The sequence below is a fragment of the Ambystoma mexicanum genome, chromosome 11 (genome assembly GCF_040938575.1).
Source record: "Ambystoma mexicanum isolate Mex_15411 chromosome 11, UKY_AmexF1_1, whole genome shotgun sequence".
NCBI lineage: Eukaryota > Metazoa > Chordata > Amphibia > Caudata > Ambystomatidae > Ambystoma > Ambystoma mexicanum.
Genome location: NC_090934.1, coordinates 9,829,127 through 9,901,215, shown reverse-complemented (window position 1 = coordinate 9,901,215; position 72,089 = coordinate 9,829,127). Strand labels below are relative to the sequence as shown.

The following is a 72,089-nucleotide window of genomic DNA, read 5'->3' as shown; positions in this document are numbered from 1 at the left end:
AAGGTGTCGGCGCCGTTAAACCCTTAACGCCTGATTACAAGGTCCCTTTGCGGGTTGCACTTTAACGCCTGCTTTTTGCAGGCGTTAAAAAACCAACCCGCAAAGTGACCTAGGAGCTCATTACGGCACCCTATGGGCCAAAAATGGGAATGGGGAAGGGGCCATGGTGAATGGGGAATTACCGCCCCGCCAACCTTGGAATGGGGCGGTAATTCTGCCATTCACCATGGCGGACCCCGGCATGGACCATGGTGCTAATAGCACCATGGTTTAGCGCTGGGGTCGTAATGAGGCCCCAAGTATCTTGCCTCAGAGTACCTGATGTACTATGAACAACAAACAAAAAGTTCCTTTCAGTAATCTCCCCGTCGGGTGATTTCCTTTCACCCGTGGATCCCCCTCAACTGGGCTCCAATCCTTTTTGTAACCTTGGCTACCCTCAGTTGGGTTTACATTTGCCAGTTTCACACAGTTCACTTATTCGTAATACCTTGTGGGATTCACTCCCCTTAGCTTTTTCTAGCCCCCAGTCAGGCTTTTTCCATATTTATTGTTTGTACAGCGTTTCCCTCAGCCGGGTGCACACAACTGTTTCACAATGCCAAAATTGTGGTCATGGGTTAAGGACTTTCGATTGTACAAGGGATTTTGGCTCGACCCTTGTATAACCACCTTAACTCTTTATGCCGGCCTTTCCTATGGCCGCTTATTACTATAACGTTCACAAGAATAGGGGACTGATCAGAGTCTTTCGAATGGACGCCCATGTGGCACCGGACCACTCTGCAGCTGGTCTTTTTACCTGGGCTTTAAAAGTTCTAGTACACAGGTTCTTTGTTCATAACAAGTTGCTGTTTGCAACCTTCGCTCAACACCGTCCGGATTACAATCAGTTCTCCTGCCGACTCACCGGCTGTGCTGACCTCCTTGTTGTTTCTTGTCTCTGGAGTCAAGGATGGTACCACAGTTGCATGCAAGCCTCCCCACCTCGGTTTTCAGTGCGGGAGGGACCTGTGCACCGTTGGCATCTGTTACACCACACCTCAGCTGTAGTTCCTGGTCTTATGATTCCTTTCACACCGGCTTTGCATGTTTGGGTCGAAAAGGGCAAGGGCACTTCCCTCCTTGTTGTCCTTTACGGTCTCGCCGCCTTTCTTCATCGTTTGAACTGCTGTCCTGGAATAGCTGCTTCTTCATGCGTTTGTCCTTGCTCAAAGTGTGCTTTCGTGCTCTGCCTTTTATCCCTGTGGGGAAGGGAAAGGGCTGTCAGATGTGTGAAGTTATTGTCAATTGCTTGACTCTGCCTGACCCATGTATTGGGACAGGTCAGGTAAACAGCTCTGGTGTTAGTCCGTTTTCTTCCACGGTGTAAGAAAGTGTTTGTGTCGGAAAATGGGGGGTAGAGCTTCTAATTATCCTACGGGGTAGGATGTGGAAAAGGTATTATAAGGAAAGGGGTACCACGTCTCACCCGTCGGTATCACACTTCCAATCCTTGAAGACTCTCCCATCCAGGTGATCCTCCCCCAATGGTCCACCCCCAGCAACTGGATCCAATAGCGATGGCCGTTTCCTGGCCACCGAGATGACAGATTACCAGGGACTAGCGGGTGAGACACCTTCAGGTCTCTCCCACATGCCAGGCCTGCTTGTATAAGGGTAGCCATTTAACCACTCTTGTTGCCACACTACACCAGTTACTGCCAATGATAGGGATTATTTCTGCTTCTCCCTCGCTTTGGTGATGTGAGTTTATACCAGCTTTCACCAAATGTTGGACAAAGTATGGGCAATAAGTCTCCCAGCCTGTAGACCGTTCATTAGCCCCATTCTGCTGTTAGCAAACGTGACTAAATTGTGCTTGCCTAGGTTTTTCTACTTCGCCTTGAGCAATGCTTGTAGGACTTAGCTTTTACCAATATGGCCCTCTTGGTTTGCTTGCTTTTCCACAGACTCACACCTTTAACATTACAGTCATTCACCTTGGTTACATAATTTTGCTTTTCACTAGTTAGCGATTTGAAATCACCTTCGGAATCACTTTCACTTCTACGCGATTGTCACGTCTGCTGCTGTTCAATAGATCGGTATTCAAAATTAAGCTTTGAACTTCTGTCACTTCTATGTGAGCGTTGCTCACTCGCAGAACGCCTGGCAGAGCTACATGAGCGGGGGTGGTGGAGTGCTCCGGGGTCACTACAAATCTGTAAACCTACAGGACACGCGCCTCGTTTCCCCTCACCATCAGCAGGACTTCTGCCTTGGTGGCTTCTCGCTTCTTTGCAAACTTCTTCCTTTTGTCCTCCTTGTCCTGCGCCACTGGTATTTATAGCTTATATTGCTCCGGAGGTCTTCTGATGCACTCCAGCCACCGGAAACTGTAATGTGCCCAAACATGGACCGCCTCACGCTCTGCTGTCGGATGCGACTCTCCACGCGCTGAAAGAGGACCGACACAGAGCTGGGGTGCAACACGTCTTTATTGTCTCACAGCAAGGCTCGAACTGCCTCTCGGGCGGTAACTCCGCCCCTTAACATGCGCGGGTTGCAGCCCGCGAATAACCGTTCTGTCCTCCGGAGAAACGAATGAGGACATCACACCGTCCCGTCACTAAACATTAAGTCCGGCTCAGTTCATTTCCTCAATGAGGCGATGGGGTTTCTTTCTCGTTCTCGTTGGTCGACACGCGATTCTGGCCGACTGGTTTGTCCATTCCTCGGGAAGTACTTCTCCTTCCGAGTCTTCTCGGTCTCCTTCATATGGAGTGTCCCATGTAGTGAGTTCATCACTCGGATGTGCGTCCTCGAGCATTGGGGCCCTCGACACCCGCCTGAAGTGAGATGAGTTTCTCGTTAAGGACTTGCGGTCTCCTTCCGCAGTGATGAGTGACCCTTTCTTGTGGACGATGAGGAGAGGGTTCTCGTTGAATGGTGCTATGTTCTTCCGGTGTTGGGGCTGGTGGACTACCACCATGTCTCCTGGCGCCAGATCATTTGTTTTGGCTCGTCGGTGGTATCCGCAGCTCTTTTCATGTTCTCCTTCATGCATTTGTCCTTTTCCCTCATTTCTGCGTCTCTTTCATATTGATCTTCCTCAACGGCCACATGGGGTATGCGTGTTCTTATCGTTCACCCGAACATCACTTCTGAGGGTGTTTTCCCGGTGGTGCTGTGTGGCGTATTTCTGGAGTCTCGCATGAGTTGGTATAATAGCTTCTCAACAGGTTCTCCCGTAATGCAAGCAATTTGTGTGGTTCGTTTGATGTTGCTCATGAATCGCTCGACTGTTCCATTGGCCTGTGGCCATAGGGGTGTCACCTTCCTGTGCCTGAAACCCATGTATTCGTCGAATCTTTGGAAGTCCTGTCCGGTGAAAGGGGGTCCATTGTCGGACTTCACTACCTTGGGTACTCCGTAGATTGCAAACATTCGATCCAGGGCTGGTATGGTGTGATGGGCTGATGTCGACGGCACTATCTGTAGATCGGGGTATCTTGAATATTCATCGACGGCCACCAGAATGTATTCTCCTCCCTCCATGGGCCCGAAATGATCCACTGCTATCTCTTCCCATGTCCCCTTAGGTAGTGCAGTCATGTTTAGGGGTTCTGGGAAGGTGTGTGGCTTTACGAGTGCATAGGTGGAGCAGTCTCGTAATAGTTCCTCTACTGCGGTGTCTAGTTGAGGGAACCATAGCTTTTGCCTCAGCAACCTTTTGGTGGATACGACCCCTCGGTGTCCTTCGTGGGCGAGTTCTAGTACCTTCTGGTGCAGGCTGCGTGGTATCACGAGCTTTGTTCCTTTGAGTAGCATACCTTCATCTGATTTTGCAAGTTCTTCTTTCACAGCTAAGAAACAGGTGATGTCCTGCTTGATGTCTTCGTTCATGGTCTCTCGAATTTGTTTTGCATGCTTCCATCGCCCTGTTTCTAGGCATCGGAGGATGGTTTGTATCCCTTGGTCCGTGTTTGACTCACGAGTTATGTGATCCATGTCTAGTCCTTGTGGCGTGTTGCTGTGGATGACATAGCGTATGTACTGGTCAGCTATGGATGGTTCTGGTCCACACTCGTCTTTTGGATGTCTCGAGAGGAAGTCGGCGGGGTTCTGCTCCTTTCCGGGTCTGTGGGTGATGGAGAACTGATAATCTTGTAGTCGGAGTGCCCATCGAGCTATTCGTGGTGGCATTTTTGCCTGAGGGTTGCCAAAGATGAAGACGAGGGCTTGATGGTCCGTTACGACTACAAAAGGTTTCCCATATAGGAACAAATGAAAATGTTCGCAGGCCCAGACTACCGCCAGGCCCTCCTTCTCAGCCTGGGAGTAGGCTTGTTCGGTTTTGGATAGGCTCCGACTGGCATAGGACACTATGTGTTTTCTGCTTTCTTCTCGGTCATCCAGTTGTGTCAAGATGGCGCCTAGGCCGACTGGACCGGCGTCGACGATGAGTTCTGTTGTTCTTTTGGGGTCGAAATATGCCATGTTCCGGGCGTCGGAGATGCGGTCTTTGATTGCTTGAAATGCTTCTTGGCACTGTGGTGTCCATGTGAAGTCGGTGTTGAGCTTGGTGAGCGCTCGGAGGGGTTCGCTGATGGAGGCGAAGTCCTTTATGTATCTGGTGCAGTAACTTGCAAGACCCAAGAATGACCTGAGGTCTGATGTGGTGGCAGGCGGCTTGGCTTCTCGGAGTGCGCTGACCTTCTCCGGGTCGGGTGTCATTCCCTTCTCAGAGAATATGTGACCGAAGAAGCAGAGTGTTTTCTTGTGAAATTCGCACTTGTCTTTGTTTAGTGTGAGCCATGCCTCTTCCAAAGCCATGCACACTCTCATTAGCGTGTCATCATGTTGCTCTTGGTTTTGCCCGAAAACCAGGATGTCGTTGCTGTAGTTCAAGCAGTTGGGCACATGCTTGATGACGTTATAAATTTCTGACTGAAAGATTTCGGCCGCGGACGACACACCAAAACTTAGCCGCTTGTAGCGGAAGAGTCCTAGATGGGTGGCGAAAGTGGTTATATATCGGGAGCTTTTGCAGAGTTCCAACTGGTGGTACCCTTTGTTGAGGTCCAGTTTTGAGAACACGGTTGCTCCATTCAACAGGTGTACCATGTCGGTTATTCTAGGGGCTTGGTGGCGTTCCCTTAGTATGGCCTCATTAGGCCTTCTCATGTCCACACATATTCGGATGTCTTGGGAGTCTTTTTTGGGCACAGGTACAATTGGAGAGACCCCTGGGGTGGGTCCTTCCGCCGGCTCAATGATGTCTGCCTCCAGCAGCTTAGTCAGTTCATTTTCCACTTGTTTTTGAATATTGATGGGTATTCCTCGGTAGTGTTGGGCTATGGGTGGGACATTGGTGTCGATATGGAGTTCTTCCTGCCTGTCCTTTAATTTTCCGAGGCCTTTGAACAGTGATGGGAAAACTTGGTCTATGCTTGCCGTGGGATCTAGATATTTGTGTACCATGAAGCGGTACAATATGTGGATTAGTCCCATTTCTATTGCTGCTTGGTAACTCTGTATGCATCCGCTCTCAGTGGCTGCCTCCAGAACGTGCATGGGGATCTTCTTTTCATGTTCCTTGTATCGACACAACGCCATGAAGAACCCTTTGCATGCCAGCGGGGTTTTTGATCCATATGGAAAAATTCGTGTTCGAGCTTGTTGCAGGCGGGGGGCATTTGGTATACTTTCATAGACCTCTTCACTGATCACGTTCACGGTTGCCCCCGTGTCAATTAGAAATTCTGCTGCTGTCTGATTTACTTGTATTCGGAGTATTGGGCTATGTTCTTTTGCTGTGCTGTTTCCTAGGGCGTATAGATATCCCTTCTTTCTTGGCGTTTCCTGGTGTCTTTCCAGTTGGTGTGCTTTTTCATCGGATGATGCACTTGACAGGCTGTCAGACTGTGACTGTTCGATGAGGCACCTTATGTACCTTCGTGGTCTTCTTCTTGCCTTGGGAAGTGGGGTCTTGTTCTCCCTCCATTCTCTCCTGTCGTGCCTTCTTTCTGTTGGTTCATCGTGGGGTTTGTGGCGCCCTGGTTCATGGGGCTGGCGTGCTCCTCGATGATGGTGGGGTGTCGCTTGACTTTGTTCCGGTTCCGGCATGGACTTGTAGTTCCTTCCTGCGCCTCTCATTTTGCTGCGGAAGATCAGGCACACAGCTTTGTAATGGTTTTCTCCACCACACACGGAGCAGTTCTGGCCCATTGCGGGGCACGTTCCTTCGTGGGGGTACTCGTGTCCGCATCGGTAGCAGAAAGGATCACTGTTTCTTGTGGTCCCCTCCAGTTTGTTGAGGCTCTCGTGTTTTCCATGGGTGATCTTTATGTCATCCAGGCCTTCAACTTGGGCGGCGAGGGCCACGTCAGATCGCGCCAGGCGTAGGATTTCGTCTAGGTTGCGTGGCTGCTGCAGCAGTCGTTTGCGGAAGTCGGCGCTTTCACACCCCACTATGATTTGCGACCTGAGGGCCTCCTCATTGGAGTAATTGTTGAAATCACAGTGTTTCATCTTCGCTCTTAGTCTCATGGCGAATGCGTCTAGGGTTTCACCTTTGTGCTGTTTGGTGGTGTGGAACACGTGCCGTTCATAGTCTACATTTGTGTGCGGTGTGAAATATTCTGTGAGCGTTGTTTTTAGCTTGACGTACGTGTCTATGTTGCTCTCAGGTATTTCTTCAAGAATGTCTCGCACATTTGACCCTATGGCGTGATTTAGAAGGTTGAGCTTTTGTTCGTCTTCTAAAGTACCTGCCGCTTTGAGACACACTTCGAAGTCCCTCAGCCACCTCTTCCACCTTGAGCCAAGGGTGCCTGTGTCAGTGAGGTCGAAATTGGCTGGCAGCTGGGTTAAGAGGCTGTCCGTCATTTTCCTGTGGCCGGTGCTGACTGGCGTCACTGGAATGGTAAGTGAGTCCTCTTCTGAATTGCTCATGAGAAACTGTTCACACGTGTTATTTTAGCTGACCTGAATGGTGGTTCCCTTTGCCTAGCGCGGTGGTGCCTTGGTGCCAGCAGGGGGCGCTGCAAATGGGTTGCGAGTCTCTGGCGTGCTTGTTCAAACTTGTGGTGGAGAGGAGAGGGGCTATGTTCTTACCCCTTTGATGTGTTTTGTTGGAGCTGGAGGTACGCGCCTCCACCACTCGCATGCGCGTGCTCGTCTGCACGTGTTGCCGTTGGCGGGAGGCCAGTGCTCCTCTCCCGCCCGGGAAATGTAAAACGGGGAGTCTCCGCTCCACCCGCTGATGTCTGGAGCGTGTGTGGGCTGGGCCTCTCAGACGTTGCCGTCGGCGATTTCGGCCACCGGATGACACGCTCTTGCGGGGAGCTGTCACAGCTGCTCCCCGCTGGTTTGCTGCGGCGCTCGCGCTGGAGGGCGGATGATGGGGAGCCTTTGCGCTCCACCCACCTTGGCAGGCCTCCAGGCACCCGAAACTCCCAGGCTCCCAGTGGTGTCAGGTGGCACACCACGAGCGGCGGATCGGAGAGCGCAGGCACGGCGGGACTTCGCGTCCGCCTCGTCGCCAGTGTAATGTGCCCAAACATGGACCGCCTCACGCTCTGCTGTCGGATGCGACTCTCTACGCGCTGAAAGAGGACTGACACAGAGCAACATGTCTTTATTGTCTCACAGCAAGGCTCGAACTGCCTCTCAGGCGGTAACTCCGCCCCTTAACATGCGCGGGTCGCAGCCCGCGAATAACCATGAACACAAACAGGGGACTTCTGTCCTCAGGAGAAACGAATGAGGACATCACAGAAACTTCCTTGAGGCTCTTGGGCGCACGCCAGCCACCTGAGACAGCCTCCCGTGAAGGAAAGCGTTCCTTGCCTTCACTTCCTGGTACACAATCTCTGCAAAACGGGTCTCCAATGGGCAAGCTTCTCTCCTGCCCGCTTGCCGCTGCGCAACCTCTGCCCTTCAAACTTCAGGAGACACAGACCCTCTCAGGACCGACAGCTGCAATCTGGCACACAGGTGTCCTGGTGTCCTCTCTCTCCTCCAGCTTCAGTATGGACTGCCTGCACGAGTCACACTGCTGCTTCTTACTGCTACTGCTCTTCTCCTACTCTCTCTTGGACTGCACCTGAGGGGGCTTTTTAAGCCTCTGTTTCCCTCAGCTGTGGGTAATTGGTCTTAATGATTGGACCACTCATGCAACATTGCACCTCTTCAGCCCTCTTCCTCATCCCAGTACTTGAGGAATTATGGGACTTGAAGTCCACAATGACAGGGTTAGGTTTCTGAGCTTGATTTTCACTTTCCTCACATTATTCCTACAATGAATTTCATAAGAATTAGTCACCAAAGTTGACTGACAAGGGAAAGGCAATTCTTTTAAGCTGTTATTCATAGACTTTCGTTCACTGTACCTTTGGGCATCAGAGAGGACTTTAGCTTTCCAGGTCTCCAGATTTTTGGAAGGGTTGTATTCCTCCCAAGGCCTTGGAGTTTTTGATTGTTTTCATCCCTATTTGCGGGCGTATCTTGTGGAATAGCAAGATGGTTATTGGAACAAGCGATTAAATACATTGGCATTGTGGAGTTATCCTCCCTAGATGAGGGCAAATACTGTGTTTCATCCCCTGGATTGCTCTCAGTCCCCCGGGCCCTTTCTCCTCCCAGGTGATCCTCCCGCAGAGCACCAGCCCCGAGGTCAGGATCAGAAAGCGTCTGCCTTTCACTGGCCACCTGGGAGGAAACTTTGGGCAGGTAATTGGTGAGGAATCTGTAGGATTCATCACCGGATCCAGTCCGGGTTTTGTTTTTGTTCAAGGGAAGAATTGTGTTGTAATCTTTTATCCAGCTATTGAGCCATAAAAGAACGTCGCAAGACACTATATCATATCAATACATTAATTCCTAATACATATTTCAAAAACAATTATTAAAAAACAGTTAAAAACCTTCAATCCATAAAATTCAGAAAACATAACCAATTGCATATCATAATATTCAAAAACTTGCAACCCCCCCCAAGGATCAAAATACAAATACAGCAGTTCTCCAAGGCACCACATATCCCAGTTTAATCATTAATAATGCCACCTCTCACATTGTAGGCCTCAGCAGCCAGGCCTGGTGCATAAATGTTGACACTTTATAGACCCTGCCATGTTCGTTAGTTTTCTTACATAGCTCCAGAGTTTGATTCACTGTAGATAAACTGGCCGATCTAAGAAAAGAGTTTAAATACAGCTTTCTCAGTCCCTGAGTAGCGGGGCAGAAAAACATCAAATGTTCAGCGGTCTCCACACTGACAGAGCACAAGGGGCAGATGCTTGTGTTTCCTAGTCTCCACGAGGTAGTACATTTTGCCACCTTCAGTCTAAAATTAATAAACAGAGCACGGGCAAACAGAGGTTTAATCCAGTCCATATATTTCTCGATCCCAAAATCTAGCTTGGCTGATACATAATCGCCTTTAGGTTCTTGCATGCTCACACCATACGTCCTCTGTAGAACTCATCACATAGCTTGGCTTTTATACCTTTGGACTTGTTTTACTAATCAGCAATGGGTGGCTTCCAACTTTTCTAGGTCATAAAGGCATTGTCTGACATGTGCCAGCCATGGCAGTCTAGTGGCTCCCTCTAGGCTCAACACATGGATCATGTCTGCCCTAAAAAACTCTAGATAGGGCATTTCCCAGAACCGTAGACAACGGAGGATTGGTTTCGCTGCTGCAGTTAGTTCAATTGGACATGGACAAGTTCAAGATGCAGCAAGGTATTAGGCATAGATAAGGTGAGGCCTAATAGTCTCTTCAGAAACTTATTTTCCACCATTCTCAATGGTTTTACGTCCAGAGAATGATTGGACATGTTGTTTTTTCCTGTTTTGTTTATCCCAAAGGGATGTGTCTGTGACCGGGGCTACACTTTTCCTGCAGACAGCTGCTGCTGTGGGCTTGAGAATACCATACCCAGGTCGATGTAACAAAGTCAATGTGGTCACTCCGCTGCAACACACATAGAGGCATGGAACAGAAGGGCAATTTTCTCCTCTGCCACCACTCTACTATTGGGAGCCAAATGCATGCTTCGGTTCGGACGGGGCAGATGTGGAAACACCTGGACCCGGGGACATCATTTGTGGGTCGCAGCTGCAACCCATGGCCGTTAGCTTGTGACCCCTGGCCAATCCTTTGCCACCCCTGGCCATCCCATCACCTGTCCCAGGCATCCGCCAATAAAAAAGCTTCTAATCTCATGCGCGCACGCACGCACGCACGCAGGAAACATGCTGCATGGACTGAAATTCTCCATTTTGTAACAGCCCTCCCCAGAGCCCGCGTGTAAAAAACTGAAGCCTAGTCAGCATGTGAGCGTGAGTCAACTCTCCCCATCGCTGCCGTAGTACCAGACACCACAATTTACACACTATGGGGACCAGGAGCTGCTGCTGCAACGAGCCTGGCTAGCGGAGCAGGAGGAGAGATATGATGACATGGCGGCAGCAAAGGCAATAAGTGAAAAGGCCAGTGCACGCAGGTATCTCACAATTGTGCAGGAGGGCACCACAGAGGCTGGCATGGAGGCAGTGCTATTTCAAGGGGAAGATGTGTTGGAATTCGGGGAGTAGGGCACCGGTTGACACTTGGAGGGGTAGGAGGAGACGGTGTAGATGAGTTATATTTACTGTGGGTGGGAGTTCTGGGGGTGAATGGTCACTGCACTGAGATGGCAAAGGGACTGATGGAGTATGCATTTTTAGTTGGGATGTGGGGTTCGCATGAGGATCGAGGACCCTATGTTTTGTTTGTTTGTTTTTATTATTATAATGCGCACCTAACCCAGAGGTAGTGGCACGCAAGAGTAACAAGAGGATTCTATATGTTAGGTTACATAAGGCACTGTGGGTGGAGGCCAACTATGGTTACAGTGCTGGACACATCAACAACATTAAACACAGATACAATAAGTCATATTTACATAAAAATATACACGATTTACAAGTTTTATATTATGGCTGAACATAGAGGATCAGTGAAAGTGCCAGTGCATTAATTGTCATGTTCCTTAATCCAGTGGATAAGATTAGATCTAAATTGTAAGTAAGGAAGGTCTTCCCTAAGGGATGGCGGGAGGGAGTTCCAATGTTGTGCTGCTTTGACAGGAAAGCTACTCCCCTCGGTCATAGTATATTTGAATCTTGGCACCAGTAGGAGGTTGGAATTAGCCTTTCTGGAAGGGCGGCAGGATGCTTGTCTAGTGAATCTCGTTATCAGGTATTGAAGGGCAGAACGGTGGAGACATTTGTGAGTCTGAGAGACAGATTTAAGGAAGATCTTGTCTGTCGTGGAGAGCCAGTTGACAGATCCTCTAGTATCTGAAATGTGGGCTTTCTTCGGGAGATTTAGGGCTGATCTTAAGGCATTATTTTGCAAGATTCGAATCTTGTTTGTGATGTATTTATTACTACCTACGTAGAGAGCATTACAATAGTCCAACTTGAACAGGATCAAAGCTCTAGCTAAGGTAATACAATTGTTAGAAGAGAGGAAAGGTTTGGCTGCTCTGATAAGTTTGCAGGTATAGGAGGTGGCGGAAGCCATAGCGTTTACTTTTTTTTTTTGAAGGTTAGTGTAGAGTCTAGATGGAAGCCAAGGGTTTTAATCTCCTTAGCCACGGCAATAATGTTATTGTCGATTTCGAACGATGAGTAGTTCTGGCCTAGTTTGTTGAGATTAGATATTGTGCCTAGGATGAGGAGTTCCGTTTTGTCATCATTCAGGCATAGACAGTGGGAGGCCATCCATGCCTGGATGATGAGGTAGACTCTATTTACAAAGGCCAAATCCTTGTCATAATCCCCCGTCAGCGGGATGAGGATCTGAGTATTATTGGCGTAATTCGTGTAGGTGATACCCAGACCATCAAGATCATCCAAAAGGGGCTTTGTGAAGATGTTTTACAAGGTGGGAGAGACACAGGATCCCTATGGCACACCGCAGGTAATAGGCATTGGGTCAGCAGCTGCTAATGGGGAGAAGACTCGCATTGTTCTGTTATTGAGAAAGGACTGAATCCAGTCAATTGCCTCTTGGGAGAAGTGTTCTGCCGACTCTAAGTGGTTGCAGAGGATCTTATGGTCAACCAAATCAAATGCTGCTGAGAGACCGAGGAGCAACAGTAATGCCGTCTTGCCCTCATCTCTCAGCTCATCTATTTGTGCCTTAAGGTCTATGAGTGCAGTCTCAGTTCAATGTTGGGGTCTGAAACCTGACTGTTGGACTCCTAGAAGGTGGTTGTGTTCAAGGTAATATTGGATTTGTAGCTATGCTATTTTGTCAAGGATTTTAGTAGTAATGGCACTGTGGTGATAGGGTGGTAGTTAGTAAGGATGGAGGGATCTAAATTTAGTTTTTGAGGAGGGGGAGGACCCAGGATTGTTTCAAGTTATTGGGTATAGTGCCTGAGGTGAAGGAGGCATTTATAAGTTTGGTGATAAAAGGGGAGAGTTCACGAGCTGCATCTTTTATGAGTTGTGCTGGGCATAAGTCACCAGGGCAGTTCGAGGGTTTGAGAGTAAGGATGACTTTTTCAACCTCTTTGGTGGATACTTTGCGAAAGTTAAAGTGGGGAATAGCAACATAAGGTGGAGTCAAGATAGATTGCGGTGCTGTCACATTAGTGTTACTAGATTTGGAGGTGGTGAGAAGAGTATCTTTTTTGTTGTTGATCTTAGTTTGCAAGGTTATAATTTTATTGGCCAGAGCATTTTGTATGCCCGTGCACCAGTTTTTGTCCTTGAGGCAGGAGTCTGGGGTTTGGATGGGGGATTCTACCTCTTTCAGAATAGCAAAGAGCTCTTTGGTACTGGATTTAGCTTGGGAAATTCAGAGGTTGTAGGAAGTTTGTTTGGCAAGGATGATTTCTTTTTTGCAGAGGGAAGCTTGTTTACTCAGGTTATTCTTATTAGCCTCTGATGGATCTAGTCTCCATATATTTTCACATCAGCGTTTCTCTTGTCTAATTACATTTAGGTGTGGAGAGAACCAGGTATTCACATGTTTCCGAGGTTTGCTCTTTCTCATTTTCAATGGTGCTATGACGTCAAGGGATGATAGCATCACTTTATTGTACATATCTACCATAGTGAAGGGATCTGTGTGGTCTGAGATAGAGTTCAGAGTGGGTAGTATCAAGGGGATGAGGTTTTTGGGAGTAGTTTTTCTTTTGTTTCTGGTGTGGACAGCTGGGGGCTATACTGTCTTTATGCAAAGGCAGTGAAGCCTCTAGTGAGAACATAATCAGATGGTGGTCAGAGCAGGGCTGGGGCATTATGGACGTGACCCTGATTGGGCAGTTGTGCTCGGCAATCCAGTCAAGGGTTCTACCTTTGGTGTGGGTAGGACCTGTGATCTTTTGGGTGAATCCTAATTCCTCTAAGGATTTGTTGATTTCAGTGGCATTAGAGTCCAAAGGGTCGCTGAAGCCAAGGTTGAAATCTCCTAGTATAAGGCTCTGAGAGGAGTTCTTAAGGTTATTGGACAGGATGTTTGTTAGGTCCTCTTCAAAGGATCCTAGAGGGCCTGGAGGTCGGTATATGAGGTGGATGGATGCAGACTGCGTGTTGGATATGGTTAACTTGCCAGTTAGGGATTCACATGAGTCTGTGTTATGAGGTAAGGAGAGTCTCAGTGTAAGGTTAGTTTTAGCTATTAGGTTGAGACCTCCACCTCGAGAGGTGGACGATCTAGTCTTAGAAGATTGTAAACATCTCGGATGGCTAGCATAATTGCTGGACCAGCTGCAGGGTGGAGTCAGGATTCAGTAATAGCTATGAAATCTATATTTTCATTTTGTAGCAGGTCTGCTATATCTGTTGCGTGGGAAACCATAGAGCGGGCGTTTATAAGTGCATCCTTTATCCCTGACTGTGCTGGTTGGGGCAGTGATGGCTGTACCTTGTGATTACTTTTCGGGGCATAAATGGGCTCTCGGAAGAGTCTGCTATTAAGTTGAAGGGGGTCCTGGGGGTGGCTGGTTTTGCAAGGACTAGTAGTAACATTACTTGACGCTATTTTAGTTAAAGGGTCGTACAATCTTGGGAGTCTTGCGCGTAATTTGAGGTTCCTCTGTGTTAAAGTACAAGGTCTGGTGATCATGTCAACCTGCTTAGGGAGGTTATGCGCAGAGGCTAGTGGAGGTGGGTATTGTAACAAAGTGAGATCTTGTAGGGTGATTATATAGAGGAGTGTCCTTAGTAGAACTGTGTAGAGCGGTGGGAAGTGCATATCGTGTGTGTGGAGCTAGTTGAGAGGTGGACCGTAGATAGAAATAAAGCGTAGGCTGCTATCAAAGCTAACTTCATAGATAGGACTTGAAGTTAGGGTCGAGCACATAATCCCGTAGGTCCACAGGTCTATAATTTGGCAGCTGAACATATAGCACACATATTAGATTAACACAGTGTAGGCTGCTGTCTATATGCGAGCATGGCAAAGTAAATCTAGCAAATCTGGCATGGTACATGTACATAGGAGTCTAGGATACTAGATTAATATGAGATTAATACAGTGTAGGGCTACTGTCTATCACAGCATCTAGCAGTCTACCGCCGGCAGAGCTGTACAACACGGAAAAGTAAACGGATCGCTCCATCCATACCTCCAGTCCTGCAGCATGCATTTTCTTTTGTGCTGCACGGCTTCACTGGCTCCCCGAGACTGACACAATTCAACCCTGTCACTAACTGCTCCCTGGACATTAAGTGTCCCAGTATCAACTTTTGGATGGTGAACAAGTCGGAATTGCCTTCTAAAGCACAGGCTACCCACCCTCCAACTTTAAACTTACAAGCCAGCTGGGCAACCCCACCTGTTGCTGCCCCTGTCAAGTGGATCAGCGCCTTGGCTCCTGAAGAAGGCTTGTCCACGACATTTGCGAAACGTCTGCGAACATCAGCATAACCTTTTGTTGCTGCTGACTGGTTCCACCCTGTCTGGGGTTTCTGATTTACAGTCTAGACGTCGACTTACTACAAGGTCACCTTACAGCCTGGCTTGAATAGACCCTCCTAAGGCCTAAAATGGAGGAAAAATCCCCCTGAAAATATGAAAATAACATTATACATGATGTCCATTTCTTAAGCACTAGGTGCAGAATTGTGTGTACCTGAAGGACTCTATTTTCTGGGACTCTTTTTCCATCTCTGACATTTTACCTACAGTGTTCATAAGAAATTGCAATCCTGCATGAAGAAATGCATTTGTAGTTAGAAATGTCTTTGTTCTTTTCCTCCACTACATGTGAGAATAATGAACACTATTGAGATTTCATTGCCACATGTACACTGAGCATGAAGCAATGCTGATACATGTCTGGCTTGAGTATTCATGTACTTAGGTAACTCACCCTTGCATGTACAAAATATATAGTTTGTTGGAATCTTACTGATATATTCTGTTTATTATGAGACAACTTGTTTCTTGTTATATGAACCCCCTTGGGTTCTGATGTACATTCACTCATAGAATTGTTTTAATTTTGATGTATGTTCTTAATAATGAATGTGTCCACCACCAGTAAAACAAATTGTAACTCACTCTGAGTGCCTGCACTGCATTTTTGAAACAGCCTTGCACAACTTGTCAGTAAATAATATGCTGCCAGTGTGCCGTTTATGTAATTAAATTTGCACTGTGAATAAGTGTGCAACCAAACAGTATCCCTACAGACAGAACCCTTTCTTGTTTACAGCTGTCTATTGCAGGCATGGCAAAGTAAATCTAGCAAATCTGGCATGGAACATGTACCTAAGAGTCTAGGATACTGAATTAATATTAGATTAATACAGTGTAGGGCTGCTATCTATTTGCAGGCGTAGCAAGGTAAATCTACCAAATCTGACATGGAACATGTACATAGGCGTCTAGGGCTATACAATAGGAGAGATGCGCATATGGAATAGACAGGCTGGCATAAGGCAAGTATACTAGGTAACATATTGGAAAGCAAACATTCACGAGCAAAGTTTACTCAGTTAAGGCTAGGATGGTTACAGTATAGTTTATGGGATGCTGTAATTCTATTGGCAATCATGGGGCGCCAGAGGAAACGGGTGGCAGTCGCAGTCTCACAAGGCTTATAAGCTGGTGCACAACAATGCGTGGGCGGCAAGTATAGGTTTTCCAAGTTTCAATCCAGTTTTCAGTTTCCAGTTTTCTGCACAACACAATGCCTGGTACAGTGATGAACAACCCGTGCTGTAACACAGCCTCTCACACGTCCATGTGTCATGCCCACTTCTCCATAACACAGCAGCACACCCCTCATCAAATCGCCCTGTACTGGTGTGATTTTTATTCTTGCTATACTTGTTTTGCCTGTCACTCTAGTTCATATTAGGCCAGTGACTTATTTCACAAAAATTCACTCAGAATTCATTTGGGTAATCCAGACTCTAGCTCAGCACAGTGTTTCATGCGAATCCGTAAGCGCATTATAAAAGTGTCCATCGTTTCCCCTTTGTTTTCATTAGTAGTATGAAATACATGGCGTTCATAGTCCACGTTGGTATGTGGTGTAAAATATTTGGTGAGTGCCACACGGATGACGGCATATGAATATATGGTTTCTTCTGGGAACTTGTCCACAATGTTTTGGACATGCAACCCTATTGTTAGAGAGAGTAGGCACTTCTTCTTGTCATCATCTAGTAGTCCTGTGGCTCTGAAGTACACCTCAAAGTCTCTAGCCCACCTGACCCACCTTGGACTCAAGTTGCCGTCTCCGTAATGTTGAAATGGCTTGGTAACTGCATTTCCAGGTTCTCTTGCAGACGTGGGGGTAGGCCTGCCTGCGGTGTAACCGGCACTGTGAGGTTTCCAGCATCTGACATGTTGACGCTTGTAAGAGCAAGGGTACTGCGTCAGTTCAGCTTGGGCTATGCTACCGTGAAATGGGGTGCTGCCCCAGTGTCCTCTGGCAACACTTGTCCCAGCAGGCTCCCTTCTGTTTGTTTGCCCTGTTTTTTTCTTATCTCCGTCTTCCTCACCTTCCGTGATCACTGTGGAGACATCCGCTCTGTTTTGCTGGCCTTCTACTGCACTTTGTGGCATGGTACACATTTGGTGCCCTGTCATTTGCGGCGCACTCCCAGGCCATGTTGGTCACGTAGCACAGCCATTAGCAGGTGTGCCTCCGCCGACCACCTCAATAAATTGGCCCTTGACTGTGGCCTTGCGTTGCACGATGCTCTGCCTTCTTAAACAACAGATGTCTCCTGCAATCTTCCTGAGAGGCTAATGACTGTAGAGGCTCCACTGCTTCATTGCCAGTATCAGACGCTTGAGCTGGGGTCTACCCAGCTCAAGTGTACAATTTCCCCTCAGCGTCACACAGGAATAAGGCGTGGACATAGTCAGCATTGGAGAACAACTACTCTGGAGGGGGTGTAGCCCTGTTCTTCCCTGAGTGGATTCCTGCCTCTGTCATTCCTATGCAGGCCTACTCCTCTTTTGAATGCCTCGACTGCAGGCTCTCTCTCTCTCTTAGCCATTCCCTTACTGTGGCAACTATCTATCAGCCACCTGGTTAGATCTCCCCCTTCCTCTCTGAGTGGGCGGACCTCTCCTCTTCCCTCCTAGTCTCAACCACTCAACTCCTCCTCTTTGGAGACTTCAACATCTACCTGGATGCTTCCTGTCATTCCTCTGGACTTTTTTTGCGACCTTTGCAACTCTCTCTCACTTTCTATCCTCCCCTTGGGCCCGACTCACTCTGCAGGGCACACTCTGGATGTTCGGATCTCATCAGACCTTCCCCTTTCTATCCCTCTCACCACTCCCTCTCCTGGAGTGATCCCTTTCTCCTTTCCTCAGCTCACCCTCTCTACCCCTCAGGCCAAGCCAACTCCAGCACTGCCACCCACCTTCTCGGTCATCCGATCCATGAAGCGCGTTTCAGTCGAGGCTTTCGCCGCCTCTTTCTCCTCCCCCACCATCCCCCTTTGGCTGACTCACCCCCTGACAGCCCTTTCCATGCTCCACTCTGCTATTTCTAACGCTCTCAATGTTCTTGCCCCTGTCATGAGGATCCGCCTGAAGCCCAAAGCCAAATGCAACTCCTGGTATGACTCTGACCTCGTCACCCTCAAACACAAGTGCAGGGTGGCTGAGAGGAAATGGCGCTCTTCATGCACATCCCCTGACAAACTGGCCTGCCGCCTGCTCCAAAGGCAATACCGGCTCTCTGTCCTCACCAAGAAGAGAGCTCATATCCAATCCTGCATCTCTGCGGCATCTAACAACTCGGCTGAACTCTTTAAAATCTGCAAGGAACTGGCCAATCCATCCGCAGTCTCTACCTCTCCTGCCTCCTCCCAAGCCCTCTGCATGGCACTGGCTTCTCATTTTATCTCTAAAACTCAGGACATCCTGTCCTCTCTCTCCTCCTCTCACCTTCCTCCCTCTACTCCCTGCTCTTCATCTGGCCCCTCTTCAGCCCCCTCTCCTCCTTCCTTTTCTGCCTTTCCCTTTTTTTTCCCCAGACAAGGTTTCTAGACAAGTCCAATCTATGAAAGTCTCATTAGAACAGGTTCATCCCTGTTCCTCCAAAACCATCAAGGACCACACTGACTCCCTGGCCAACTTTTGTAACCACTCCTTCACCATCGGAGTATTCCCCTCCCCCCTGAAGCACTCTCTTGTGCACCCTCTCCTTAAGAAACCCTTGGCTGACCCGTCCTGTCCGGCTAACTATTGCCCAATCTCCATCGCCCCCTTTCTGGGCCAACTCTTGGAAAGGCTGGCCATCTCCCAGCTCATTCTCCACACTGAATCTGTTGGTTGTTTTCATGATCACCAGTCTAGCTTCAGAGCTTCCAGAAGCACGGAAACTGCTCTGCTGAACATCCGTGAAGACCTTCTCTCCCACCTTGATTCAACACCCCCTGTGTCATCATCTTACTTGATCTCTCTTCTGCTTTTGACATGGTTAACCATGCCATCCTGCTCAACCGTCTCTGTGATATCCTGGGAATCGCCCGGCAAGCCCTGGCATGGCTGACTTCTTTCCTCTCTGACCAACCCTCCCAGGTTCAACTCGGGTCCTTCCTCTCTTCTATCTCTATCTCTACCTGTGGAGTCCCCCAGGGGTCTAACCTCTCTCCCTCACTGTTCAACGTGTACCTGGCAATTCTTGCCCACCGCATTGCAGCGCTCTGCCCCAAGTTCCAGTGCTATGCGGATGACAGCTCATTTTCAGGCTGCCCTCAGCCACCTCTTCTCCTCTCTCATCTCTGACTGTCTGTCCGCCATCCATGCCTTAATTTGTATTTATTTGTATTTGTATTTATTGTTTTATATAGCGCTTTAATCCAAAGCGCTTCACAGTTTAACAACAAGAATACATAGAACATAAAACAGTAGAAGAAATGACAACATATATGAATCAAATCAGTAAAACAGCATGTAGAACACTTTGCATATGAAGATGAAGAAGGGAGTAGGTGGGGAAGGAAAGGGATAAGGTGAAGGGAGAAGAATGAGTCAGTAGGAAGAGGGGGAGGATTTAGGATAGAAGCGGGGAAGATAAAAAAGAAGACAGGGGTACAAGAGGTGAGAGAGAGAAAGGTGAAAGGGGAAGGGGGAAATTCCAGTAAGACCGAGATTCTCCTCATCAGCACACGCGCCCCCTCATTTCCTCTCACTCTCTGGCTGGCCTCTCTTGCCCCTCCTCCTGCTCCCACCTGTGAGGCAAAAAACCTTCTTCAAATCCACACTCTCCTTCTCTACCCACATCTCTGACGTCTCTAAGAAGTCACACTACCAGCTGCACCTTCTCAGAGGTATTCTTCCTTTCCTCTCCTTCCCCCAGAAGCTCACTGTCTCTAGAGCTCTGGTTTTCTCTAGGCTTGACTATTGCAACAGTCTCTTTCTAAATCTGCCTGCTTCTACCCTCCGCCCTTTGCAACTCATCGATAACAGTACTGCAAGACTTGTCCTTGGCCTCAAGCCCAGGGATCGTATCTCTCCAGGACTGAAATCTCTACACTGGCTCCCAGTGGCTGCGAGGATTAAGTTCAAAACCCTATGCATTGTCCACAAAGCCTTCTGGGGCCTCTATACCTTTAACGCTTTCTTCATAAATACCTTGCTTCTCGAGCTCTTCGCTCATCCGCCTCCAACTCCCTGAGGGTCAGTCGCTTCTTCAAGCAATAAATTGGTTGCAGATCTCTTTCTTCGGCCGGGGCCTCCCTCTGGAACAGCCTCCTTGCCTCCCTGAAACTTGAGGAGAATCATCTCTTGTTCCGGAAGCACCTCAAAACCTTTCTCTTTGCTTCTGCTTTTCTCGCCTTCTCTCTCCTGCTGACTACCTGGTTGATATTGATACTGCACTGGTCACCTGGCCACCCTCTTATCTCGGGCCCTCCCTCGCCAGGCGCTCACCTGCACTGCCTTCCTGGCAGCCCTCGCACTTGGGGACTGTTTCTGTACCCCTTCAGTCCCACTACCAGCACTTGACACCTTATGTCTGCTCTTACCCTTGCACTTGCCACCTGCTGGCAGTACATTACTTAGTGTTATTAATCTATTAACCCATGTACTCCACTGTACCCCTTCCCCCTTCCCATGCACTTGCGCGATCTGAATGATACTTGGCCTAGTATGACCGTTGTTTGTCTTCGTTCTGTGTCCCCTCCCTTGCCTCGTCACGCCTTGAAACACTTGTGTATAGGTGCATTATAAATTCCATATTAATATTGATATGTTATTCCTATCGCGCTCGTACACAAGTGTTTCAGAGCGTTACAAGGCAAGGGAGGGTAACAGGGGAGAACAAAACAGCAATCTTACTAGGCCCAGTGACATAGAGAACGCGCAAGTGCATTGGAGAGGGGAGGGGAAAAATGCATGGAAGGGGGGAGAGGTGGAAAGTGCTGAGCAGAGGAGAAACAGATAAATAATAATAAATAAATAAATAATAAAGTCAACAAACAGTGGTAGTGCAGCCAGCAATTTGCAAGTGCTAGGTTTAAGGCAGCAGACAGGGTAGGTCTGATAAGTGCAGGAAGAAAAAGGGGGGCTGTATGGGTACAGATACAGACCCCAGTGCAAGGGATGGCCCGGAGGCAGTGTAGGAGGGCGGCAGGGTGAGCAGGTACCTGGGCCCAGAGGACAGAGGGTGGCCAGGTGCACGGTGCCAAGAGAGAACAGATCAGCAGGGGAGAGGGGGAGCGAAGGCAGAAGAAAAGAGGAAGGTCTTGAGGTGCTTTCAGAACCGGAGAGGGTTCTCCTCAAGTTTTAGAGTGGCAGGGAGGTTATTCCAGAGGGAGGCCCCCGCCGAAGACAGAGATCTACCCCCAGCTCGTTTCTTTGAAAAACGACTGACCCTGAGGGAGAGGAGCGAATATCTTGAGAGGGGAGGTATTTGCGGAGGGGTAGCTGAAGGTATTTTGGACCGAGGCCCCAGAAAGCCTTGTGGACACAGAGGGTCCTGTATGGGTACAGATACAGACCCCAGTGCAAGTTTTGAATTTAATCCTTGCATCCACTGGGAGGCAATGGGGAGATTTCAGAGCTGGAGAGATACAATCCCAGGACTTGAGGCCAAGGACAAGTCTTGTAGTCCTGTTCTGGATTAGTTGTAGAGGACAGAGAGTAGAGGCAGGTAGATTTAGAAAGAGGCTGTTACAATAGTCCAACCTAGAGAGAACCAGAGCTTAGGATACCATGAGCTTCTGGGGGAAGGAGAGGAAAGGCAGAGTACCTCTGAGGAGGAGGTGCAGTAGGAAGATTGACTTTTTAGAGACCTCAGAGATGCGGGCTGAGAAGGAAAGGATGGAGTCAAAGATGACCCCAAGGTTCTTAGCCTCGCAGGTGGGGTTAGGAGGAGGGCCAAGGGAAGCCGTCCAGAGAGTGTGGGGAAAGGATGGTGAAGGTGTGCTGATGAAGAGGATCTCAGTCTTGCTGGCATTCAGACAAGGATCATTGGCGGCACACCAATCTTGAATGGCAGTTAGGCAATCAGAGATGAGAGAGGGAGAGGAGATGGCTGAGGGCAACCTGAAAATGAGTTGAGTGTCGTCAGCGTAGCAATGGAAATTTGAGCAGAAAATGGCAATGCAGTGAGCGAGAGTTGCCAGGTATTGGTTGAAAATCCAGGGTGAGAGGTTAGACCCCTGGGGAACACCACAGGTAGAGAGGAAGATAGATGATAGGAAGGACCCAAGTTGGACCTGAGAGGGTCGATCAGAGAGGAAAGAGGTCAGTCAGGCCAGAGCCTGATCAGTGATACCCAGATTATATCATATTCTATTGTGCTTTGTCTGTAAACTGACTCCTCCCTTTCCTCCCTCCCACACCTCGCCTTAAAGCCGCCCCACCTGTTAAGATTGATGTCCAGACATGAATAAGTTCGTAAATCGGCCTGCCTGACTAGGTCTTTCCCGTTCGCCTGACTTCCCCATGCCGGGCGCGACGCGGCCTCAAAGCGAGGCTGAGCCTCGATCTGGGCATTACTAAGCCCTCTGCTTCCGCCGGCAGGCGAATACGCCGGCTTACACGAAGGCCTTATAAAAGGCGCTATTCTGCCCCCAGGACCCCCCTTCCTGACGACCTTCGACGAGGGTGGAGGGCAGGAGCCCCCCCTCCCATCCAGCAGACCACCCGGCAGCAGCAAGTGCAGATCCGCTGCACTGCACACGGCGGCCTGCCTGACTAGGTCTTTCCCGTTCGCCTGACTTCCCCATGCCGGGCGCGACGCGGCCTCAAAGCGAGGCTGAGCCTCGATCTGGGCATTACTAAGCCCTCTGCTTCCGCCGGCAGGCGAATACGCCGGCTTACACGAAGGCCTTATAAAAGGCGCTATTCTGCCCCCAGGACCCCCCTTCCTGACGACCTTCGACGAGGGTGGAGGGCAGGAGCCCCCCCTCCCATCCAGCAGACCACCCGGCAGCAGCAAGTGCAGATCCGCTGCACTGCACACGGCGGCCTGCCTGACTAGGTCTTTCCCGTTCGCCTGACTTCCCCATGCCGGGCGCGACGCGGCATCAAAGCGAGGCTGAGCCTCGATCTGGGCATTACTAAGCCCTCTGCTTCAGCCGGCAGGCGAATACGCCGGCTTACACGAAGGCCATACAAAGGCCCTGTTTTGCGCCCTGTTCGGTGCACGGGAGGCGTAGCCTGCTCCCTAAATGCTGCAAGGACCTTTGCTCGTTGTCTGACGGACCCATACTACCATGGTAAGCCCAGGGGCTTTTTACCCTACATCTCTTAAAGGGGAACCATTAATTTGACATCTTGACTTTGGTCACCTGCAAGCTTATGCTAATCTTTGCCCACTGTGCCTAGTGCAATTTAGTCAATTTCGTCATTGCCTATGCTAATCTTTGCCCACTGTGCCTAGTGCAATTTAGTCAATTTCATCATTGCCTATGCTAATCTTTGCCCACTGTGCCCTGTGCAATTTAGTCAACTTAGTCATTGCCTGTGCTAATCTTTGCCCACTGTGCCTTGTGCAATTTAGTCAATTTCGTCATTGCCTATGCTAATCTATGCCTATGCTAATCTATGCCCACTGTGCCTTTGTGCAACTTAGCCATTGCCTATGCTAATCTTTGCCCACTGTGCCCTGTGCAATTTAGTCAACTTAGTCATTGCCTATGCTAATCTTTGCCCACTGTGCCCTGTGCAATTTAGTCAACTTAGTCATTGCCTATGCTAATCTTTGCCCACTGTGCCCTGTGCAATTTAGTCAACTTAGTCATTGCCTATGCTAATCTATGCCCACTGTGCCTTTGTGCAACTTAGCCATTGCCTATGCTAATCTTTGCCCACTGTGCCTTGTGCAATTTAGTCAATTTCGTCATTGCCTATGCTAATCTTTGCCCACTGTGCCCTGTGCAATTTAGTCAACTTAGTCATTGCCTATGCTAATCTTTGCCCACTGTGCCTTGTGCAATTTAGTCAATTTCGTCATTGCCTATGCTAATCTATGCCCCCTGTGCCTTTGTGCAATTTAGCCATTGCCTATGCTAATCTTTTCCCACTGTGCCTTGTGCAATTTAGTCAACTTAGCCATTGCCTAAGCTGATCTATGCCCACCGTGCCCGGTGTATCCAGTTCCACATCATGAGTATCACACTTTGCAGCCTGCTATTGTACCTATCTGCAATTATCTTCCTCCATAGAGAGGACAGTAGCCCCCCCACTATGCTCACAAGACCTCTAAATTCCACCATGACCACCCTCTCTACTGACACCAGTATGGAACACCCGGATCTGAATCCCCTATCCGAGTTTCCCAGCAACCCATGTAGTCTACTTTGTCGAAACTCTAGGCTCAGAGCTAGACTCTCGAAACTTTATGAGCCTCTGACTAGAACCCTACCTCCCAACAACAAAAGATCCAATACCCAGAAGCCCAACACCAACGTCCCCCGAAAAAACAGGAGACTTCCTCCCACTACCCAGACCAAAACTGTACCACCTCATCCGTCAAACCACCTACTCAAAGGAGGACTAATAAATGCAGGATCCCTGATAGCACATGCCACAGATATCTGTGATCTGATAGTGCTCGACAATCTGGACTTCATCGCCATCACCGAATCCTGGCTGCACAACGCAGCAGGACCCCTACTCTCCTTAGCCATCCCAGAAGACTTCACGATATTCAGGCAAGATAGAACCAACACGCGCGGCGGTGGCATTGCCATCATCGCAAAGACTAGCTTAGATATGAGAACCTCACCTACAATAGCAACTGACTCATGTGAATCACTTACTATCAAACTTCCACTAGCTAGCTCCCAAACTTTGACGATCCACCTCATCTACAGACCTCCTGGTCCCTTAGGGACCTTCGAGGAGGATCTCCATAATTCACTCTCCAACAACCTCAAAACCTCTTCACAACTACTTGTCCTAGGGGACTTCAATCTGGGCTTCAATGACCCTTCAGATAAAAATGCCACCATCATTGCCAATGCCCTCTCTAATCTGGGCATGACGCAAAAAACTCTTGAACCTACACACAATAAGGGAAGAATCCTTGATTGGCTAGTAGACTATAATTGCACTGCCAATATCAAAGCTATTATCCCTCAACCTTGGACAGACCATTTCTTCCTGTCATTTGAACTATCTACCTCCAGACCACCTCCACCAGCCTCCATCATGGCCCCGCCTTGCCCAACAAGAAACAAAAAGAGCATCACCAGAGATAAAGTGATGCCGGCCATTCTACCTACACTTAACGGACTAGCAGATCATCTAGACCCAGAAACACTAGTCAACGTGTACAACAAAATCATGCTAACTACCCTTGATAACATCGCACCCTTGAAACTCAGAAAAAGTAAACCCAAATCTCACCTAAATAAATGGTTTACCCCCAAACTAAAGGATTTGCGACTACTTAAGAGGAGCTGCGAAACAGCATGGAGGCTCACCCCTTCAGTAGACCATAAAATGAAACTAACAGAAATCTCCTCCCAATATAAAAAAGAAATCCATCTGGCCAAACAGAACTCCTTTAATAAGCGGATTTCCAACGCCAATTCAAGCATGAGGGAACTATTCACCATCCTCAAAGAACTAGAGTCACCCATCCCCATCCCGGATACATGCACCAAAGACAAAACTTGGTGCTCCAACATTCAGCTAGCCTTATCCAATAAAATCTCTCTACTCCAAACGAAAATAACCAAAAAGAAAGCCTCCCTTACTCATCATTCCATCCTAACAACCTCACTACAGACCCTACCCCAAAGACCCAGGACACAGTCACACGGTTCATGTTTTCCAAAACATCGATTCTCGAGGTGGAGAAAGTCATCCTCTCTCTTAAGCCGTCTAACTGCCAGGGTGATTCTTGCCCTGCCCAGCTTATAAAAGACGCAGCTAGAGATCTTTCCCTGTTTATTGCCAAACTTGTCAACTCTTCATTCACGTCCGGCACGGTACCCACCAATTTAAAACAATCCTGGGTGCTACCATTGCTTAAAAAGCAAACGCTAGACCCTCTTATACCCACAAACTACCGCCCCATTACAACTGTCCCCTTCCTGCTCAAAATCCTGGATAAGATCGCCTACAATCAAATCCAAAGTTTCCTGGAACAACATAAACTCTTAGGAGAGCGCCAATCAGGATTCCGTCCACAACATGGTACAGAGACTGCCCTGATCGACCTAAAGGCACAAATAGATGAAATAAGAGATAAAGGTAAAATGGCTCTCCTCTTGTTGCTGGACCTCTCGGCGGCATTCGACCTTGTAGACCATGGAGTACTTTGCAGCCATTTAGACTCTGCCGCACATTTTTCCAAGGAGGCCATATCTTGGATTGAATCCTTCCTCAGTGATAGGACCATGAGGGTGTTCTCCCCTTCGGCAGCGGCGGACCCAATCCCCATCCGATGTGGAGTCCCTCAGGGCTCATGCGTCTCCCCGACTCTCTACAACATATTCACTAAGCCCCTTTTTGATGATCTGGACCATCTTGGTATCACCTACACCAACTATGCAGATGATACCCAGATTCTCCTCCCACTTTCCGGGGACTACAACAAGGATTTGGCCTTGGTGAACAGGGTGTATATCATCGTCCAGGCATGGATGGCAACCCACGGTCTATGCCTGAACGATGACAAAACAGAGTTGCTCATCCTAGGGACACATTCTAGCATGAAGAAACTTAGTCAGGATTATACCTCATTTGAAATTGACGGGAACATTATCAAGGTTTCCAAAGATGTGAAGACACTTGGCTTCTATCTGGATGCCACCCTCTCTTTTGATAAGCAGGTGAAGTCATTGGCATCTGCCACCGCCTACACATGCAAGCTCATTAGAGCAGGCAAGCATTTTCTCTCCGATAACAACTGCCTTATCCTAGCAAGAGCATTAATCCTTTCGAGGCTTGATTATTGTAATGACCTCTACATCGGAGCAAACAAATCCATTACCCACCGACTTCAATTTCTTCAAAACAATGCCCTACGAGCCGCCCTTGGTGTACCCAAAAGATCACATATTTCAAACATCAGGCGTCAAAACAACTGGTTATCCTCCCAAAACAAAATCCACCTCAAAGTAGCATCCCTGGTTCACAAAGCCTTGAACAATGCAGCACCAAGCTATCTCTGCAATAAACTCACAAAAAGAAATCACTCGCGCCCTGCCAGAACTGCAAATTCCAACAGCCTCATCATTCCTAGATTCAGGTTATCTAAGGCGGGGGGTAGTAGCTTCCCGGTGCAAGCAGCTCAATTATGGAATTCATTGCCTAATCCTCTACGCAAGGCACAGCCCTTCCCTAAATTCAGAACTAACTACATCAATCTGCTAAGGACTGCTAATGAATAGCCTATTGGCGCCCACTTATCCTTCACCCTACCCTAGAACATACATTTCATCATGATCTTTATGGTCCCACTCTCTTGTACATAGATTATCTTATCATATTTTGTATCCATTCGGCATGTAAACCGCAACTGCTGCCTTCCTGTGATATTTTGCATTCTATAATTTGTATTTTGTATTTACAGTGTATGTATCCCATGACCCCACCCTGCAACCTAAGCTTTGCATTTTTCTGTACTGCTGCGCCCGGCTACCTTCGGGTTTGGTGCGCATTATAAGTGAATAAAACAAACAAAACAAACAAAACAAGTCCTTTAATAAGTAGGAGATACACAGACAGCAGGCACCCCCTTGAGAGGCGGGCTCCAACTGACCACACTAGAATGTACAATAGAACCAAAACATTCTGAATAGAATTTCATGACATCACAATATCTCTACTCTGCTAAGTCTTATTGTAATGTATGCATGACTAATTAAAGAAGTATAATAAATACACCAGAACACATCTCTTTCCTTTAATTTGTGGCAGATTTAACCCAGGTAATAATCATTCAACCTGACAGGTTTGTTCCTGACCCTGTTTGCATTCAAGCTGCTGTTGCGACTGAAAGCTGTACTCACATTCAGTTCAAACATATGTTCATCCTCTCCATGCTCAAAAGAAACTTGCTCTTCTCTCGCTCCCTCACCAACATCACTGTCAAACTTATTACACTTAACCAGTTTGGCCATCGACCAACATTCTCCACCCTCCATGATGACAACATTCCCCCTGATCACAGCAATTTTCTTGGGTCCGATGAATTTGCTCGCAATACATTTGGGAGAAACCCTGGGATTCTTAACATAAACCCAGTCCCCCACTGACCATGGCATCACCTTGGCACCCCTTTTTGTATCAAACCTCTCTTTGTACTCATCTTGAGCCTCTCTAATGAGATCCATGATCCTTTCCCTGTTGACATGTACACTCCTCGCTAAATCCAACCAGCCCGGACATAACTTTGTCCCTGGTTGTCTTCCTCTGAGAGACATGAAAGGTGAAATGCCGGTAACAGTGTGTGGAGTCACGCAATAGTTCTAGACCATCTCCCTGAGAACTGTCTGCCACCTTAAACCTGAAGCCATGGCTAACTGTAATCCTCCCTTTAGGAATCTGTTGGCTCTCTCAACAAGACCATTCGCTCTAGGCTGGTAAAGTGTTGTCCCGTAGTGTTTGATACCAAACCTATTAAGAAACTCCACCAGCCTGTCCAAACAGAATTGTACTCCATTATCTGAAACAACTCTGAGGGGAATCCCTCCCTGTAAAACACCTTCTCAAAAAAAATAATCAATTGTGAAGTGGTTGCTTCTCTAATGGCTTTCCACTCAACCCATTTTGAGTGATAATCCCCCAGGACAATCAGGTATTTAAAATCCTCTCCCAGTTCCTGTATGGGCCCTATTAAATCCACTGCTAATTTCCTCCATGGCTCTCTTGGAACACTGACAGGTCTTAAGGGAGCTTCCGTAACCATCTTGCTTTTTTCACTTCTCTCACATTCTTTGCAACTCCTCACACACCTCTCTACCTGACCGTCAATCCCTGGCCACCAAAAGGATTGTCTGATATGCCTTTTGGTACCCCCCATACCTAGATGGCCTTGGTGAGCTATGTCCACTAATTTGGGCCTGTTGTCACAGGGAGGTACTATCTTCATTCCTTTTCTGAGCTGAGACCCATCCTCTGACATGCTCAACTCCTCTTTAATGCAGTAAAAAACATCAAATTTCTTCTCAATGAGATCTTTTCTGGGCCAACCTATTTTGGTCCACAATTTGACTTGCCCCAAGGCCTCATCCTTAACATCAGCAGATTGCCATTCCTCTTTGCTTATGGCATTGTGTACCAGTTCAAAAATACCCACAGTACACTCTACACTCACATCCTTGAGGCTCTCATTCTGTGCAGGCAGTCTAGAAAGACAATCAGCGACAACATTTTCTCCCCCAGGTATATACACCATTCTAAAATCATATGCCAGCAAGTCAATCATCCACCGAGATATTCTAGGTGAACCTTTAGCCCACTCTGCACTGCCCAATAACTGAACTAACGACTTATGATCTGTCTTTACAACAAACGACTGGCCCCATAGAAAAAATGTCAAATGAGCAACAGCCCATGATACAGCTAGGGCCTCTCTCTCCACCACAGAATAATTGCTCTCCGCCCCCCTCAGTGGTCGGGAGGCAAAAGCTATGACATGTTCAATGTTACCATCATACTGAAAAAGAGCAGCACCAAGCCCTAACGTGCTTGCGTCCACAGCCAGCACAGTTCGTCTGCCAGAAATAAACCCTCCTAATGAAGGTGCTTTCACAATACTATCCTTAATCTTACTAAAGGCATTTTGACATTCTTCCGACCACATATATTTGGTGCCCTTTTTCAATAGATCTCTCAAAGGAGACGACATAGCAGAGAAACCATCAACAAACTTGTGATAGTACTCCGCCAACCCCATGAACGAGCGTAATTGTTCTTTATCTAGGGGTTGAGGAGCACTCACAATGCTATCTACTAAAGACTTTCTGGGAGAAATACCATTGCAGGAGATCTTATGCCCCAAGTAATCCACTTCCGTAACAGCAATTTTGCATTTCTCCCTTTGTACCATCAGACCCGCATCCCTGAGTCTGACTAACACTGACCTAAGTATCTTATCATGTTCAGGACCATCGTTGGCAAATATCAGAATGTCATCTTGGAATACAGTTACTTTCTCAAGGCCTTTGAGTACCGTTTCCATTACTCTCTGAAATACTGATGCCGCAGAGGCCAAACCAAAGGGCATTCGGTTATACTTGAAAACACCCTCAGGAGTGATGAATGCAGTCAAATGTTGGCACTCTTTAGACAACGGAACCTGATGATAGGCAGCAGAGAGATCAATAATGGAAAATAACTTAGGTTCTCCTAGTGTGGACAAAACTTCTGAGATATTCGGTAATGGGTGTCTCTCCACCACTATGTTCTGATTGAGGCTGCGTAGGTCGACACACAATCTCTTTTTACCATTAGCCTTGGTAACCAGAACAACTGGAGACAACCATTCAGTAGCTACAACTGGTTCAATCACCCCTTTGCCAACCAAGCTATTAAGCTCCTCTTTAAGTTGTGCCCTCATGTTCAGTGGTACTTGGCGTACCTTGTGCACCACTGGCTGGGCATTGTTCTTAAGTCTAATGTGATGCTCAAACTCTTTAAGCCTTCCCAGACTCTCAGAAACCACCTGTGGAAATTCCTTGGTCCAGGAATCCCCCACCTCAGCAATGGTGACAGGATCTGGTGCACTAGCCTGTACTCTTAAACCCAACTTCCTCTGCTCCTCCCAGCCTAACAGAGAGGTCCCTTTTTCCGCCACAAGGACTATGGCTTGGCAGTCTCTTTCCTTATATGCTATTTCTGCAAGAAATTCACCCAGGATATTTATATCAGAATCTGCATATCCACACACCCTGACATTAGTAGGGCGAATAACAGCATTGCTCTTCCCCAAAACATTTGTCAATGTGTCTTGGGATATAATCGTCCAAGGGGAACAAGTATCAACTTTCATTATGAGCTCAACTCCATCAACTTGAAACTTATCCACGGGACCTTTGGTCATCCCAGACATCTCTGAAATTTCAAATATGTGTCTTGGGGTGAATTCTTGTGTACAGGACACTTCATGAATGCTGTACCCCTTTCCAATACCATCTTCATCGTTGTCCATTGGCTTGAACTCTATACTATTGACAGAGTTACTCTTGCAGACATTAGCAAAATGTCCTTTATTCTTGCACTTGAAACATTCTGCATATTTTGCCGGACAGGAAGGATAGTTCACACCATGTCTTGAACTGCCGCAACGAGGACACATATTTCTTGCATTCCCACTTCCTCTCTTGACTGTGGAATAGCCAACTTTTTTTCTTTTGATTAACAACACATACAGAGGCCGATGAAGAATTTGGTTTGTCAATCCTAAATTCTTTGACATACTCTGAAGTTTGCTCGATGCTTCTGGCTAGTTCTACTGCCTCATCCAATTTCATATCTTTTGCAAGAAGTTTCTCCTGGACTCTCACATTATTAGTGCATCTAACCAGCTGGTCTCTGATTAGGGAATCAGTCAAATGTTCAAACTCGCAAGTGTAACTCAGGGATCTGAGGCAAGCAATGTAGGATTCCACAGATTCCGACTTCTCTTGAACCCTCTGGAAAAATTTGTGTCTCTCAAAACTAACATTCTTTTTCGGTTCAAAGTGGTCCCGAAGTTGGTTAAGGGCAAACATATATTCATCCATGTCATCAGCCTCTGGAGCACGGTGCCTAGAAAGTCCATCATAAATTCTGCGTCCTTCTATGCCAAGGTTGTGAAGGAGTAAGGCCCTCTTATGCGCAGAAGGAAACCTCTCTCCGCCCATGGCCACCAGGTAGTTCTCAAACATGTCTCTCCACCTGTCCCAAGCAATGGGAGGCCGTCCCGGTTCACTCAGGAAGGGGAGAGGAGGCGGAATGGAAGTAGCCATGATTTGCGGCTAATCAAAGGACTTAGAAAAAAAACCACACCAAATGTAGATCTGTTCTCAGCAGTCTAGCTTTTGTAGAAACGAAGTTAAATATCTTTCCTTGTATGCAGATTTAGATATATTTGCGGAGCACAATTGGCCAAAAAAAATAAAAGAACAATTTTTCTTTTTTCGAATATTCTAGGCCACAAGCAGCATGTGAACCATATTGTGCCACATTTGTGCCGTCACAATGAGCTTGTGATCTTCCAGTGCCCCTAGGCGTGGGAAGATATGGTTGCTAGGCAGCATCAATGTCACAATGGGAGATCCGGGGCTTGGCAAAGCAAGTTCCACGTTCTTTGTTCTGCTCCCAGGCGTAGGGAAGCTGTTGCTAGGCAGCTGACGTCACAATGGGAGGACCGGGGTTCTCGGAGATCAACACGCCCTCAGCAGCGCGTGTCTCGAGGCGCGCGCGCACACGAAGTGAACATTCGCTCCGGAGCTCGCGCTGTGGCCGGCACAATGCCCCTCTTCCAGCCGGGGCTCGCATAAGCCCTCCCAACAGCAGTCGCGCTGCACAATGTCCGCTCCAACAACCGCTGCGACGAGCCTCGCGCTGGCTTCCGCGCTGGAGGCTCGCGCAGAGGGGGGGCTCGCGCAAATTCCGTGCCCAATCTGGCGGCTCTGGGCCCCTTTCCAAGTCGCGTCGCGGCAGCGCCAGCCCAATACAACCAAGGAATAATGATCACCTCCCTCAGTCTGCCTCTTGCCTGCTGTCTTCCAGGGAGAGAGAACCGGAGTCTCGGCAGCGCCACCACACGAGGGGCCAATCGAGCTCCACGGTGAGTTTGCAGCAATCCTCGTCGCCAATGTTAAGATTGATGTCCAGGCATGAATAAGTTCATAAATCCTTTAATAAGTAGGAGATACACAGACAGCAGGCACCCCCTTGAGAGGCGGGCTCCAACTGACCACACTAGAATGTACAATAGAACCAAAACACTCTGAATAGAATTTCATGACATCACAATATCTCTAATCTGCTAAGTCTTATTGTAATGTATGCATGACTAATTAAAGAAGTATAATAAATACACCAGAACAGCACCCCTGTCACGTTTAAGTGGTCATGGCTTCACAACATCACAAGAGGTATAGGTACATGCCAACATTTTGGAGCACCTGAAGGGAGATTTTGTCACAGAAAGCAGAACTGAATTGTCCTATTGGATTGCAGTGGGCTTAGAATAATTTTTGGAGAGAGAAAGTAAAAAATAGCAACATTTTTGATAAATGAATCGGGAGGGGTGGCATGGGAGACCCCTGCTTCCTCTTGCACTGCACATGCGCAGCACTCAGATCATCTGTGCGTCTTATGGACACTTGCGGGGTCTATTTCTATTTCTACGCGTTTTCTTCCTTGTCCGCTTTCTGTGTCTATCTCCCCGCAGCCTGTGCTCGTCTGTACTCCTCACACTTCCGCACTTTGCGTCCACGTCATGTGATATGCGTGCGCGTCCTCACGTCATATAAAAGGCCCGACCGGAAATCTCGCGATCTCTTGCAGTCTCTCATCATGGCGGTGAGTAAACGGTGCCGGGAGACGAAGCGATGCAATCCGGGTGCATCCTGCGGCGCCTGAGTGTCCAAGGAGCCCTGCTGGTGCGGGCTGTGCGGGGCAGGCCCCCGCCTCCTCGGGATCGCTCTCCTGTCAGGGCACGTGGCAGTGCTCTATGGTGCAGCCCCAGTAACTGCTTTGCACATGATCCGCTGTAGGGGGAAGGCTGGGCGCCGTGCAGCGCTCCGGGAACTCCTGCTGAAGGCTCTGCCTGGGCCCCCGCCCCCACCGGAGAGGAGCGCAGGGCTCCCATGATGCCCTCTCGCTGCTGTCACAGGCTGGAGGGTGGGAGCCCCCAGCCACCCCCTCACACGGCTGTGAAGTGCTGTGCAGGGTGGCAGCGATCCCAGTGTAAGGACCTGCCAGGTGCTCTGCAGACCCCCCCCCCCCTCCTAAAAGGCGTGCCCCCTCCACCCGATCCCGACCTCTGTGCTGTGTGGGGTTACACACAGTAGTGGCCCCCCAACACTCTGCTCTACAGCTGTACTATCAAAACACTGCAGGCACATGCATCTTCCATCACCGTGTGTTTGTGCCCCCCCCACCCCTTTCCCACCATTCACCTTATGCACACACCCATTACTAATCCCCAGCATTGACACCTGTGTGGCTGCAGCGGTGCACACCTGGGCAGAGCTCACCTGAGCTGGGAGAGTTGGTCTCCCAGGGCTGGGAGCAGCTGCTCGCTCTGGGTGCCTGCTGGGGTTGTGTGATGGCTTGGGAATGGCCCTTATGTCCCAAGCAGGCAACTGAACCACACTGCAGCAATGGTCTCTCTGTGTGTGATGGCCTAGCAGGGCATGAATCCAGTGTGTTGGGACCCCACGTAAACGAGGCCCCTTCACCCACTGCCAGTAACTGGCACAAATACAAAGAACAATGGCTGCTAGTCCTCACCACTGCAGCTGTCCTGCTTTCTGTGTCGAGTGGGGTGATGAGATGGGCATGGGTGCACATCACCAGGGATTTTTTTTGTCACCCAGTTTCTCACCACCTCAATTCTATACATAGACAGCCCACCATGTCTTGCCCCTTGCTCGCCAAGTTATTAGTCACTAGATAATGGCTGTGAGTGCACATTCTGCACCCTGCCCTGTTCATTGGTGGTATCTGCCTGTTCACCCCATTACATATTCGATCCCACTACTGTTTACTGTGCTCCTCCAAGATGGTTCCAAGGGGTGAGCTTGTAGATGCTCTCATTAGTTCCGAAGGGAAATTGGTTGCATACTGGCCCAACGCCCTTGTGTAAAACAATGCACTTTTGGGGTTCTTGGTGTACCCTAGTTTTTGTTTCTACAAGTTGTGGTTTGGGGTGGTGGGTCTGAAGGCTGCTAAGTAGTAGTCTTGGGTTTATGGGCGTGGTTTGGTTGATGGTGTCTTCATGCAGTGCTGCATGTAACCATCGAGGATCTAGAGGGGTTGTAGTTCAGGAAAGGTGGGGCTTTTTTGGTGTCTAATTTGGGCTCTACTACTGTTGCGTTAATCCCATTGATCTGGTTATACAGTACACAAGATGTTAAAACAATTCGACCGCATCCGTTTGTTGAGGTTTATTTCCAATGTGGCTGTTCCTTGATGCCTTTAATGGGATGTTCTAATTAGTTTTTGGAGATTGGTGTCCTTAACTGGTAAATCTCGGGAATGAGGACACTTAGTCCAGAGGTTCTTGGATATTTGTATAGGGCACAAGTTGCACTGCAATGATTTTTGATGCATTGTATTTGCTAACAGTGGCCTACAACCTGTGGCTCCAGATGTTTTGGATTACAACTTCCGTGATCCATCGCATTTAATATGCTGGGTAGGACTGATGGGAGATGTAGTTCAAAACACCCGGAGAGCCGAAGGTAGCAGGCCCCTAGTAGAAATGTGTTGGGTAGTGGGGATTTCCTTTCAGAAAGAGGGTTCCAGGCTGAAGGATATCTTGGAGCATTGACTTCACTTTGGTGGCTTGAGATGTTAGTGTAATCTTTCTGTTGAGAATATTTTTGATGTGTATTTATTAGCAGATAGTCTCCAAGGAAATGATTTGATGTTATTCCCCAGAAAGGGGCTTTCTCAAAACTAATTCTTGTCCCAATATTAGCAGGCAGTATAAATCTTGCTGGATTTTTCACAATGTACCAGTATAGTAAGTAAATGTATTGTGCGTTTGACTGCATGTTAAGAGTAGATGGTTGGTAGCTGGATCCGCGGTGCCCTCTTGATTAAAATAAGTAAAGCCCAGGTCACTGGACCTCTCCCCTCTACATTTCTGAGTTTTGGTTGTCCAGGCAGGCTTGTGTAGTTCGTTTTTTTTTTTTATACTTTTTTTGGGGGGGTGGGAGGGGGTTCAAATCTAAAAAACAATTTTTGGAGTTGTTGGAGCAGGTTTTTAAGGGATTGGGACACCCTCCTCAGTGGGGCCTTTATTCCTCACCAACTGCAGCAATGGCTTGTCGGACTGATCATCCTGGCTCTTGTAGGAATACCTCAGTGTAACCTAGATTCTGCTCATCTTGTGCACACTCCCATCCTTTCGTTATACTGTGAGAATCCTTGACGATGCTTCTCTCCGATAGTGTATTGCTCTGACTCCTTCAGTGCTCCCGAGCTCTGTTTGCACCAATATCAATATATAATCTTGGGGGTGCATGGTCCCATTTATTCTTGTACTGTGGGGTCTGTTTGGAAGTGCAGCATCTGCAGTGTTGGCCACATCCTTAGTGTATGTTTGGGGATTTTTGAGCGAAAGGGGAAAATATGGGGCATGAGAATTGGTACGAATCAAATGCCACTCTTGGCGCAGTCATTGCTTCTACGTATAGTAAAGGAATGGGACAGGTGTATCCACTAGTGTAAGCCCATTGCATATGAAAGGTCCCTGATGAATACGTGCAGTGCTTTTGGGTGGTCGGAGTGGCGGGGGGGGGGTGTTCTGCAGTGACCTTGATGTAACAATCTTGTGTGTTCCTTACTGGTTTCCTAATTTCATTGGTACTTTCTGACACAGGAAAAAGGTGAAAAGGAGAACCCCATGAGGGAGCTGCGCATTCGCAAACTCTGCCTCAACATCTGTGTGGGTGAAAGCGGTGACAGACTGACCCGTGCAGCTAAGGTGCTCGAGCAGCTTACCGGCCAGACGCCAGTCTTCTCTAAGGGTATGTGCGAGGAACACTGGCGAGTAGCCATGACTAATGAGACCTGTATGGACAGGAGACAGTGTCTTAAGCAGGGGTTCTGTATGGAGCTCCTGGGTTTGGGGGGGAGGGGGCAGGAGGGGTCTCCGGAATATGCTGACTCGGTTTTTGTTCTTCTAGCCCGCTATACTGTACGATCCTTTGGCATCCGGAGGAATGAGAAGATTGCAGTGCATTGCACAGTGCGAGGGGCCAAGGCTGAGGAAATCCTGGAGAAAGGTTTGAAGGTGAGGCCGCTTACTGTGTATGTTGGTTTGGGGGAGGAGGGGCCCAGACAGTGGGGTTGACTTACTCGTGCCCGGTTTGGCATGCCTGTGTTCTTGAAGTTCTGAAAGTCTTTATGATGTTGCACCTTTAGTGTCGCTACTCCTGTGTCATGAGCTATGGCTGAAGTTCGGTCACGTTTCTGGGTTGTGTAGCCATATTTTTCATTTTGCTGCTTTAGTGTGGGACCCATGGTGACCTGTGGTGTGCTCTGTATGGTGTTGAGCGGTCTTTGTTGACCTTGAGGGTACATGTACTCATTGGTGAGGGCTGAAGAGTGATATATGTACCTATAATTTTTGTTGGCTTGATGGATCTAGTGTTATGCAGCTGTTGTGCCTCTTAGTAGAGAACTTGGCTGTTCAACTATTCAGGAAAACTCGTGATGGTCTGCACCAGAGACCGCTTCAAGTCTGCGTATGATGGCTCTGGAACTCCCTATCAAACTCTAGACCAAGCACTCGTTGTAAATGGCTGTGCCATCTCAAGCACTGGTGTGGTTTCGTGAGCTGCCCCTGAGCATGCCCATCTTCGAGCCTGATTTCCTCCAACTTCCTTTTTGGCCAGTCCAGGGAGCCGGCAGGTGGTAGCCGGCCCCCCAACACAAAAACCACAAACTAAGGCCCCCTGTCTGGCCTGGACCGCCAGACTGCACAACGCCTCCCTGCATTCACTGCTGCTAAGTGTGGCGCCCTGACTAATTTCTCATAAGGTGAGCGTTGCCTCCTGTCGCTTTCTATGGCCCTGTTTTCATTCTGTTAGTGTAGCAATCTTCCTCCTTGCGTCTGCTTGCGGCTTCCTCCTGCCTGGCTACACTGACTAGTCTTCCCTTCTACAGTACTGCTGCAATCTAAACCTTTCAACGTACGGCCTCCTTATTCTTGTACATCAGTTTACTGTGTTCTCTGGCTCTGGGCATTTATGCTTTTTGGATTTGGGCATTTTGCTATGTTCAAATTTTGACAGTTGGCATTTTACTGTTTTATGACTTCTGAATCTGGATTTCAGTGTCTGGGTGTCAGTGGTTATTTTGAAACTCAAATGTAGGCGTTTTCTAAAATATAGTTCATCATAGAACTGCATGCATTTTAGTGGCTGTTTAACTCAAATCTAGGTGCCTATCTAGGTGCCTCTTTGCCTGTTGTCTGCACCCTAGGGCTGTTTCGTTCCCTGCTTCTCTTGGTATTCTTATCTGGGTATGTAAAAGGTGTTGCTCTCTTATGTTTGAACCTTCAAATCTTGTGCTTCTAACTCTGCTGCCCTCACTGGAATATTGTTTATAGTACCGTTTTTTCTGTTTGGCTCCTAGGCTGCCTGGTGAATTATGTCGTGCACTTTGCAGTTCTGTAACTTTTACCTCCCCTGTGCATCTTTTATCCTCCACCCCTGTGGTGCTTTCCCTCTCCCCTATCCTAAATGCTTCTCAATGACCTATCCTCCCTCTCGCAGCCTGGAAGGAAAACGTTTAAGAAGGCTATCCTAAAGTTCCTCCAGCCAGACCATCACTGACAATTCTGTCGTTCCTTCTCCTGACCATTGAACTCCCTCCCCATATGCTTTGTCCTCTCCCCTTTCTCTTCCTCGGCCCTTAATGGTGGCACCAGATGGGAGGTGGTCTTTGATGATGCCCCTGGAGGATGCAAAGTGTGCAATGTCTACTTGAATGGCACTGTCATGGCCCAGGTCTCTCAGCCAAACCTCCTTCTTGATGGGTGTTTACTGTCTCTTTTCAACTTCTTCCCTTCTCCTACCTCACTGTCTTCCATCACGTCCTTGTTAAGCCCCCAACCCCCCTCCGTACAGTGGTGTTAAACCCCTTGGAAAACCTTTAAAGGAGGCAACCAGCTTTACTTGGTTACCCTCAATTCCCGCTCTGTTAAACTCCTGACACCCGTCTCCTCCTTGAAGACCATGATGTTTTTGCTCACTGACATAGTTCAAGGCCAGCTCTGTCACTGCTTTTGACACTCTTCTCTCCAATGGCAACAAGATCCTCTCCGATCCCAGGCCCACCTGCTCTGGGTGCAGAGCGGCCCAGATTTTCCCACTCAATCGTACTCCTCCTTTGACTGCCTCGTCTGTAGGCTCTCTACTTCCCTCGCTACTGTAGACCCCTAGATCTACCCCCTTTCCCCTCGGAATGGGCACACCTCTCCTCCCACAAACTTCTCTACCTTTGACTTTTACACCCATCTTGACTCCGGATATGCCCAATGTACTCCTCCCGACCTCTGAATTCCCTCAAGTCTTCCCTCCAGTCCAACCTACTCTGCCAGACACACCTTGGATGCGCTCCTCTCGGCAGACATCCTCTCTCAACCCTTCAACTGATCTCTCCTGGTCTGACCATTCTCTTCTCCTCCCACCTTGAGCCCCTTGAAGATTCCTCTGCCAGTCTCTCTGCACTGGCTAACCTCATCTCTCCATCTCCAACACTCTGGACATCCTTGCCCCTGTCATGAGGATCTGCATGTAGCGTGCCTCCAAAGGCAAATCTGCAGCTCCGAAACACAAGTGCAAAGCTGCTGAGCAGAGGTGGCAGACCTCAAGTGCACCCTCTGACAAACTGGCTTGCCACCTGCTCCAAAGGCAATATCGACTCTACACTTTCATCCACTCCCTGCCTCCCATGGCCGCCTCTACTCCCCCGCCCCCCATACTCTCCTGCTTCTCTCCCATTGCACCAGATGAGGTCTCTATGGAAGTCTTCCAACAGGTACTCCCCTGCTCTTGCAGAACTATCAAGGACACCTCCTCTTGCCCCTGCCTTGGCTGACCTCTGTAACAATTCTTTTGCCACTGGCTCTTTACACAAACCCTCAAGCACTTGTGTGCACCCTCTCCTAAATACAAACAACCTTCCGACACTTCCTGTCTAGCATTTCCCAATCTCTATCACCCCTTTCTTGGCCAAATACATGGATAAATTGGTCATCCCCCAACTGACCCACCACAGCGGATCGGCTGACTGTCTCCACGGCCAACAGTCTGGCTTCAGAGCATCCAGAGGCACGGAAACTGTTCTCCTGAAGACCTGTTCTTGATCTGGATTCAAACTCTCCCTCTGTCCTGATCTTCTTGATCTTTCCTCTGCCATTGACATGGTCAACTATGGCATCCTCCATAAATCGTCTGATACCCTAGGCATCATGGACAGGGCACTGGCCTGGCTGACAACCTTCCTTTCAAACCGACCCACCGAAGTGCAACTGGGTCCTTTCCAACTCAGGCTGTATCCTATCACTGTGGCTCTTCAATATCTACCTTTCCCCTCTGGCCCACTTGATATCCACCTTCTCTCTCCTCACTTCCTGTGTTATGCTGATGACTCATAGCTCTCCTTTTTAAGCTTCCCTCCTTCTTCCTCTCGTACCTGACTGCTATTCAGGCGTGGTGCTCTAACTATATCTGCCTTAATGCCAGTAAGACAGTTCCTTCTCATTCGGACGCCTGCTCTTTCCCCTCCCATACTGGCTACCCTCCTTGGGGGGGGGGGGGGTCCCCTCCCCACACCCTCATGTGAGGCAACACATTCGTCCTATTCGACTCCTCTCTGCATCTCTCCACACATCAGACCTTACCAAGAAGTAAAACATGCTGCAGTTCCTCAGGCATTCTCCCTTTCCTCACCTTTGCCCAGAAGCTGAATGTCTCAGCGCTCTGGTTCTCTCTAGGATCGACTACTTCAACAGCCTCTTACTCTTTGCTTCCTTTGCCCTCTTCAACTAATCCTGAATAGGGCTGCGAGACATATCCTTGTCGTCAAGCCCAAGTACTGCATCTTTCCATCCCTAAAATCTCTCCACTGGCTCCCAGTGACTAAAAGGGTAAAATTCAAGACCCTCTGTCATCCACAAGGCTGTCTGGGGATTTGGACCTAGCTACATCCAGCTTTCTCTGCCTAAATACTTCCCTGCTAGAGATCTTCGGTCCTGTAGTTCCAACTCGCTGCAGATCAGGCGTTTCTTCAAGCAGAGTGTGGGGTGGGGGGAGAATAGATCTTTCTTTGTCGGGTGCCTCCCTCTGGAATGGCCTCCCTGCCCCTCTGACTCAAGCAGAAGCTCCTTAAATTCCCGAAAACTTACCAAGACTACTTTCTCCATCTTCCCTGGCTAATGCCCCCCTGCTGCTGACTGGTCCCTTATTTGTATTACAGGGGCCAGGCCCTCCTTGACACTCTACCTCAGCGTCCCTAACCAGCACTTGCCCATGGGCAGCCTTCCCGGACTAGCCTGAATCTGGTCCACACGCCCTTCACACTGGTTTACCTTTCCTCTGGTTTTCCCCTGGCACTTGCCCTCGTGGCTCCCCTTAGTACTTGCTCAGCCCCTTGGGATCCTGCCTCTGGCACCCCCTCATCCCAGCCCTTCCGCCTTGACCTTCACCCTTCCCTTGCGCTTTTGTCTCTGCACCTTCGGTCAGAATGTCACATGGCATAGTATGAGCCTTTATTTTTTTTCTTCACCTACTACCCCGCTCCCCCTACACTTGTGTATAGGCACCATACAAATGTCCAATAAAAAATAAAGCCATGCTTTATATTGAGGTCTGGTTCAAGTTTCATGCTACTAGCCATGCATTGATTCTCGCCCCTCAGTTGTCCCCATATGCACTGCACACATTTACTTGCAAAGACCATTGTCGCCTGCCAGTGGCAACTGCACATTTAAGTCCTGCTATTTCCACTTTTTCTCTACGCTCCTTGCATGTTCCCCCTTTGTGCAGGTGTCCATTGGCAAGATGTCTCCCTTGGGGCAAGAACCCTTGTGAGGTCATCACCAGGACACTACCGTGTCCTCAAAATATATGAAGGGCTGTATAGACTTGGAAGCCAGGGCTTGGTGTGCAATGGGGTGGAAGTTCAGATCTGCCCATATTGATTCACTCACCATTCCCCTCCCATTGATCTTGAAAACGAGTCCTTGGCAAGCTGACGCCTGCTGAAGAGTGGTTGACATGGGGGTGTTTGGGATGAACTGCATGCCCTGTATTCTGCTGACAGAACTGGCCTCTGGAGTTTACAGGACTTGCCGGCACAGTGGACCCTGATCGTGCACGTTCCTGGGTACTCTGAGCAGCTCTCTGGGGTTTGGGCTTTAATGCAAGGATCATTTGCTCTGCTTTTTCTGCAGAGAGCCTGTTATCTACAGTAAAGCAACCTCCAAGACACTTGCAATGGTAGGAGGGGGTATTGGCAGCCCCATCTCCAGTGAAGGCGGGAGGTGGTTAAGGGGAGTGCAAAAGGGGGCCAGAGTGACCTCTAAACTAGTGCCCACAACTTGTGTAGGGTTCATTATCAGAAATGTAACTAATTGGATAAACCTTTCCATAATCTGGCTCAAAGCAGAAGGGTTTCAATAGTTGTGGGAAGCTGGTTGAAAAGGGGCACGTGGCTGCAGTAAGCTACATAGGCCCCTGTGAAGTGGAAAGGGCAAAAGAGGCCACATTTGATTAACCTAGTTGACAAAAGAAGCATTAACTGACATGTTGACTTGTGACCAATATGTTCCTACAGCTTTGCAGTTTCATTCCTTGCCATCTGTGCTGGTAGGCTCTACATTGTGGACTTCCAGCTGCCGTTCACATTCCCCTCTCATGCACTTAATGTTGGGCATGTACTCCATATCCTTCTGCTCCCCACCCCCATCTGGTGGTGGTGCGTGACTTCCTTAATAAAGCAAATAAAATAAACTTGTGTCTTGCATGACCCAAGCTCTGGTTTCAGCAACAACCACTGCATGAAAGATCTGCTTTTGTTACAGGTGAGGGAATACGAGTTGAGAAAAAACAATTTCTCTGCCACTGGTAACTTCGGCTTTGGAATCCAGGAGCACATCGATCTGGGGATTAAGTACGACCCCAGCATTGGCATCTACGGGCTGGATTTTTATGTGGTGGGTATCTCTCGGCTCTGGTTCAATCTTGGGTGTTGCGATGTGATATTGAGGTACACATTTAATAGTGTTTCTCTTGTAGGTCCTTGGCCGACCTGGCTTTAGCATCGCCGACAAAAAACGCAGGACGGGAGTCATTGGTGCCAAGCATAGGATTGGTAAAGAGGAGGCCATGCGCTGGTTCCAGCAAAAGGTGAGTGGCTGGTGAGGTAACCTGCAGCAGGGGATAGCTGGCACAGCTCAGAACCAACCCACCCCCTTGCTTTTAGAGTTTATGATGGTAGCTGTGGGTTATTTGTCTGCTGTGTGGTGGATGCCAGGAGCCTCTCCTCCAGCTTTTTCATTGTGGAATGTACCTCTTGCAGTTTCTTGCAGGTAGTCTGTGCAGCCTAGTAATCGTTCCTTGGACGCTCTTTGGTCTAGTTAATCGGGGCACAGCCATATGCTCCCATAGCAGCCCTCTGGTACAAGTCATTGCTTTCATCAGAGCCACAGCAATGACGCCTACTTTACTAGCAGTTTAGTACTAGACTTGAGCATGGGTGGGTCAAGTAGAAAACCTGTATAGTGGTATGTTCCACGATGTCCTGGAAAGTCGAATCTCTTAGCTTTTGGCTTTCTGCTTTGATCAGTGATATTACTCAACACTAAAGATACCCCTGAGACAACAATAACACTTCTGTGGAACCAAGCAGTTACAAAATAAATTGTCTGCTGCCTTGTCTCATAAATGTAATTGGGGAAATTGTAATTCTCTTGCCAGTGTTTTGGTCCAATCCATGTTCCTCTAGCTGCATTATTCCACTGGACCACAGCCATGACACCTGCAGAAAATTGGAAAAACGTTGGTCATCTCTGCACTATTTTTCAGTAAATTGCACTACTCCCAGACAAGTTACTTTGTGCACAACTCTACAAATGCATGGCAAAACAAACTTGGGCATAACCAAAAAGATACTTGGGGAAACCACCAGGCCAAACCTAGGTCACATATACAACAAATCGGACTCTGAGCCCAAACAACATTGTATTTTGCACCTAAACCATGTCCCCCCCCATACAAAAATAATGCATTGCGAAAGCACTGTCCTTAACACTGAAGTGGTCTTGCGTGGCTATGGCACCAACACTTCACTGCAAGAAAGGGCATTGAAGTCTCTAGTTTCCTTCCCCCTAGACAAATGGTACTCTTGATGTCAAACTAGTGAGGTTTTGGCAGATAATGGGATATGGTTTGTATAGTGCCTACTGCCATTGGTATGAAGTGCTCTGGGGTGAACCCCCTTGGAGGACCAAAGTCCAAGATGTGACCTTTGAAGGAGGATATGAGTGTGCTTTTTTTTGCCAGCAAAAAGATGAGTAGGGGTGGCTACGTCCCTTTTACAATCCTGTTTGCACCTACTGGCTCCAATTTAGTGCAGGATCGTTTTGCAAAGCTTAATCACATTGAAAGATTAATCACAAACGTAAGCTGCTCCCGTAGCAACTGATGGGCTTATTAATAGTGGGCTGTGGGCAGATTTTCTTTTTATTAGTTAAACAAGTATTGAGAGCAAAGGCTATTCCTCTATCCCTTTGTTTTGGAAGTCTGCTATAATTCTGATTATCAAACATTTCGTCCTATTCCCTTATCGGCCAACAGCACTGTTAGGAATTTGGGCAAACTGTTGCATCTGTACCATTACATTTGATTATCTCAGAAGGGAAGCAGGCTGGTTTGACACTCGTCAAGGGAGTTGGCATTGACCTGAATCTCTATGTATTAAAGCTATAGGCTATTGGTACACAGCTGTTCTTCGCCTTGGAACAAGCTTTTGACAGCGTGAATATCTATGGCGGAAGCTAGCTTCTTGGAACTGCCCTAGAGAACGCTATACTCCAAAACTTTGATGCAGGTCAGATTGAACTCTTTGGGCTTTCTGTCGAAGGCCGTAAGCAAGGATGGCCTTTAGCACCAGCTTTTAGTTTATGCTTATCGGACATGAGTTACTCTGGGTTATAAAGCCAGTGCTTTCCTGCCGAAGATTAATGAGAAATTGGCACCCTGGATGCTCTGAGGACGATCGGTCCTCCTAGACCAGACGCCCATAGGACTCCAGCGCAGATTGGCACCAAAGCAAGACTATATGACAGCTAATGACCTAAAGGGAAAGCAGAACATGAGTGCTTTATCTGTAGAATTGCATTCATGCACGCTTGAATGAGCAGCCTTGGGTTTTGGAATTAAAATTGATGGTAAGGTTGCGTCCCCCCTGCTCCCGGGACGGATTTTCATAGGGGACTATCATAGGAGATGGTAAATTCGCCATGCCGAGGCAGGTTTAAATTTCTTAGCCAAATCTGGGAAATTCTGGAAGGGGCCTTCTGGAAGAGGGTGCGTCGCCTTCCCAAGGGAGTCCCAATCACGTCAATAAACAAATTGAGCCTCCAGTCTGACACTTCCTTGTCCCTTGCGTGGAAAGCTACCATGGCCGCTTTTCTTCCACTGTAACATTTTTAGAACACCACCGTATAACCAGACATGAGTGACTTTCGCCTAATGGTCCTTGGAAATTTAAATTAACTGCTTTGTAAATCTCAATGGCGGTGTTGATAACAAACTATTGAATCGGCACCCAAAACAAGAGACTTTCTCTGGATCTTGGAACATAAACCCGAGCTATGAATGTTGTGGCCAAGTTTCCTATCCCTTAGCACTAGGACTGAACGTCTATCCAACTAAAGTATTGTTCAACCAGCAACAAGGTGACTGCAAAGACCAGGTGTAGGTTTATCAACAGGCATTGAAGCTCATAACTACGTGTTCCACTTTGACCTCGTTGAGAACACGATTCATTTTGTGTTTTAAAGGAATAGATGAAATGTGTTTAAATGTTTGATGAACCAAACATTAATGCAAAATAAAAATAGCATCTGTGGAGATCTGGGTAGTTAATGGGTGCAGTGAGGACAGTCGGTAGAGTAAGCGAGTCGGACACTGGTTATACAGCGGGACTGCATTTTTTTCATGGCACTCTGCTGTATTCTAATGGCAGTGGTGATCTGTGTTGCGAGTACAGTAATGCTTATTGCAGATTAGGGTGGGTGGCTGTGCCCCAAGGAGTATGCTATATTGCATTGTGATGTAGTGTTGTCCACACCAGTGAAGCAAGGCTGATAACTAGATATCGCGAGGTTATACAGAACCTACAGATTTCTGAGCAGACTAGGTACTGTCTCCTCAGGTGGCTCATCTGGTGCCCCCACCGTACTGTCTGGGCATGATCGTTCACCCCAGATGTGGTCTAAGTCAATCAGGATGCAGGAGGGAAGAGCCTAGTCTTGCGTGCCTTCTGGAATGCAATTTGATCCCGAGTGGCAGATGCTAAATGGGATGAGGTTCCAGATGGTGGGAGCCTCGACTGAGCATGAGTAACCCCTATTCTGGTTTATTTTTGTTTTTTTGGCGACTGGATGACTAGGAAACTGTTCCTAATCTCAGGTTTCCGGTGGGGCCTGTAGGGTGTGATTTTTGTGTTGTAGATAGTCTGGTTCTGTTGTGCAGTGCTTGGTCGGTGATGCACAATTAAGGTGGATTGTTGCCCGATCGGCTGCCAGTGAAGGACAGTGTTGGTGTAATGTCCTTTCTTGGCAAGAAGGAGCCTTGCTGCAGTGTTTTGAGCGTGGGGGAGTCTCTGAAGTTGTGCTGCGAGGCCCCCAAATATAGGGTGTTGGCATAGTCTAAGCAAGCATAACATAACTGTCACATAGCAATTTGCTATGCAATTTTTGTATGTTTGCTAATTTGGCACTTGTGTAGCTATTTACGTGGCCCTGTACAAATGGCCATGCGTTCTGCTCTTGCCTTCAGGGCTCTCCGCTCCCAAGTTCAAGGGGGCTAATGGGGAGAGCGCAGTAGCCTCGTGGCAAAGGCACTGTGTGGGATTGCTAGGCAAGAAGGTTTAGTTTTATTTTTCAAATTGCAAACCAGAAATGAGGATGACACTTTTATTAAGCTAACTATATCCTGTTTGGCAAAGACTGACATATGTGTTTTCTTAAAACAGTCATAAAATTCCATTCCTAAAAATGTCAGTTGCAAGTATTACTACTGTAAAACCACTGCATTGTCTCAATGCTTCAGAGGAAAGTTTAGGTTTGCATCTAAATCTGTCAACTAGATTTAATTTTGTTGGGAAAATGCATTATATTGATGAGTGAACACTTTTGAAAATGTACATGATCACACATCAAATGAGTTTGATGACAAATCTAATTTTGTGACTTGCTGGTTACACACATTGTGGACCTGGTGCCCATGAGCTGATCTGACATACTAGCTTCCCTGAAAGTGAGATGGCTGCAATATTATGCCTAGTTTGCCCAGTCCTCTGCCTGCTGCCCCATCTAATCTGCTTAGTCTCTTTCCTCTTACATAAGATCACAAGGTAAGTAGTGATTAATAGTTCAATCTAGTCTGTACATCTACTGCACTAGGTCTCCAGTGCTTGCTTTGCTGTGATTAGGATTGCATTATATTTTCAGAGGCTTTTTATCATGTGACCTGTCATGCAGTTGACCCTTTTAAATGTTGTAGGCTCGCAAACCCTCTTCACCCACTCAAACAGTAAATGGTACTTTAGGCGCTAGCTTCCTTTACCTTGCACCCCTACACTGGAATGCCCTACCTACAACTCTTCTAGTTGAGGTATCACGCATGGCCTTCAAGGCCATGAAAACGATGCTCTTAGCTTGATGAACACCACACCCCCTCATGTGACTGCCCATTGCTAACTTGCAAAATTAGATTATGCTTAATGTGTATTAATGTACATGTAAATGCATAACCCACATGTACCTTTTCCTGTAATTAAGTTCCCCCCAAGTAACAGCACCACGATGCCCAGGGGAAGTACCATTTGCACGGGATGTTTCACTGTTCATGGCTGGCATCAGTGTGCTAAACAGTGGGTTTGTGGTGACATGCGCCATTTTACCGAAAGCACATTTAACTTGTCTGCTGCCATGGTTCGAGTGCATTTCTTTTGGGTCGAGTAGGTGGACCAGCAGGTCTGGTGGCATTCTAAACAATTTTTTAGGGCACGAACTCTCATCTTCAGCAGTACACAACCACTATTGTTGCTCAGTGTGTACAAATAACTTCAATATTAGAACGTTAATTGGCAAAGTCTGCTATCAGATTTTAAAATGTAATTCTTGCCAAGCACGAGCAGACAACGACCATGATCATAGCGACTGATGGGAGTTCCATCTCGTCCATTGAGCTCTGATGTCTGCCATGAGTGGTTGCATTGGCAATTCTGACCTTGTGGGTGGCAGATGTTCTCTTTCCAAAAGCTTTCTTAATCTGGTGAGAATTCACTTGCAGGTGGAGGTGCCACGCCGCTCTTCCTAGTTGTTACAAGGGAATCCATTGTGTGCTGCCCCTTTACATAGAAGGGATCAGTAGGTGCTGATCTGTACTTTTTTCTATTCTAGGTTTGATGGTTCTGTCTCTACTGGGTTGGTAAAGGATGGTGTAATTCACATAATCTCCATTGTTGATAATGGGATAGCCTTCCTCGATGAGTCGGTCTCTTCCTGTGCTTCCTCTATTTGTGTATTCACTCTTGCCGCTGCTCTTTTTGATGGGTCGGCATTGCATTCAGGGTTGGGTCCTCTTTAGAGGAGGAGGATGATGTAGGCGATTCTTTCATCTCTGCAGGTGTAATCCACTGGCTCAATCTGTTATCGTCCTCCTTCCTAAGCCTTTTTTACTCTCTCAGTTCATTACCTTTTTGTATCTTAACCACTGGCATTCTCCAATCTTAGTTAAACCTACCTGAAAAGTGTTACTTTGATTTTGGGCACAAGACCATCTCTGGGTTGGACTTGGTGTTGGGGACCTGTTAGTGGTTATTCTAAAGTCTTACTGAATGTCCTGCATCAGACACTACTTGTCCACGTTTCACTGGTCATTGAATCATATGGTTTATTTCTTCTCACAAGGGTGACTAAATCGATCAGTGGCAATATTTGCCTAGAGATTTTATTTGCTGCGGTGCATTTTAGAGGCCCAATCGGAATGAATGGCGTTCTGTGTACACTCGTTGCTGTGGCCCTAGACCTCTCCCAGCCCTCCTGTGACTGAGCCGTGCTGCTCTGCCACCTTAACCTTATTGGATTTGTGTACAGTGCCTCCCTGTGCACCATAATAGGTTGGCCTCGCACAATCCATTCGAGGGTTGATTTTTGGAAACCCATTTAACATGCTTATAAGAAAGGTGGTAATAAACACCGTACAAAACCTCAAATGTAAGTCATTCTGTAGCGCTGTTATCCTGCATATATAAAGATGCGTTTTTTTGTTTAAACATTTTAGACGCTTTCATTTGTGCAGGTGTGTAACGCTCAACTAACCACTCGCTTAAGAGTTGGGCTTGGCCTGCTCCATCACCCCACCAATAAGAGCCTCGTAACACATGGATGGGAATCCCTGCTAGCCACGGAATGGAGCCGTGCAATGTAAAGATCTACCTAACGCTTTATTTAAAGGCCTGTCTTGAACTGTCGACAAGCAATCGGAGTATAGAAGGGGGCGTTGACGCAGAAGGAAAGGCGAGTAGCAGGCCTGGAATATCTCCTGCATCCAAAGGCTGGACTCGTCTTAGGATCAGAGAGACGAAAGTTGGAGCCCAAGGATCCAATGCTCGCTCAGATTTATTGTAATTTGCAGAATCCCCTTCTTGCCCGAAGATGGCGCTGCTTTTGCCTTGCGATGTGCATCTATGGGGAATCTGGCACCTTCCCTGGCTTTCCAGGAGGCTTCTAACCTCCATCAGGAAACCAAGGATGGCCAGAGGACGAGGCATCATGCGAGTCCAATGACTAGCATTGACCTTGGTATGGCACCTATGCCCCACCCCTCCCTCAGTTGCAAAGGATCCCTTGTGCAGGACGTGGAACAGCAGATTAACTGCAGACCTTCACCTGGGGAAACATGGTCTACAACACAATACTGCATGGTGTCATTATGAAGAGGCACCGCAAGGAAGACTAAACTGGCTTTTTGGATGACTGAACCAGCCTGCTAGTAACTACTGGCCCACGCTAAAGTGCAGTTTGCACACTGTTCAAATATACCCCGGCAACAGGTTAAAACTATTGCAAAGGGCCAGCACTGTGGAATGCTGGCTGCCATGATAGGCGACCGCGTCTTCATTTGCTTCATTGTTTAGGGACTCATGGAAGGCGAGTGGGCAATATTAGAGTAATGCAGTAAGATGGCAGCACGTTGGGTGAGCTTGCACTGATGAATGCTTTTAGCCCATCACATTTAATACAAAATGGTATGTAGCCTCAAATGTGACATTGGCAGCAAAAGTGCTGATGGCAGTGGCACGCTAGATTGAGTGGCAGTGTAAGCTACTAGCTGGGCAGAAGGTCACTTGCCCCCTCCTTACACAAAGCACACTTTATTTCTTACTCAACCGGGAGCCATTTTATTACTAGCCATTGGCCAGTGTGGGACGTATTGAGGCCTGAGCAACCGTCAAGCACGCCTTTTTGATAAAATCTTGTAACACGCAAGTGGGTGACATGATGGGCAAGAAGACCATGAAGTGGGGCTGCATCAATACCTCAATAAAATGTTAAGGTGGTGCCCTCGGCGTGATGGCAGCAGCGCTGCCAAGGTCGCTTACAGAGTGGATCTCGGCTGTTGCGCATAACTAAAGAGTCCAGTGTCTGGAAGCTAGAAGTCTTGCTTTTTTATCACATGCAATTGTAGGATATATGGTGTCGAGGTTGGAGTAAGACCAACACTGGAATTGTTGTATAATTTGTCTTCAAATTACACGATAGTACAGAGGATATCTGGGATGGTGTTTCGACCCTCCTTTTTTTTCAAGGCTGGCACACATAGTATTAATGATGATGCCAAAGTATCCGATTCAAATCATATTAATGTGGCAAAAGCATATTAAATTAATGCATTCAGTGAATGATTGGGAATGATTAACGAGCGCTGGGGAGGGGGAGGGATAAATGGCATTGTCTGACACTCGGTGAAATCAGTTGCCTGAATAAACTAAAGGGTGCGTACAATTTCAATGTGCAGAGTATATTATAAATGAGCTAATCGTGGCTTGATTACGCCTGTTAAGACTACATTTGAAGGATTAGTTCTGAAATCATGGGGTGGAAAAACAAAATACTGAGCATATAGCGTTCACCCGTGTCTGAACATGATTATATGAAGTAACTGGTCTAAGAGGGAAAAAATCACGTTGCTTCATGTTATTCAACCATTGATGTAACCTTGTGGGAGACTACATATAGGTAACCCACCTTCTGGTATCGGTCTGTACTACACGAGTGGGTAGTGTGACATCTCAAGAGGCGTCAATGTCAGCTGTAGGGCTCTAGCAAAGAAATTCACAAATACAAGCACTACCTTTAGTTAACATTTTAAATAGGCGTGCTTTTAAAAAGGCAATTCAAGTAACCATGTAAAGATACTTTTCAGAATCAAAACCAGTTGGTGGATACTGTTTGGATAAGCTTCATGCACAATTCCTACACACTGAGGCGACTTCAATCACAAGGACAGTAATGCTATTTATATATCACACTAGTCATACTTTGCAGAAAGGTAACATTGAAGGAAAAAGGTTAAACCGGTACTCGGTATGTGTGAGGACACTTAAACTTCCAATGTAGTCTAGACAAGCCTTTCCTGTCAAGTCTAAAACAATTTGCCACCTAGGAGGGATAGCAAATCAGTCAATAGGCTAGGTGTCTGCAGGGAGCCAGGACAGCCAATTAAGAACAGTCTATGGAGCTGAGGCACTGCTTAGATAAGTCTTGCACAAAGTTATGGACGTTTTTAGAAATAACTTGTAGGGTCATAAACTGTTGACTGTACAAGGATTGGTATTGACTCTAAAGGTAAAACCATGCAATTCCCAACTGAGAAAAGCACGCAGAGAGTTGAGTACCCCAAGTCTAAAAAGTACCTCTGGTTAGTTGTCCAGCTGGATTCTGTCCTGTTGCAGCCGTGCAGACCCTGGGTTCCTGAGCCTCCGTTGTGGCAACAAGAGGTAGGATGAATGCATGGCTCCTGCGACGGCACTTGGAGGTCGTTGGCCACTATGGGCTTTTCAGTTCGTGGTTTCATCGCTTAGTAAACGGTACTGTTGCAGATCTCGAATACCGGTTCCTTCACTCCTTGGGTTTTGCACTCTGAGGCGACTCAATCTCAGGTCATCCTGCTTCTGGATGGTCCTTCAGACTCCTGGAGCTTCTAGCAGGATTTCAGACTTTGCGCTCTACTACAGATTTCTCGACCCCTGGCACTGTTCTTGCAGCCGTGAAGTACAGCCAGTCGGGGAAGATGATCCAGTGGAGTTTGTTGCAAGGTTAGTTGGTCCCACTAACCCAAAGGAGAAGAAGTCACTTCTGGAGTTTGTGTTGAGTTTCAGCAGAGCAGCAGGGCTTCACAGGGCAATTCAAAGGTCCAGGAGGTTGCAGCAAGCTTTGTTTGCGGTTTCTTCACCTGGTATTTCTTCCAGTGGTCTACTCTGCCTCTAGTTCAAAAACCTTCCCCCAATCATACATGGCCTAGCTGTCACTCAGGCCAGCTAGCCAATCAGGACTGGTTGCATTCAGGCACTCCTAGAGAGACAAAGGACAGGAGATTCGGGAACCTCTCACATCCTGCCTCTCCAGACACTGCCAAAGGCAAAACTAACAAAGGTCTCAAACCTGGCTCAATGCACAGGAAACAGAAAATGGTGAAAAAAGACTGGGCCATTTTGACTAAATGGGTGCTATATTGCAGTGGAGGATTCAGCCTTTGGTACAAAAGCACAATGGTAGGAAAATTAAACCACTGCCACCAGCCATTTAAAGTAGTGAGGCTAACATAAATGTTACATAAGAATGTAGGAAAAGGGCTACTGGGTAAACCGCCGTACCCCGCCACCCCCACAAAGACTCTGCATAAGATGTGGTGTGAGTCAATTTCACTTACTATTCTTGGGAACTGCAGTTCACACAAGAAAAGCGATTTAAACCATCAAAAATCTAAAGGCTTTCTGTGACACTGCACTGAAGGTGCTGTCACCATACAGGAAGTAGATGCCTATGGGGTCAAAAACAGACCGTAATAATAAATACGGTCAAAACACATGAAGGTCTCACTCCAAGGTTAAAATTTAAAGTTCCAAGTCCAGCGAAAGAGCTGGGAGTTGCTAAGGTGGGAGGAATTTTCTCCCTAAACAACGCTCTTTATACAATGGTTGCTGTGACTTTCCAGTGCGTTTGTGATCTAATGCAGGGGGGGATTAAGAATAAGATATAATCTAATGGAGTGGGGGGTTCTGAGAAAGGTGTGCATAAACAAAGTGCTAGGCTAGTCTAAAAGTGGAGGAAAACTTAGCTTCTGAAATGTGTATGTGTATGTACACACCCAAACCCCATTGGCCTTGTCACGTGCCTCATGTTCTCATGGTACATTGTGAGAATATTTAGTATTCACGATTAAGATGTGATGTGTTTGCACCATCGTCCTGAATGTTGCGTCTATAGAAATAGACGGAATGCTAATGCGGAAATGAAAAGATGCTACAGCTGATCTCCTGTATTAATGAACATGATTGTATAATGTCAACAGAAGTACATGTGGAAATGTAAATATATTTCTGAATTGAATGCGTGTTTAGTCTCCATACGTTTTGGTGTTTATGGAGACATCTGGCCAAGTGCAGTGAACAATGTTGGCGTGTGCCTCATTTTGGGAATTAGCATTTACACACGGGAACGGTCAGGAAAAACTTAAATCTTTGAAGGAAAATAGATGCTCAATTACAGAACTAGAAAAGATGAAGATAAATTGCCAAACATGTCCAGTTGAGAATCAGTGCTCCAGATGAGAATTGGAAATGACTTAAGAATGTGTTCATTTAGGGTGTAAAATTGGCAAATACACCCCTTTCAGGCTCACAATCTACTAGCATTGGCAAGTAGTTATTATGCAGGACAATACGCTAACTTGCTGGCGGGTATAGGGATGTTAGAAACTTAATTTACTGCGAACGCTTTGTTGGTTGTAAATGGCAAATACAACTTCCACTGTGTAAGCTTGACAGCAGTGCAGCAAATTGAAGTGTTTATGGCAGCATGCACCATTTTACAAAAAAGCACTGCTAAATATTTTATCTTGGGTTGAGTATGTAAACCAAAGAACTCTCCCTGTAGGTCTAGTGGGATTTTTAAGAATGTTAAATGCCGGCCATATCTGTAGGGCTGGCTGCAATAAGAAAATCAATTCTGTTCCCTTCCATTGTATGGATCGGTATGTGCTAACCTCTTAATAAAATCATGGATTGCCTGTCATAATAACATGGAAAAAGAATAAGTGGGTCTCTAGACAGCCTTTAAAAATGAGGTAGCAAACTAGTCCATGATTGCTGGTCCTATATTGTGAATCAGTGTGTGTGTATGTATATATATATATATATATATATATATATATATATATATATATATATATATATATATATATATATATATATATATATATGGTTACTGAACAAATGTGTGTAAGTGGCTAAGTAAATGTCAATCATGTTCATTTAGTCATTTTTATAGTAGTCCAACAAAACTGCCCCAAAAGTCGGAAATCATGTAGGCAGGGCTTTACCAAAAACAAATTCAGTTCATAATTGGGAGTCCCACAGACTGTACGGCTGTACAGTTGGATCTGGATTCCATTTGCCTCCATTCTGTTTCCACCTCTTGGCACATTTAACGGTTTGTAGGCCAATCTGACACTTTGTCAGGAATACCATCACCAGGATAAAAAGCAATGTGCTGTATTGGGGTCTTGGACACCTCATGTTCATATGCTCTTATCCGAAGTCTGAATTCTTGTATGGTACTATACCGATGTATACCTTGTGTACCTTGTGATGCGCACACAATGGCAGAAATTACTTAATTTGTAAGACAATTGATTAAATTCTATATGAACTCGTCTAAGCCTTTACATTTCATTATTTATAATGCTTGTCAGACCCAGGGGGGTCGGGGGGGGGTGTTCTATCGGGGCGCAGCAGCTACAGGAATAAGCAAAGCTTAGTTACAAAGAATCATGGTATAAGATGCCTTACTTACAAAGCATTACTTAGAGAAAGGGGTATATGCAGGTATTTACAGATAATACAAGATGAGCATAGATATTTACAAATATAACGGGCAATATATAGCGTTATGGTTAACACTGTGGGGGTAGCCAGTAGTAAAGAGATGCATTTCATAAAAGGCAGAGAAGTCATGATTTACAGTTAGCAGAAGGGCATTGCTAGTTGCTGTGCAAGGTTCTATATCATGTGATTTAGTGGTCATTGGATTTCAGCCACAAGATATTGGTTCTAAAGTTTTGGTAAGATTGGTCTATTCTCAGTGTAAAAGGCAAGGAGTTCCATAGTTTGACCGCTTTAACTGTTATCTCCAATCGCGGATAGTTTAAATCTAGGGATGGACAGGTGATCCCTGTTTGCTGATCTGGATGGTTTTAGGGAAGTCTGGAATCTCTCAGACAGGTAGATGGTGGCAGCTTATTAAGAGATTTATGGGTAAGCAACAGTTTTTAGAAGTATTTTGTCATTAGTCCGGAGCTAGTAGTTCTGCCGACTGCTGAGATGTGGTCTCTTCTGGAGATGCCTAATGCCGCTCTAAGGGCTTTATTTTGTAGGGTTTGGATTCTTCTAATGGTGGATTTGTTAATGCCGGGCGTTCCAGTAGTCCAAGCGGGGCAGGATGAGGGGTCTGGCCAGGATGGTGCAGCTGCTGTTGTAGAGAAATGGCTTACCGGTTTTAGTTAACCAAAGCTTGGCTGTCTGCCCAAGACATCTAGCCTTGGGTTCACACTGTAACCTTGTACATATCTGTATCCTTGCAAATATAATCTGCTTTATCTTTTCATTGTTTTTATACCTGTAACCTCGTTATTGCTCTGTCTGCCTTATGCTGTAACTAAGTGATGCGCCCGGTTGCCCTTGGTGTGCTATACAAATAAAATAAACAAATGCATGTATAGGCATAGTGGATGCTAGCGAGTACCCTATTTGGCAAAGGAGAGGGTGGAGTCGAGATAAAAACCTAGTGTCCTCCTGTGCTCAATTATGATTGAAGAATAGACGGATCCTAGTTTTTTTGTTAGTAGGGGTGCCCAGGATGATGAGTTCTATATCACTCGGGCATAGACGATTCATGGCCATCCATGCCTGGATGGTGGACTTTGTTCACCAAATCCTTGTCATAATCCCCTGAAAGTGGGAGGAGGATCTGAGTATTGTCTAACACATGGAACATGTACCACATACAATCTTGTGTTCATCGTGCCAGGTACCCAGGATCTGTTGTATGAGTCATGAAAGGTGGACTAAGAATAATTTGCTATAGGTGAACGGTGGCTTATCGCCAGTGTTTCACATCATTGTCTATCATGAGAAAATGTTCATTTCTTAATCTTTTATATAGCAGGTTGCTGTTTGTTATACAAAGTGATAATCCTCACCAGGTCCTCATTGGTACTGGGCTGTTTGTTCTTGGGAATCAGCAAGTCTTCACAATCAAATATTGGCTGAGCTGTTTCACAGTATTACATACACTTGCTAGAAATCTTGCTTTCGCCCCTTCTTGCATTCCCCGATGTTTTGATGTCACTTCTGGCTCCAATAGAGTGCACTTTTGTTAATGACTCGCATTCAGGGACGGTGTTGCGTGTAGTGTAAGTTAACTTCATGTGGTTTTCGAGATGTCTTGCTTTGTAATCCGCTGCCCTCTGCATATATGTGGATGTCCAAGAAATTGATCATGGTGCGGTGTAGTTAATCCAAAATAAAGAAGCAAAGTGATCCAGGTCCCCTGGGAACCCTGCCAAGCGATGCCAGGCAATGCTCTTTACAGGGGCACCACACCAAAGCATGGATGGTGCCCTTCTCCTCCTGCACTCCAGTCGGATTAACATTTGCCCATTTTGTTGACATTGCAACAAACCAATGTACACTAAATACTGCACTCAACGGTCTGTTAGCATTTGGAAAGTGCATAATTTCATCAAGTCTATGCTAATTCACGCGGCCTTGCATGTAAGGACCTCTTAAAGGAGCCATAGAGGAATCCAGGTATTCATGGCCACATTACCAAAGAAGGGTCATGCCCCATTCTGCACTTGTCAAAATGCAAATGTGTTGGTGTTAGTTGATTCCTCGCTCTGCCACAAGATGGCATGACCGCTGTCCAGGTCAGAGGCTTGTTTCGCTGTACTGTGTATCCAGTCCATGACTGCGCCATTCATGATTGGTCGTCCTCAGCAAAGGCTGTTTTGTATGTGTATTGGCTGCCACCTCAGTGTGCATCCGTAACTAGAATAGTTTATGCAGAGCGACCGCCAACATGCGCTGGCCTTGCCTTCGGAAAATGCAAGCTGTGGATATACGGATGCCTAGTGAGGGGAGCATGCAAGCTGTGGATATACAGATGCCTAGTGAGGGGAGCATGCAAGCTGTGGCTATACAGATGCCTAGTGAGTGGAGCATGCCAGCTGTGGCTATACGGATGCCTAGTGAGGGGAGCATGCAAGCTGTGGATATACGGATGCCTAGTGAGGGGAGCATGCAAGCTGTGGCTATACGGATGCCTAGTGAGGGGAGCATGCAAGCTGTGGCTATACGGATGCCTAGTGAGGGGAGCATGCAAGCTGTGGCTATACGGATGCCTAGTGAGGGGAGCATGCAAGCTGTGGCTATACGGATGCCTAGTGAGGGGAGCATGCAAGCTGTGGCTATACGGATGCCTAGTGAGGGGAGCATGCAAGCTGTGGCTATACGGATGCCTAGTGAGGGGAGCATGCAAGCTGTGGCTATACGGATGCCTAGTGAGGGGAGCATGCAAGCTGTGGCTATACGGATGCCTAGTGAGGGGAGCATGCAAGCTGTGGATATACGGATGCCTAGTGAGGGGAGCATGCAAGCTGTGGCTATACGGATGCCTAGTGAGGGGAGCATGCAAGCTGTGGATATACGGATGCCTAGTGAGGGGAGCATGCAAGCTGTGGATATACGGATGCCTAGTGAGGGGAGCATGCCAGCTGTGGATATACGGATGCCTAGTGAGGGGAGCATGCCAGCTGTGGATATACGGATGCCTAGTGAGGGGAGCATGCAAGCTGTGGATATACAGATGCCTAGTGAGGGGAGCATTCCAGCTGTGGATATACAGATGCCTAGTGAGGGGAGCATGCAAGCTGTGGCTATACGGATGCCTAGTGAGGGGAGCATGCAAGCTGTGGCTATACGGATGCCTAGTGAGGAGCATGCAAGCTGCGGATATGTACAGATGCCTGGTTGAAGGTGCATGCACGCTGTGGATATGTACGGATGCCTGGTTGAAGGAGCATGCACGCTGTAGATATGTACGGATGCTACGTTGGAGCATGCGCTGTGGATATGTACAGATGCCTGGTTGAAGGAGCATGCACGCTGTGGGTATGTACGGATGCCTGGTTGAAGGAGCTTGCACGCTGTGGATATGTACGGATGCTACGTTGGAGCATGCGCTGTGGATATGTACAGATGCCTGGTTGAAGGAGCATGCACGCTGTGGATATGTACGGATGCTACGTTGGAGCATGCGCTGTGGATATGTACAGATGCCTGGTTGAAGGAGCATGCACGCTGTGGATATGTACAGATGCCTGGTTGAAGGAGCATGCACGCTGTGGATATAGTAAGCTCAGCAGGTTGAGCGCTCACTGCTGCGATCTGAGCATGATCTGCAGGTCGCAGGTTCAAATTATGGCAAGGCCAACACAGCCGTTCATCCTTCTGAGGTCGATAAATGAGTACCAATTTCAGTTAGGCGATATTGCTCTGTAAAGCGCTTTGGATTAAGGCGCTATATAAATAACACATTTATCATTATGTGGATGCCTATTGAGGGGAGCATGCAAACTGTGGATATACAGATGCCTATTGAGGGGGGGGGGCAAGCAAGCTGTGGATGCCTATTGAAGGTGTACCAGTGACCTGGAGGCAAGCCTTTTTTTCTAAGCACTGGTATTTGTCTTGCTTAGATTGTGTGGTGGTGTTGCAACTCCATTATTTGAAATGGGGTGCGCAGGCCATGTGCTTTTATATTCTGGGTACTGGGGCAGACTCCTTGTTAATGTACCTGATCAGCCATATCGTACTGGTGCTGCTGTGCTATTTTCTAGATTCTTGTGGCAGGCAAACCTGCACACTGCCTGTTTGAATGTTTGCACAAGTGTGCTAATGTACAAACCACTAGCACTGCCACCACAGGGTGGATTGACTAGGTGTGGGCTACATCTGCAAGCTGCGGGGGACGTGTCTTTCAGCAAGCCAGTCGGTTATGGCAGGCACATGGCTGTATCACCCTTGCACTGCTCTGCCTTGGCAGGCGATGGGTACTGGCCCACTTTGGAACGCAATCTAGAAGGGGGTGCTGATGTTAGATGTGGCTTGGTTGGGACTAAAGGCAAGTAATTGGGATGGTGCAAGGAATACACTAACATTGTCTTTCAGAGGAATGACCACCTATTGTTTGATGTAAAGTGGCGAATGAGCATATTGGTAGGAGTGAGTCTGTGCTTACGGTAGGAGGCCCCTATTCCTGGTTAGCTTGCTGTGCCTGACCTGGTGGTGGACCTGATATTCTGTGGGTGGTGAGAGTATGTGTTCGCCCTGAGGGATTGTCCTTTTTCATGAGGCTTTGTCGGATTTTTTTCTGGGTCCTTGGCCCTAGTTGATGGCGGGTGGCTGGGTAATTCCTGCCCAGTTTGTGGTTACTGCATTACTGAGTCCAACCAAGCATGAGGACCGAACCGTAATGGAAGTGCTACGAGGCTCTGCAGTAGTGGCTCTATGTGCATTCCAAGATGGGTAGAGGTTGGCACAGTGGGACCTGCAATGGTGGCTTTGCTGGTTGGGTCCCAGATGGGTACGGTTTGACAGGAGCGCGTCCACTCACAATTGGCTCAGTGCTTTTATGCTCTGGGAATGTGGTGGTGTCTGCGGATGAGTTTGTATGACTGGGGTTGGCACCTCCTGGAGTGATTAGTATTGTGCTTCCTTATGGGGAAGAGTTCTGTTATGGGTGCTGTTGAGATCTAGTTTCCACCTTGATCTATACAGATGGACATCTGCTTGTTCCTAGAGCGTGGGGCATGCCTGTTCAGGTTGCAGAGAGCTGTCCTGGTGAAACGATTATAGTGAAGCCAGGTCTTGGGTTGGGGTCATGGGCAGTGAGATTTGGAGTGCTGGAGGGGGTGGTCACTGGCAGATTTTTTGGCACAAGGGGGCTGTTTGCCACTGAAGGCGCGCTGGGGTGTGGAGAGCCTGCAGCTGCCTCACCCAGAGCATGCTGGTCTCTTGAGCCGTCTTCCATGCATGACGGTTCCTACTTTTCCATGATGTCTTATTTTCCGGCTCGACTGCTACTACTTTTCGAGATGTCATTTTAGCTGAAAATCTGCCCATTGGTCGAGGGTTTCGCTGCCCTAGGTAGGCCTTTTCATGGATTGGGGGAAAAGCCAGATTTTCAATGCTTTATGGATGGGGGATGGCCAGTGTCGGTGCCAAGGTGAAGTTGGTGGATTCTCCAACCCAGGCTGAGTAAGAGGCTGGAATCTCTAGCAAGAGGGCTGTGCTTGACCTTGGGACGGTGTGTTGGGAGATGTGTAATCTTCTCCTGAAGGTAGGCCGGCCGGCCTTGTGCACTGACCAGTGGACGCACAGGATTTTTAAAGTGGCCCTTGGTCCAATAGGGATCCAGTGAAGGGTGCGAGAACAGGCGAGGTATGATTCATGTGTCCCAGGGCAAGGAGTCTGGCAGCCACAGTTCATGTGTGTTGGTAGGCCAGTGCACCCCAGAGATGCATAGTCCAGTCGGGACATGGACATAATGGCAGCCAGTCTGTTGGGGTAGGTGAGGTAGGGGAAGATTCTTCTGAGAAGCCTGTGGTGGTAGCGGCAGGATTTGGATACGTTAATCTGGTGTGACATGGTGAGGGGACGGGATGTTGAGGGAAGGGGGCCGTGGGAGTGGAGCAGTTTTGCCACGCACAATGATCGGTTTTCCCTGGATTAAGAAGCAGGTTGTCTTGTCATCCTAGGTCTCTATCTGGGGCAAGTTGGGTCGGGTTTTGGGAATTCTCTGGATCATTTGTGTAGTAGCGTACTCGTAGCAGGTGAGGTTGTGCGAGCGGATGATCCCTGGCAGAAGTAGAGGTTGGAGAGGGGCAAGGCCCTTGGGGTACTCCAGTGTTCACAGGGCGAGTGTGCACCGAGTGTTGGATTCTTAGGGAGTGCAGTCGGTCAAGGAGGATTGAGTGGTTAATGCTGTCAAATGCTGCTGAGAATAATTTGATGACCAGCGCAGCACATCCTTTAGTCTTGACTAGTTTCATAACTACAGAAATCTACATGAAAAGCGAACATTCAGAGAGACTGTTACATACCTTCTATTTGTTTGTATTTTTCCGTCAACGCTAATAAACAACTTTTGGAGATTCCTGCTGCCAGCAGTACCAGTTGCAGAAAGTGCGGGTGGGGGCGGGGCGGGAGGGGCGTATACGTCCTTACTGGTTTGTGATGCTGTCTTATTCCAAGAGAGTAATCAAGTGTGGGTGGCGGCGGGTGCAGAGAGCAGAATGAATTCAATCTCAGGGTCTAACATGCACACACAGCAAACACGTGTGCAATATTTGCAACATTCAAGTCAAAATGAGTACCTGCGTTTCTGCTTCAACAAAATTAAATACATTAGCTTGTTAAATATTCCCTGCCTTCCCGTACGCTGGCACATTTCCTTCTAAACGCATGAATCTGGGCCGATCGTGTCAGGCATTGGATTCCTGACTGCAAACCTATGTAGTACGCTGGCCATGGACAGCCTGAATTGCAGAGCCAGCATTAATTGGCAACCTGCGCCTACATAGGGATTTAATGACTATCTATCCCAAGGAGCAATAGAAGCAGGAATGATTGGTGTACAGCTGAGAAACATGGTTGCTGTAATCGCAAAATAGTCTTTCTGCTTAATGGTAAGCTTTTCATTCAGAATGGAGGCACCGCCATGGGAGCACAGCTTGCTCTAAGCTTTCCATTATGGGGAAAGGCTGGGCGTTGAGGAAAGGGCACCTGGCAGGATACTATTTGCAGAAAACCCTTTTCCTTGGCCTACTTAAATTGAGTATTTTTGATACTAGAACGTGCCAATATTCTATTAAATGCATTGCTACCTGTGTAGTACATGGTACCTTTAGTTGGCAATAAAATTGTTCAAAGAGCCGAGCACCATGGAGCTGACTTTTTCACCCAAATCGGAGATGTCACCTTTGACAAGTTTGTAGTTTACTACAAAGACAAATGGGTGGCCTACTTTCTTCAGAATAGGATATATTACAAAAACCTTTAGTGATGATCTCCAAGTTACTACTAGAACTTGACTTAACCGAGTCCTAATCCCTGCCTGAAAGATTGACCTCTCCCTGTGGATCCGCCTTCAGGAGCACCTCGACCATCCTGAAAGTACAGTAGATGCGCAAGAAGTGTGCATGTGAGTTGGGCACATGTTACATCTCATTTCCCTGGCGCCAAGGGCAGATGGGGCCGTGTCTTGGCATGGGTCATTTTGCCACACCACTGTTCAGCGCCACTCATTCTGCACAATGGTATTTGTGACATTTTAGCAGTTGTCTAAATTGCCCTCGTACCTAATGGGTGCCTAATCCTGCCATATAAATAAAACGGAAATGTAATTCTCATTTTCATGCCATGCCTGTTGCTTTCTCTATGCAGTGAGCCTCCTACCTGTGGGCTTTCTCGCCACAATGGAATCGCCACTAATCCTTGAATATGGCTGTTTTTTAATACTTTGACCTATCATTACTCTGATTAGTGGACTCTCTTCATCACTGGCTCTTAACTCTTGGCATAGACCTTCCATGCATAATGGTTTTCTTCACACTTGCTGCCTAGTGCCACTTTATAATGTATTCTGGGTACACACCTATAGCGGCTTGTGGAATCTGCTTAGATCACATGCTGTGCATAGGGCGACATCTAGTGGAAGCTGTGGAGTATTAGTTTTTGAAACTCAAAAAGGATGTCGACCAGGCGTGCCAGTAATACTAATACTATCACTAGTGTGACCCATGAGCCCTCCCACATCGGCCCTCATTGTTTTACTTTCCGCCATTGTAGACGGACGTGTATAGCGTTTTGGCTTAAAGCCATTGACTATTTCAATTAAAGTATTTCTTTCTATCCTTTCACCGACCTACGAAACATTACACCGGTGAAGACTGAAACTGCCCGGCGAAGACTACCACGATGAACCATTCGGCCTTAAAAGGCCGCCTCGGCCCAGACGAGCAGAGGGGGTGGTCATTTTAGGATGTACTTACTTCCCTGCCTACACTTTCTTCGCCCAGCTGCCCTAGCCTATGATTAAGGAAAATACTCCTTTTAAATTCTGCCTCAAGTGTAATCGCAAATTCCTGTGGGTAGACTTAACATTTAGTTTGTAACTTGTCTCCCAAGAGACCACGTTGAAATGTCTTGTCAAGCGTGCAGGCTCTTCAAGCCAAAGATGTTACAGGACTGTTCCACGAAACGCAGCGCCCACTACGCCAGACAGCTCGAAGGCACCTTTAGCGATGGCAGCAACGCTGCACTTTCGGACAGCGATGGGGTAGCTACACCCCCTGACCCCATAGGACAGGTGAGGCGGCCATGTTGTGGGGACTCACCCGGCGGCGGTAGCGCTACAAAGACACCACTAAGCACATAAGCCCAGGTTGAGACTCGACACCTGGGTCTAGTGATCGCCAGCATTCGACACCCAGGCAAAGGGCCGCTGAGTCCCAGTTCTCTGGGCAATCTCGCTCGATCGCCACACAACTGGGGCCCAACCGGAAGACTAAGGGTGTTGCTCGTAAAACTCTCGCCGAAGGTTGATCGTCCGCAGACGAAGCCTCGGCCCTGCCCGCATCCGTAAATAAAGACGCTCGCGTCAGATATAGTAGTAGGCTCAAAAAAGGCAGGTATACACCTCTGGGCCCCACAGATGGGGACTTGGGATAACCACAGGACTTTCCCCTCAACCGAAGTTCCAAAGAATGGTCTTCTCGAGACATGGATGAGAAGGAGTTTCCACTGCTCTCTTCCCTGCTCCAAGTGGCACACTACCTCAGAAGCAGTGACATTCCGCTTCAGGTTCCCTCCCATGCTTCTCCTTTAGGAGGACGCATTTCCAGCTTCACCCACGCATGGGAGGGAATCCCCTCAGACAGATGCGTGCTGTCTATAGTAGCAGGCGGTTACTGTGTAGAACTACGTCCCCACGACAACCCCCCACAACAGAAGATCAACTCAGAATGCCAGTGTATACTTCTCGAAGAGATTGCCACACTTCTATAAAGGACGCCATCAAAGTCGTCCCATCAACCAGGTAAACAGGGGTATTTATTAATCTTAATTCCTTGTACCAATGTGCCCAGTATTAGATTTGCGCCCTGCAAACAAGTATGTCAAGCCACAAAGTTCTGCATGACTACACTACAAGAGGCAATCCCTCTACTAAAGGGATTAAATGGCAACACTGGATATGAAAGATGCCTATTTCCAGATTTAAATTTTCCCAGCACACAGAAGATTCTTGCATTTCAAGATGGCGAACCAGCACTACCAATTCAAGATGCTGCCCTTTGGAATAACCTCGGCTCCAAGGGTATTCACAAAGGTTCTGCTGGTGGTGGCAGCGCACCTGCGCAGGGAGGCAAGTGTACCCTTGAGGACTGGCTCATTGCAGGGAATTGCCCCTGATTTGCAGACAAAACATTCAGAGAACAATAAACCTCCTCTTTCAACTGGGCTTTTCCATCAACGAGAAAAAGTCAAGCCTAGTGGCAATCACTTCAAAACAGTTCCTAGGAGCTGTCTTAAACACAGAGGAGGGGTTGGTCTTTCCATCAGAGGAAAGAGCAAAAAAATGTTACTGCAAATGCCGCATTATCGGACCGACTGCCAGATAAGGGTGTGCAAAGCTATGCCTTTATATGCATAATGGCATCTTGCATTTTCCTGGTTCCTCACGTGCACCGGCACTTGCGACCCATGCAGGAGTGGTTGGCAAAATCGTCTCAGGCAAGTGGTCAGTGGGACGATCTAGTGGTAGTTTCGCCAACACTTGTACAAAATCTTCGCTGAGGGACAAGGGAAAATTTAACGAAGTCTTTTCTACGATCCAGATGTACAGGCTGTTGTCACGATGGACACTTCATTGGCAGGGTGGGGTGCTCACTACCTTCACCACACAGCTCGGGGTTTGTGGACTTGCACTACATCAATCTGCTGGAGCTTCTGGCAGGATTCAAAGACCTTCAGGCATTCGAACCCCAACAAACCTATCTGTGCAGATCCCAACAGATGGCACTACAGCAATGTTTTATATCAACAAACGGAGGGCTGCGGGGGGGGGGGTTACACGTTTTCCAAATCTGTCCAAACTTGCACAGCAAATTTGGAAATGGGCACTCAAATGTAAGATGTTCCTGCTGCAACATGTTCCTGGGGAACTCCACTCTCTAGCAGACTCATTGAGCAGCGATTCCCCTACCAGAGGACACTAGTGGTGTCTACGAAGGAGTCGTAGAACGCCTCTTCTCTCAATGGGGTTTCCCAATTATAGACTTATTCGCCACAAGCAAACCGTCAATCCCCAGACTTCGCATTCAGGTTCCCCCAGCCAGGCTCCAAGGGGAACACCCTATGGATGAACTGGTCGGGGACATTTGCTTACGCGACCCCCACCCCCCTCCTCAAATCACCTCATGAGGAAGGTGGTGAAAAAGATACACAAGGAACAGATTACCCTTATCCTAGTTGCTCCTATTTGGGCATGACAACCATGGTATCTAATATGCGCAAACTGATGATTTGTGATCCCATCGAACTCCCATGCCAGTACAACCACCTCACCCAGCACAGGACTAACAGTGCACCCGCAGCTGCACTCAATGAACTTGGAAGCGTGGCTCCTGAGTCATAAGTTCGGACATCTCAACCTGCCACAGATGCATGGATATCTTGAAACAATCAAGAAAACCAAACACTAGGCACGGTTACTTTAACAAATGGAGAAGATTTGTAATTTGGTGCCAGGCTAAACCAATCAACTCCATAGAATGTACTCATACCACATTCTAACTTGTATGCTCCATTTGCTAGGTGCCGGCTTAGTATTGAACTCCCTAAAGGTCCACCTGGCGGCTTTGTCAGCCTACACGACCTCTCACAATAAGGTTTCACGGTGGAGTCATCAAAGCATTTATGGAAGGAGTAAAGAGACTCCACCCTCGAATTTCTAACCCGCCGCCAGGGTGGGACCTCAATGTGGTACTCGCTAAGCTCATGGGACCCCCTTTCGAGCCTATGTAAAAGTCTAGTCTCAAACACCTGACTTATAACTGCCGCCTTAGTGGCTATCACTTCTGTAAGATGGGTTGGTAAAATTGCAAGCACTGTCAGTGCAGGATACTTTCTTTGTTGTACACAGACAAGCTGGTTTTACATACACTCCCTAAATTTGCCTCAATTTCATGTAAACCAGTCCATTGAGCTACCGGCTTTCTTACAGGAACCCAACAGCTCAGCTGAGGTAAAACTCCACACACTAGATGTCAGGAGAGCGGTCCTCTACTACGTAGACAAGACTGCTAAGAAAAACGGATCAATTGTCTCCAGCTCCAGGCGGAGAAGGTGACAGCATTTCTGAGAATGCCACCTAGGTGGATAGTCAATGTATCCAACTGTGCTAGTCCCTATCGGATAAGGCACTGCCTTTTACGCCCAGGGCTGACTCTACAAGAGGTACAGGAGCCACTCTGGATTTCATTGCAAATTTCCCCTTGGACCGTACCGTATTTGCAAGGCAGCTACATGGAGCTCTGTACATACTTTCACTCAGCACTACTGCATTGACACTCACTCCAGGACAGATGCACAAGTGAGGAAAAGCGGTTCCAAAACATTTATTCGCTGATTAACTTTCTCACATCACACCACCTCCTTCCACTGCTCGCTATCTATGCACAGCATGTGATCTAAGCAGATTTCACAAGCCTCGGAAGGGATGCATTACTCACCGTAATAGTATTTCTGATGCTTGTATCTGCTCAGATTCACATTGCGACCACCCTTCCTGCCCTCGAAGAATGCTTGAGCTTGTCTAATACGTATCTGCTTGGATACAACTACTCGCACTACACCTTGTCAGAAAAATAACTGAGGGACCTCAATGCGTGAGGGATCATGGGTACAGTGGATGTCCCACTAAGCATAGTATTACCGGCACGCCCTGTCGACGTCCCTTTTTTTAAAATTTTCGAAAAACTGTAATACTCTGCAGCTTCCACTAGATGCCGGCCTAGGCATAGCATGTGAATCTAAGCAGATACGATTACGGTGAGTGATGTATCGTATATATTTTTTGCCTAAGACCTGTCACTTTAGCATTGCGCTGCTTGGGGAATAAGGCTTCATTCCCTCTGCAGTGTAAACCTAAGACGTGCATTGCAGGCAGCTGACGCGAGGTAAGGAGGCCCATCCGGGCATGCCGCCGATTTCCGGGCGCCAACTGGGCCCCCAGGCCCTCCGAGCGTCCCTCTCCCACCCCGCACCCTCTTCCTGCTTCCCGCTCCCCTCCCGCCTCCCAACCCGCCCACCGCCGCTCTGATTGGGCCGTGAGCCCTTAATCACTGGTCCTCCCTGGGCAGCCCTCTGCCCGGCAGCCCCAGCGGCTAAGGGCCCCAAGGCCAAGGGCGGCTCCAGGAAGTGTCAGCAGGTGTCCGCAGGGGAAGCCAAGGAAGCCACCAGACATCGACAAAACTGTAAGTGCTGGCTTGGGTGGGGGGTAGAGCAATTACTCTACTCCACAAAGCTCCTGCCACTCTCACTTACCTTTCAATAGCCTGATTAGACTGCGCCACTTCTAGGCAGTAATGTGATTGTTAGCATATGCCGCACTTAGATGACATCTCTAATAGCCTCTCTGTGAAAAATAGAATTTAGATATACATTTAGAAAGTTGCATTTAGATGTGTACCCAATAGCTGTGAAATGTTGCATTTAGAAGTGTAGCCAATAACTGCTCTGTGGAAAGTTGAATTTAGAAGTACATTTAGAAAGTTGCATTTAGAAGTGTACCCAATAGCCTCTCTGTGGAAAGTTGAATTTAGAAGTGTGCCCAATAGCCTCTCTGTGAAAAGTTGAATTTAGAAGTGTGCCCAATAACCTCTCTGTGAAAAGTAGATTATAGAAGTGTGCCCAATAGCATCTCTGTGAAAAGTTGAATTTAGAAGTGTGCCCAATAGCCTCTCTGTGAAAAGTTGAATTTAGAAGTGTGCCCAATAACCTCTCTGTGAAAAGTTGAATTTAGAAGTGTGCCCAATAGCCTCTCTGTGAAAAGTTGAATTTAGAAGTGTGCCCAATAGCCTCTCTGTGAAAAGTTGAATTTAGAAGTGCGCCCAATAACCTCTCTGTGAAAAGTAGAATATAGAAGTGTGCCCAATAGCATCTCTGTGAAAAGTTGAATTTAGAAGTACATTTAGAAAGTTGCATTTAGAAGTGTACCCAATAGCTTCTCTGTGGAAAGTTGAATTTAGAAGTGTGCCCAATAGCCTCTCTATGAAAGTAGAATATAGAAGTGTGCCCAATAGCCTCTCTGTGAAAAGTTGAATTTAGAAGTACATTTAGAAAGTTGCATTTAGAAGTGTACCCAATAGCTTCTCTGTGGAAAGTTGAATTTAGAAGTGTGCCCAATAGCCTCTCTATGAAAGTAGAATATAGAAGTGTGGCCAATAGCCTCTCCGGGAAAAGTAGAATTTAGAAGTGTGCCCAATAGCATCTCTGTGAAAAGTTGAATTTAGAAGTACATTTAGAAAGTTGAATTCAGAAGTGCACCCAATAGCTGTGAAATGTTGCATTTAGAATTGTGCTCAATAGCCTCTCTGTGAAGTTGAATTTAGAAGTGTCCCCAATAGCCTCCCTGTGAATTAGAAGTCTCTGAAAGGGCATGAAACCCATCATATCTCACCAACATGCTTACTCTCTCCTTACATCACCACTCAACTAGAACACAGAGATACTATGACACCATTCGGTATAACTGTTCTCATATCAACATTCGCCGCTCTCTCCACATTCTAAATAATCACTGCTGGTTACACACCCCCCAGCGAGGCGTTCTCCTCAGGCCTAACGCAGCCACATCCGATCTGGATTAATCCTGCCAGAACGAACACATACTCCTGACCTCTCAACCACCACACCTACCGCTAGAAAGCAGCTATTACACTGATACTGCACGAGCTGTACACATACCTGGTGCTCACACGCACCTTTTTGACTCTCTCTACTCTCTCTAATGATATGAACTTCGGTTCCCAAGGGCGTTCAACCTACCAGCGCCTTCAGACCATACCAATGGTATATAAGGCGCTATATAAATGCAAAATAACAATAACAATAACTTTGTGAGGGGAGAATGGCGTTGTGCTGTATGTGAAAGAAGCAGGCGACGCTCACTCGCCACACAATGGCCTCTGCATACTGATCCAGGGTCACAGGGCAATGCAGTGTCACTCAGGGAACTTTGCATGTTTTCCTCGCAGCGCAGGTGATTTAAAATGTGCTCCTCGAGATGCAAACGCTACCAACTGTATCTTCATGGAGCGGGTTTCTGATGCAAAGATCAGGGAGGCGTGCCCACTCCCACTCAGTATGAGCCTCGTACCCTGCCTTTTAGCCAATAGAATGTGGCATTTACAACTTGCATGCGTTTCCTTTATCGTGGCCCATTTTATGAATTGGTCAAGGTTTATTTGTACAGCAGCCAAATCTACCGCGATGAAAAGCACCTGTGGTAAAGGCCTCTATGAAACAGTGGCGATTATACCTTTCGGTGGCAAAACTATCCTCGAATTGGGGCTTAATTGAGGCCATGACTCCTTCCAACCCTATAAACTCGTATTTAGCATTAAGGTGGATGTCGGGGTCTGCTATTCTCATCAGTGTAACCTTTCCTTGGTATATGGTATCGTGTGGGGGAATATTGCTTACTAAAGCTGTTTTAATATTTCTCATGGTCGGATATAAAATTATACAGTAAACGGATGTAGAAAGTCTCAATAGATTTGATGGACATACATTCAGGATGAGAAACTGAACTGGAGGGAAAGGTGTTGCTATGGTCTACGCCCAGTATCACGGGGAAATGAAAGTTTCGTACTATTTAGTGCACGCACGCAAGTACAAATACTCTAGACTGACTAGATGGCGACTGCCTTGCACGTAACTGCTACTAGAAGCATGGTGCAGGAGAACTGGAACTGACTCGGGCATCCCAAGGTGCTTGCATCTCTGCAGGTCCATGCTGTTGCTTCCCCACCACCCTAGTTTAATTTACTGGAGCTGGCGTTGGTTGCTGGACTGGCGTGCCAGCCATGTGGTGTGCGCCAGGTGTCTTTGACTAAGTCTACAGCAGCACCCAGACTCTTGAACCTTAAAGTGATGGTTGCTGAGCTGAAAGCTACTCGCCCCGTATCTGTTAAATGGCATTCTGTGTTCTTTCCACGTTGTCAATATAAAATCTAATAATTTGTTCTTTCTTTTTCTTTCAGTACGATGGCATCATCCTTCCTGGAAAGTGAGGAGCTGGTCCATTTTCACTTTTGTTAATAAATCTTTGCCAATACTCCTGTGTTGTGTCATTCATGCGTGTGCCCAGTCTGCTATGGCCTTGCTACTGCCTGGCATATGGCTGGTGTCCCAAGACCTGCTCACATGCTGTAGAATCGCGTGGCCTATGTACTTTAGCAGCATGACCAATTGAAACCTACCAGGAGTTCGCTCTGCCCTGTGGCGAAAGATTTTCCCCGAAATAGTGCAGCATTTATTCAGACCTTGCTGCGGCCCTCTGCTGGTTCATTCACACTACCTGTGGCTGAGTGGACCATCAAACCCTGACCTTCAGTTGAACCCAAAATACCTTTGTGTACTGCAGCGTGGGCATCTTTCCTCCCGAGCATGTCTGTGGTCAAGCAGTGGAGGGTGGACTGTGCTTACGTTCAGAAGCATACTTTAGGAAATCACCTACACCAAAAGAAAGTTTTGTGTACTTTGTTTATAATTAACTAAAGGATCCGAAGAAAGTAGCGACTCTTGTTGTATTGGGATACATTGGTAGGATGCCACCTTCCAAACCGTAGACTTACATCCCCCCTCTCCCAACACCCATCCCATTGGTGTTGCCTTCAGAGCGATTAAAGATGACTCTTCCCATCAAATTGTGAATGGTGCTATTTGATCCCCTCAAGTTTTATACAACTACTTGACTGCTATCCACGTTCCTCGCTACCCATCTGCTTTCACTGGAGTCAGAAGGTCATACAGCATCTGAGGTCTTTAGGGCCCAGAGCAGTCATGACTGGGGGGGCTGCCTATGCTCGCCATTGCTTTTTGTGAGTTTATGCTACAGTTCAGAATGCCCCAGCAGGCAGCAATGAAAGGAATGGCCCCCTTTCACCCCAGCCCCCTTTCCCGCTGATCCAGCCATGCGCCTATTCCACAACGCCACCTGGTAGCCTTTGCTCCAAGTTCATACCCACAATGCCTTGCTGTTGTGGATCAGAACTGGGGGTGAACTTCCAGCGATGGTTGCTAGGTGATGTCGTGGAATGGGATTTAGCTCAAATGGACTTTCCTACTTTCACGTTTCAGGTGAAAGGGTTTTTTCAACTTTTTTTTTTTAAACCCGCCATACGTTTCTTGGTGGGGCTATGTATGTAGGATGCCTATAGATTTGTTTTTATTTCAAAGCAGTCTAATTAGAGCGGGAACACGTTTGCCTTCAGCTATGATTTATTAGTAACATTCATGTGATTCAACCAACTATTTACTCCTGCTTTGGCGAAGCCAGCAGTTTAGAGGGGTGTGTAGGCCTGAAGCAACACCTGCTGCTCACCAGCTAGAGATTCAAATAACACTCTTTAAACACTTTGAAAAGCAAAACTGATTAACCCTTTCAAAAGTAGCAGCGGTTGTCTACCATAAACTCATAGGATCCTCTAAACGTAATAGCCACGCTAACCTTATAGTGTGTGTGTGTGTGTATATATATATATATATA

At 47.4% G+C, this 72,089-nt stretch overlaps 1 protein-coding gene across 1 annotated transcript; it reads left to right on the top strand.

The window, feature by feature from the left end:
- Nucleotides 1-33,347: 33,347 nt before the first annotated feature.
- RPL11 (ribosomal protein L11) lies at nucleotides 33,348-70,655 on the top strand. Its single transcript, XM_069622391.1, has 6 exons — nucleotides 33,348-33,454; nucleotides 36,486-36,633; nucleotides 36,793-36,899; nucleotides 42,699-42,830; nucleotides 42,913-43,023; nucleotides 70,582-70,655. The coding sequence occupies exons 1-6, from the start codon at nucleotides 33,449-33,451 to the stop codon at nucleotides 70,609-70,611; spliced, it is 534 nt and encodes a 177-aa protein (XP_069478492.1). The 5' UTR covers nucleotides 33,348-33,448; the 3' UTR covers nucleotides 70,612-70,655.
- The last annotated feature ends 1,434 nt before the right edge of the window (nucleotides 70,656-72,089 follow it).

Bases quoted from the DNA above. Each gene is read 5' to 3' on its own strand.
- RPL11 (XM_069622391.1), top strand. The intron at 36,900-42,698 runs GTGAGGCCGCTT...CTTTTGTTACAG, and splicing joins TCCTGGAGAAAGGTTTGAAG to GTGAGGGAATACGAGTTGAG. The intron at 42,831-42,912 runs GTGGGTATCTCT...TTTCTCTTGTAG, and splicing joins ACGGGCTGGATTTTTATGTG to GTCCTTGGCCGACCTGGCTT.